The sequence below is a fragment of the Bos indicus x Bos taurus genome, chromosome 23, assembly GCF_003369695.1.
Source record: "Bos indicus x Bos taurus breed Angus x Brahman F1 hybrid chromosome 23, Bos_hybrid_MaternalHap_v2.0, whole genome shotgun sequence".
Lineage (NCBI taxonomy): Eukaryota > Metazoa > Chordata > Mammalia > Artiodactyla > Bovidae > Bos > Bos indicus x Bos taurus.
The window spans coordinates 188,509-260,597 of NC_040098.1; the positions used below are offsets into that span (position 1 = coordinate 188,509).

The 72,089-nt window shown below is 36.8% G+C and overlaps 4 pseudogenes; all 4 read left to right on the forward strand.

Moving 5' to 3' along the window:
• Positions 1-6,131: 6,131 nt before the first annotated feature.
• On the forward strand, positions 6,132-13,765 carry LOC113882241 (annotated as a pseudogene).
• A 6,174-nt stretch (positions 13,766-19,939) lies between these two features.
• Positions 19,940-20,867, forward strand: LOC113882242 (annotated as a pseudogene).
• A 5,590-nt stretch (positions 20,868-26,457) lies between these two features.
• LOC113882243 lies at positions 26,458-35,738 on the forward strand (annotated as a pseudogene).
• A 26,281-nt stretch (positions 35,739-62,019) lies between these two features.
• On the forward strand, positions 62,020-62,947 carry LOC113882244 (annotated as a pseudogene).
• Positions 62,948-72,089: the final 9,142 nt, after the last annotated feature.

Below are 72,089 nucleotides of genomic sequence, written 5' to 3' on the forward strand. Positions count from 1 at the left end.
TGGTTGAAGTCCATTTTTTTCTTACATGGATAATCTAGAATATATAATAGTGCTAATTAGCATTATTACTAAGAAAACGTAAAGTTTTTTTTATAGGTACATTATGGAGAAGGAAATGGCAACCTACTCCAGTATTCTTGCCTGGAAAATCCCATGGAAAGAGGAATCTGGTAGGCTACAGTTCATGAAGTTGCAAAGAGTTGAACACTGCTGAGGACAGACACACAAATAGGTACTTTGTATATACATGCTATGTATATATATATATATATAGAGAGAGAGAGAGAGAGAGAGAGAGCATGTAAATATATTTATATATAAAAGTTTATGCATACAATTTTATATAATACATAAATGTGCGTGTATATATATATCTATATATAATATAATATATATACCTATATCTAGAATATATAAACCATCTTTACAACAACTTAGTAATAGGAAACTCAGATATCATTCTTAAATTGTGGAGAGATGGAATGGGGAGGGAGGAGGGATGGGGTTCGGGATGGGGAACACGTATATACCTGTGGCGGATTTATGTTGATGTATGGCAAAACCAGTACAATATTGTAAAGTAATTAACCTCCAATATAGTTTAATAAATAGAATTAAAAAAATAAAAAAATTGTGCAAAACAACCTACAGCTCAACTCAAGAAAAATAAATGACCCAATCAAAAAATGGGCCAAGAAACTAAATAGACATTTCTCCAAGGAAGACATATAGATGGCTAACAAACACATGAAAAGATGCTCAACATCACTCATTATCAGAGAAATGCAAATCAAAACCACTATGAGGTACAATCTCACACCAGTCAGAATGGCTGTGATCCAAAAGTCTACAAATAATAAATGCTGGAGAGGGTGTGGAGAAAAGGGAACCCTCTTACACTGTTGGTGGGAATGCAAACTAGTACAGCCACTATGGAGAACAGTCTGGAGATTCCTTAAAAAACTGGAAATAGAACTGCCTTATGATCCAGCAATCCCACTGCTGGGCATACACACTGAGGAAACCAGAAGGGAAAGAGACACGTGTACCCCAATGTTCATCGCAGCACTGTTTATAATAGCCAGGACATGGAAGCAACCTAGATGTCCATCAGCAGATGAATGGATAAGAAACCTGTGGTACATATACACAATGGAGTATTACTCAGCCATTAAAAAGAATACATTTGAATCAGTTCTAATGAGGTGGATGAAACTGGAGCCTATTATACAGAGTGAAGTAAGCCAGAAGGAAAAACACCAATACAGTATACTAATGCATATATATGGAATTTAGAAAGATGGTAACAATAACCCTGTGTATGAGACAGCAAAAGAGACACTGATGTATAGAACAGTCTTATGGACACTGTGGGAGAGGGAGAGGGTGGGAAGATTTGGGAGAATGGCATTGAAACATGTAAAATACCATGTATGAAACGAGTTGCCAGTCCAGGTTCGATGCACGATACTGGATGCTTGGGGCTAGTGCACTGGGACGACCCAGAGGGATGGTGTGGGGAGGGGGGAGGGAGGAGGGTTCAGGATGGGGAACACATGTATACCTGTGGCGGACTCATTTTGATATTTTGCAAAACTAATACAATTATGTAAAGTTTAAAAATAAAATTAAAAAAATAAAAAAAAGAAACTTCTTGGTGGGGGAAACAGATACATGAATGGCCAATAGAATATATATTTTTTAATGTTCAACATCATTAGTCATCAGGGTAAACAAACTAAAACCTCAATAATCTATCATTGCACATGTCCTAAATGACTAAAAGGAAAAAAAAAAATCATGCAAAGTGATAAGAATGGTGAACAATTCTTGTGTTTGAATTTAGAACTCCCCTCTTGAGCTTCAGATATCTTTCCACATGTTTAATGTTGCCTAGGATTCCATAATGACCATCACATGGATTCCTGAGATGTTTTATCTGCAGCCTTTTATAGTTTTTTTTTTTTTTTAATTTTTCTTTTCTTTTTTTTTAATTTTTTTTAAATTAATTTTATTTTATTTTCAAACTTTACATAATTGTATTAGTTTTGCCAAATATCAAAATGAATCCACCACAGGTATACATGTGTTCCCCATCCTGAACCCTCCTCCCTCCTCCCTCCCCATACCATCCCTCTGGGTCGTCCCAGTGCAATAGCCCCAAGCATCCAGTATCGTGCATTGAACCTGGACTGGCATCTCGTTTCATACATGATATTTTACATGTTTCAATGCCATTCTCCCAAATCTTCCCACCCTCTCCCTCTCCCACAAAGTCCATAAGACTGTTCTATACGTCAGTGTCTCTTTTGCTGTCTCGTATACAGGGTTATCGTTACCATCTTTCTAAATTCCATATATATGCATTAGTATACTGTATTGGTGTTTTTCCTTCTGGCTTACTTCACTCTGTATAATAGGCTCCAGTTTCATCCACCTCATTAGAACTGATTCAAATGTATTCTTTTTAATGGCTGAGTAATACTCCATTGTGTATATGTACCACAGCTTTCTTATCCATTCATCTGCTGATGGACATCTAGGTTGCTTCCATGTCCTGGCTATTATAAACAGTGCTGCGATGAACATTGGGGTACACGTGTCTCTTTCCCTTCTGGTTTCCTCAGTGTGTATGCCCAGCAGTGGGATTGCTGGATCATAAGGCAGTTCTATTTCCAGTTTTTTAAGGAATCTCCAGACTGTTCTCCATAGTGGCTGTACTAGTTTGCATTCCCACCAACAGTGTAAGAGGGTTCCCTTTTCTCCACACCCTCTCCAGCATTTATTATTTGTAGACTTTTTGATTGCAGCCATTCTGACTGGTGTGAAATGGTACCTCATAGTGGTTTTGATTTGCATTTCTCTGATAATGAGTGATGTTGAGCATCTTTTCATGTGTTTGTCAGCCATCTGTATGTCTTCTTTGGAGAAATGTCTATTTAGTTCTTTGGCCCATTTTTTGATTGGGTCATTTATTTTTCTGGAGTTGAGCTGTAGGAGTTGCTTGTATATTTTTGAGATTAGTTGTTTGTCAGTTGCTTCATTTGCTATTATTTTCTCCCATTCTGAAGGCTGTCTTTTCACCTTGCTAATAGTTTCCTTTGATGTGCAGAAGCTTTTAAGTTTAATTAGGTCCCATTTGTTTATTTTTGCTTGTATTTCCAATATTCTGGGAGGTGGGTCATAGAGGATCCTGCTGTGATGTATAGTTTCTTTTTATTCTAAAAGTACTATGATAATTGCAAAAAACTGGTTTGACATCAAGTATTTTAAAACCACTGTCATTATTATGTCCTCATTGCTTTTGTCTCTCTTGGCAATGGATACCAGATTTCCAGTAATACCTTAGTATGGATTAGACGAAGTTTTCTTTCCAAAATGAGTGCACAGGTTAACTACATCATAGGCTGCCAGGCTGGAATTAAACCATCCTTGCTATTCACCAAAGATTACCTTCTTAGAAAGCTTGGTTCAGATAGAATAAGGGGACTCACATGTCTTGGTTACAAGTGCAGGGAATGCAATTCCCCACTCAGGAATGAGAGTTTGATAAATGCATGCCTCCATAATACCTGTTTTTAAGACAAAACTTTAACATCAAAGCAGATAATTAATTCACTGGAGAGAAAATAGCATCTACAAGACAAGAACGTTTATGGAAATCTCTTTAAATATCCATGCATCACCTATGAAAATGTCATTTCTGTTTTCATCTCCAGAGCAAGATTCATCAAGGGTGCAATGACACATTTGCATATGTTTTCACCACTCTTTCTGCCTGTTGTCTGAAGGACTAAAACTACTTGTTTTGGCCATTTCCCCATGATGTTCCAAGATAATGCATTCTAAATTCAAGCCCCGAATTTTCTTTGTAAACTTTGTGAGTCTTTAGGCTAGAAGAAAAGACTTAGACTTATAAAAAGGATAATATTTCTACTGTGAATAATCTGAACAGGGTCTTTCGAAATTTGTCATATCTTTCATACCAAAAGCTACTTATCCAAAGATGAGGCGGGATAATTTGAAAATGGAATTAGTTCTGAACACTTTGAAAATCATTACTATCATCTAAAACCAGAAAGTAAGTTCTTTGATAGGGTCGATCATAGAGCTTGTGATTTTATGTATACAGTAATCATTCTGTTTCAACAGTTTTCAAATATAGTGATAGAGCATTTTAACTTCACCCAATTCTTCAAAAGGTAGTTTGTAAATATAATTTACATAATTTTACAAATAAAAAATTATGGTGCATAGAATTTAAGAAAAATTTAAGATCTAGCTAAATATTAAATATAGTTCTTTGGCCATGAGATACTTCTTTTAATCATTAAGACTAATCATGTGAGTGAAAATAAAACTTAAATATAATTTACACACATATGTAAATAAATGTAAATATTAGATGATATAAATCATCACTTGTTTAGTTCAAACATGAATGTAAAGAACATTTCCTGGGATCAACTACTGTGCAAAATAAAGTTCTCTGTGACTTCATTAAAAATAAAATTGGAGATGACTCTTCCTCACTTTAATTGGTTAATTTATTTGTATTATCACACAAAATATCAATTCTTCCTACTGCTGCATAAATAGAGGAATAAATGAAATACCTTTATGTGTTCTCCACAGTGTGGTGGATATATTCATATATGTTTCCTGAATCACTTTTTATAACAACCTGTGAGTCAGACACTATTGTTCTCACTTGATTAGAGGAAACAAGGATGGAAGCTGCAATGAAGTGTACCCCAGATCAAGAAGTTGTAAGTAGGGGAAAACAAGATTCTCATCTGGTTTTTCTGACTCTCAAAAAAACATACTTAACCACTGGGATTGTGGTTTTCAACATTTTTCAGAAGAATCTGTGAGATTATATTTTATAGCAGAATTGGGGAGAGAACAAAAAGACTAAGGGAACACAAAAATAAAGTGGATCTACAAAGAAAGCAGCACCATATGTCATTGTTGTTGTTGTTGTTCAGTTGCTCAGTCATGTCCAACTCTTTGTGACCCCATGGACTGCAGCATGCCAGGCTTCCTTGTCCTCCACCATCTCCTGGAGCTTACTAAAACTCACTAATTAATTAATATTTGAGTATTCAAAAAAGCTATATTGTGTGTGTATGTGTGGATGTTCCTGTGTTTCTGTTGTATTTGCTTGATATACACTTGCCTCTAAAGTTATTAAAGTAATTCAAGTCATCATGGTCATATCAAAAGAATTTACTATGTAAATATTGTTTATTATGACATAATATAGAGCATGAATTAAAAATTTGAAGCAGAATCAGTATTCATTAAGTTTTAGTTAATGATTATTATTATGACTAAAAGTAGTCTTTACAATTTTTAATCCTGTGCAAAAAATGAAATAATACTATCCACATATGTTGCTATCATGCCATGATAATGCCAGTCATTGGAAGTATGCTTATTGGCATTATAAATTTACTAAAATTAGGCAACACATTGATCATTTGACTACAGTAACTGTGTCCTTTCATTTCCTTCTCATCAACAATGTTCTGTTACAATTTATGTCAACTATTGCAATCAGTCTGACCCTGGGGTTCCCATATCTATCCTCCTTTACTTTCCTGAACCTCAACCTGTTTCATAAAAGTCACACAAAGACCTCTATCAGAGTTATATCCAGCATTCCCTCTTTCTCAAATGCTTCTTCATCATTCCAATAGTATTCCAGTTACTTTCCCTGGTTTCTTATTTTCTAAGATTAAAAGGAAAACTCTTTAACTTTGAATTTATAGCCTTTGCATCCATTTTCTACTTCTTTTTTCAGGCTTAGTTGCCACTATACATGAAACTTACTGCTTCTACTAAGACCCTAAATCATCTCACATGGTTCAGTATACACAGATTCCCTCTTTCCTCTGTGTTCACTAAGTTCCTCATGACTCTAAGCATTATCTTCTCCCAGGAAAGAATTTGAGTAATTTTTCAAGATATCAGAAGCTCTTTTTTTTTATTTAATCTCAAATAAACTCATAAGGATACAGAACTCAATAGAATTTAGGTATTTATTACTGGGGACAATGAATTCAAGGTTGCATTATGAAAAAGTGAGATTTTTTTCATGTAATGTAATTAACCATAATATGAGATACATGGAGAAAAGGAATAATGTGACAGAGTTATTCTACTGGGACTCACACAGAATCCGAAGGTGCAGAAAGTCATATTTGCTGTGTTTCTCATCGTCTACATTGTCTCTATGGTAGGGAATGTGCTCACCTTGGTCACCATGACCACCAGCTCATTATTGGGGTCCCCCATGTACTTTTTCCTGGCTCATCTCTCTTTTATTGATGCCTGCAATTCCTGTGTCAATACCCCCAAACAATGGATGCATGGCTCAAATATTTGGGGAACATTTCTTTGGAGGTGCTGATGTCATCCTACTTACTGTGATGGTCTATGACTGCTATGCGACCATCTGTAAGCCCTTGCATTATATGACCATCATGAATGGGTGGCTGTGTGGACTGCTAGTGGGAGTGGCATGGGTGGGAGGCTTTCTTCATGGAATCGTTCAGATCCTCTTCATCTTCATGTTACCCTTCTGTAGCCCTAATTGCCGGGGTTCAGCCCCGGTGGATCCAGGGAATTTGAAGTGACAATGGCGTCAGTGAAGGTCAGGAAACAATTGCTTAATTAAACATTAATTAAGGATATAAAGAGTGGTTAAATAAGGACAGCTCAGTGAGGAAATTCAGTGGAAAAAAGAGGCTGAATAATTCAGCAAGAAGGTGAGAGAAAGAACGACATGGGGAGACCAAGTTTCGGTGAACAAGGCCCACACTTTATTTTCCAAAGTAGTTTTTATACCTTAAGTTATGTATACAGGATAATGGGGGAAGAGGTAGAGTCATGCAGTAAGCCAGGCTTTCTTCCTGCAAACTTATCATATGCAAAAGTTTAGCTGATTTGCATCATCTTCTGGCCCAGAGGCCTGTTAACATTTTAAGACCCTTTCTTCAGAAAACTTATTTTTCTCTAAGGGTGATTAGTCAGGTGCCACCCTCCAAAAGCATTAGATAAAGTTGCATTCCTATAGGGCAAAGGTATGGTGGGCTATAACAAGAAAAAGAATTAACTCAAGGGTCCAAGGTTACAAACGTTAAAGCTACTACTTACACCAGTTATATTAATCAATACACTGCCAGGGACACAGCAGGTAAGGGATATGGAAACTTAGCAGCAAACATTGGCCCAACAAGTGAAAAACCCTTCACTAATACAATTTCTAATCAATCTTTTAACTGCTGAAAGGAATCTGTATTTAGACAGTTTAGAACATCTCATGCCTCTCACAGTTGGGAGACTCTGAACAATCACATGTGGCCAGAAAATCCTATTCAGGCAGGCTAGAGGACTTCCAAAGGAGTTTGTAGGTTGAAACACTATCACACCCAGGAACTTTATTAACTGGAGCTGTAAGTTAACTCTTTTCAAGAGAGAGGACAACCCCCCATAAAGTCAGAGGTGTAGGTGAGAGCAGAAAGTAGGCAGACTCTGGTTTGGGGGGTAGATGCTCGAGAATTTCCAGGGGGACTCCTGAGGCTTTATCTCTCCTGTGCCTATGGCGAGCCTCCTTCCTCATGACCTTTGCCACAGGCAGAATTCCTCACGCTGGCTCCAGGCATCTCCCCCTTTTTTATTTCTTAAAACAGCCAGATGCAGCTCAGTCGCAAGCTTCTGAATGTTCTGCCGAAGAATCCTGACAATACAAGGAAGAATGCTTATGAGAAGCAAAATTAAAGCACCAGCAGCGACATAACCAAGGATATTAGACAGTATGTTTTTTCCTGAAATGAAGTTAGAGAAAGTGTGAAAAAAGTCATTAGCTGCTCCAGCAGCGGTAAAATCCAGTTGAGAGTGTTCCAGGGTCTGTATTTGATTATGAGGTTTCCCTAAGTCCAGGCCAATGTCAGAGCTGTTCCAAACACCTGAGATATGATTTTTGATTTTTTCCCATTCATAATCTGTCTCATTTCCCTTTAAAGATGTCGCGCATATCCACTGGTAATCAGCCTGGCAAGACAGAGCCATTTTCATTTTTAAAGCCTGTAACTGAGTCCCAATATGCATTATTGCCTCCTCCAAGGCATCTACCCTCAGCTCCAACTTTCTATCTATAGCTTCTTGTGTTGTTAGAGTTAGAGAAACATTTTATTTTATTTTTAAACTTTACATAATTGTATTAGTTTTGCCAAATATCAAAATGAATCCGCCACAGGTATACATGTGTTCCCCATCCTGAACCCTCCACCCTCCTCCCTCCCCACACCATCCCTCTTGGTCGTCCCAGTGCACTAGCCCTAAGTATCCAGTATTGTGCATCGAACCTGGTCTGGCATCTCGTTTCATACATGATATTTTTCATGTTTCAATGCCATTCTCCCAAATCTTCCCACCCTCTCCCTCTCCCACAGAGTCCATAAGACTGTTCTATACATCAGTGTCTCTTTTGCTGTCTCGTACACAGGGTTATTGTTACCATCTTTCTGAATTCCATATATATGCATTAGTATACTATATTGGCATTTTTCTTTCTGGCTTACTTCACTCTGTATAATAAGCTCCAGTTTCATCCACCTCATTAGAACTGATTCAAATGTATTCTTTTTAATGGCTGAGTAATACTCCATTGTGTATATGTACCACAGCTTTCTTATCCATTCATCTGCTGATGGACATCTAGGTTGCTTCCATATCCTGGCTATTATAAACAGTGCTGCGATGAACATTGGGGTACACGTGTCTCTTTCCCTTCTGGTTTCCTCAGTGTGTATGCCCAGCAGTGGGATTGCTGGATCATAAGGCAGTTCTATTTCCAGTTTTTTAAGGAATCTCCAGACTGTTCTCCATAGTGGCTGTACTAGTTTGCATTCCCACCAACAGTGTAAGAGGGTTCCCTTTTCTCCACACCCTCTCCAGCATTTATTGCTTGTAGACTTTTGGATCACAGCCATTCTGACTGGTGTGAAATGGTACCTCACAGTGGTTTTGATTTAAATTTCTCTGATAATGAGTGATGTTGAGCATCTTTTCATGTGTTTGTTAGCCATCTATATGTCTTCTTTGGAGAAATGTCTATTTAGTTCTTTGCCCCATTTTTTGATTGGGTCGTTTATTTTTCTGGAGTTGAGCTGTAGGAGTTGCTTGTATATTTTTGAGATTAGTTGTTTGTCAGTTGCTTCATTTGCTATTATTTTCTCCCATTCTGAAGGCTGTCTTTTCACCTTGCTAATAGTTTCCTTTGATGTTCAGAAGCTATTAAGGTTAATTAGGTCCCATTTGTTTATTTTTACTTTTATTTCCAATATTCTGGGAGGTGGGTCATAGAGGATCCTGCTGTGATGTATGTTGGAGAGTGTTTTGCCTATGTTCTCCTCTAGGAGTTTTATAGTTTCTGGTCTTACATTTAGATCTTTAATCCATTTTGAGTTTATTTTTGTGTATGGTGTTAGAAAGTGTTCTAGTTTCATTCTTTTACAAGTGGTTGACCAGATTTCCCAGCACCACTTGTTAAAGAGATTGTCTTTAATCCATTGTATATTCTTGCCTCCTTTTTCAAACATAAGGTGTCCATATGTGCGTGGATTGATCTCTGGGCTTTCTATTTTGTTCCATTGATCTATATTTCTGTCTTTGTGCCAGTACCATACTGTCTTGATAACTGTGGCTTTGTAGTAGAGCCTGAAGTCAGGTAGGTTGATTCCTCCAGTTCCATTCTTCTTTCTCAAGATTGCTTTGGCTATTCGAGGTTTTTTTGTATTTCCATACAAATTGTGAAATTATTTGTTCAAGCTCTGTTAAGAATACCGTTGGTAGCTTGATAGGGATTGCATTGAATCTATAAATTGCTTTTGGGTAGTATACTCATTTTCACTATATTGATTCTTCTAATCCATGAACATCGCATATTTCTCCATCTATTAGTGTCCTCTTTGATTTCTTTCACCAGTGTTTTATAGTTTTCTATTCATAGGTCTTTAGTTTCTTTAGGTAGATATATTCCTAAGTATTTTATTCTTTCCGTTGCAATGGTGAATGGAATTGTTTCCTTAATTTCTCTTTCAGTTTTCTCATTATTAGTGCATAGGAATGCAAGGAATTTCTGTGTGTTGATTTTATATCGTGCAACTTTACTATAGTCATTGATTAGTTCTAGTAATTTTCTGGTGGAGTCTTTAGGGTTTTCTATGTAGAGGATCATGTCATCTGCAAAAAGTGAGAGTTTTACTTCTTCTTTTCCAACTTGGATTCCTTTTATTTCTTTTTCTGCTCTGATTGCTGTGGCCAAAACTTCCAAACTATGCTGAATAGTAATGGTGAAAGTGGGCACCCTTGTGTTGTTCCTGACTTCACAGGAAATGCTTTCAATTTTTCACCACTGAGGATAATGTTTGCTGTGGGTTTGTCATATATAGCTTTTATTATGTTGAGGTATGTCCCTTCTATTCCTGCTTTCTGGACAGTTTTTATCATAAATGGATGTTGAATTTTGTCAAAGGCTTTCTCTGCATCTATTGAGATAATCATATGATTTTTAGTTTTCAATTTGTTAATGTGGTGTATTACATTGATTGATTTGCGGATATTGAAGACTCCTTGCATCCCTGGGATAAAGCCCACTTGGTCATGGTGTATGATCTTTTTAACGTCTTGTTGGATTCTGATTGCTAGAATTTTGTTAAGGATTTTTGCATCTATGTTCATCAGTGATATTGGCCTGTAGTTTTCTTTTTTTGTGGGATCTTTGTCAGGTTTTGGTATTAGGGTGATGGTGGCCTCATAGAATGAGTTTGGAAGTTTACCTTCCTCTGCAATTTTCTGGAAGAGTTTGAGCAGGATAGGTATTAGCTCTTCTCTAAATTTTTGGTAGAATTCAGCTGTGAAGCCGTCTGGACCTGGGCTTTTGTTTGCTGGAAGATTTTTGATTACAGTTTCAATTTCCGTGCTTGTGATGGGTCTGTTAAGATTTTCTATTTCTTCCTGGTCGAATTTTGGAAATTTGTACTTTTCTAAGAATTTGTCCATTTCTTCCACGTTGTCCATTTTATTGGCATATAATTGCTGATAGTAGTGTCTTATGATCCTTTGTATTTCTGTGTTGTTTGTTGTGATCTCTCCATTTTCTTTGTTTTTTTTTTTTAATTTTATTTTATTTTTAAACTTTACATAATTGTATTAGTTTTGCCAAATATTTTTGTTTCTAATTTTATTGATTTGATTTTTCTCCCTTTGTTTCTTGATGAGTCTGGCTAATGGTTTGTCAATTGTATTTATCCTTTCAAAGAACCAGCTTTTGGTTGTTGATTTTTGCTATGGTCTCTTTTTTTTCTTTTGCATTTATTTCTGCTCTAATTTTTAAGATTTCTTTCCTTCGACTAACCCTGGGGTTCTTCATTTCTTCCTTTTCTAGTTGCTTTAGGTATAGAGTTGGTTTTTTATTTGACTTTTTTCTTGTTTCTTGAGGTGTGCCTGTATTGCTCTGAACTTTCCCCTTACGACTGCTTTTACCATGTCCCACAGGTTTTGGGTTTTTGTGTTTTCATTTTCATTCATTTGTATGCAAATTTTGATTTCTTTTTTGATTTCTTCTGTGATTTGTTGGTTATTCAGCAGCGTGTTGTTCAGCCTCCATTTGTTGGAATTTTTAATAGGTTTTCTCCTGTAATTGAAGTCTAATCTTACTGCATTGTGGTCAGAAAAGATGCTTGGAATGATTTCTATTTTTTTGAATTTACCAAGGCTAGATTTATGGCCCAGGATTTGATCTATCCTGGAGAAGGTTCCATGTGCCCTTGAGAAAAAGGTGAAATTCATTGTTTTGGGATGAAATGTCCTATAGATATCAATTAGGTCTAACCGGTCTATTGTATCGTTTAAAGTTTGTGTTTCCTTGTTAATTTTCTGTTTAGTTGATCTATCCATAGGTGTGAGTGGGGTATTAAAGTCTCCCACTCTTATTGTGTTATTGTTAATTTCTCCTTTCATACTTGTTAGCATTTGTCTTACATACTGCGGTGCTCCTGTGTTGGGTGCATATATATTTATAATTGTTATATTTTCTTCTTGGATTGATCCTTTGATCATTATGTAGTGACCTTCTTTGTCTCTTTTCACAGCCTTTGTTTTAAAGTCTATTTTAACTGATATGAGTATTGCTACTCCTGCTTTCTTTTGATCCCTATTTGCATGGAAAATCTTTTTCCAGCTCTTCACTTTCAGTCTTTATGTGTCCCCTGTTTTGAGGTGTGTCTCTTGTAGACAACATATTTTTAGATATGGTATCAACATATTGGGCAGTATGCACCTGTTGAGTCAATGATATTGCTGCTGCAGAAGTAATTGCGGTTATTAACGCTGTTATTCCCAGGATAAACAAGCCCACAAACCATCACAATCACATTAAATCCTGAAGTTGTTGTAATACAGCAAGACTATAGTTATATCAATAAGTGGTTACATTATAAGATAAGGTGGATGTTATAACATTACAAAGGAGCAAACGTTACATTGAGGGTTTAAACAAGATGCCTTGTTCACAAGTCACTACATTAGATCCACCTGAATAATTCATATGTACATTGAGTTTCTTGGAGTCATTAGTAAAAAGAAAAACATAAGGCAAGCGTAGACAAGCTAAAACAGAATAAGTAGAATTATTTTCTGGTTGGAGTCTGCGCTGCAGCAGCCCCGTCAGTCTCACCGGGATCTCCATGTTTATCTTGCCTCCCCTTACGGTGGGCATCGCCCCCACTCCTTCGCTGATCCGGCCTCGGGCTCAGGGGCAGCCAAGCGAGTGCAAACGTAGGCTGGCGGGGCTATCTGTTGCAAGCACTGTGCGCTGGGCCCAGGCAGCCAGGCTGGTCGGGTCCGCAGCTCCCAACGTGCAGCTGTTCTGTGCAGCAGCTGCGGTGGCAGGGGCAGAGGAGTGCCCCTCCTCTTCTGTGATAGAAGCAATGGGGGAACCGGATGTCTGGGGGACTGCAACATGGTGCATCAGCCTGTCTGGGATAAATTGGAGAATCTGCGTCCTGTGGAAAAATACAAGCATATCCTCGACCGCTAGTTAATAATTGGTCAGGACCCTCCATTGTCTGGAGAGGAGGTCCTTCCATTTAACTAATGGTTTTGCATTTAATTGCTCTGAGCACCAATGATGAAGCATTGCAGTAGTTCCAGCTGAATCAGTATTTAAAATATTTATTACGAAAAGAGCATGTTGCAATATTTGATGGGGAGAACTATACTTAAATTCCCCTTCCGTTAATTTTTTGAATTTGGATTTTTAATGTTTGATGTGTTCTTTATGTGTGATCTGAACCCTTTGCTCGATCTTGCCTGCACTGATATCCACACTCTAGGACTCTTTGTTGCTGCCAACAGTGGATTCATCTGTCTATTAAACTTCATTCTCTTGATGGGCTCTTATGCGGTCATTCTGCACTCCCTAAGGACCTACAGCTTGGAAGGGAGGCAAAAAGCCCTCTCCACCTGCATCTCCCACATCATGGCAGCCATCTTATTCTTTGTGCCCTGCATATTTGTGTACATGAGACCCACAGCTACTTTACCTGTTGATAAAGCAGTGGCTGTATTCTACAGTATTATAACTCCCATATTAAATCCCTTAATCTATACCTTGAGAAATGACCAGATGAAAAATGCCATTAGGAAATTGTTTAGTCAGAAAGCTATTTCAGATGTAAATATAAATGTGCTTTGACACCAAAGTCAATTGAAGAGAGGCAATGTTCAAAGGATATTTTTGACCAAAGAAAGAAACTAGTATAAATCATAAATTCTACAAAGAGGGCAGAATAAACGGGTGTAGAAATGGGACAAAAAAAATAAGCTTTTGTAAATTTGGAAAACTACCAAATTTTTACCTATTTATCTAACTTCATTAATGTTTATGGATTCAAAACTATTTTTCTAATAAAACAGAAGTAACAAAATATGCTGATATTTATTAATAATTTCAATTACAATCCAAAGTGTAGACATAGTTATTATTGCCATATTACAAGTGAGCCAACAAACAGAAAGGAATATGTTTCAAAGCAAAAGTACTGAGGAACCAGTAACCTGAAGCTACCTGAACTGTCAGACTATGTTCTTAAATGCTGCAGTGTACGACCAGGCCATAATGATCAACAAGCAACATAGTTATATTTGTTAACATTTATAGAAATAGTTCTGCTGAAATGTATATTTATACATGTATTATACCTTAGTATATACACTATCATAATGTGTATATATATATATATATATATATATATATATATATATATGCACACACATATATTTAGTTGTCGTTATATATGAATAAATGCTAATGATTTTAATTAATAATACTGACCACTTTTTATGTGTCATAGTTGATGGTTTTATGTCAAGTAGTGTGCTATTGTGTTGTGTAACTATTCTAGGAATATAAAAGCAATGTACCATTTAATATCTAAATGATATACTATATTTCAAAATTTCCTGTTGCATTCAGAATCACTTTGAATCACTCATGTAACCATCTTATCCTGATAAGGAATCAAAAGGAAGAATGATTCAAATAAAGTAGCATTTCATGTCAAATGGGAATTTCACTGTATTAAGTATATAAATAGTCATACTCCATAAACTATTTGCCTACTTGCTAACATTTTTTTTTACAATTAGCCCAATGTCTGGTTCATAATAAATGCTGAATAAATAATATAAGTGTAAACAAAGATGAATAACATTAATAAAATAAAGATAAATAAGGTAGTGATAGAGATTAGGAAACTTTTTCTACTTTTATGTGTTTTAAAGTCTGGGATGAATTCTAGTTTTATCTCCTTGGAAACAACAATTTTTTATTTATTCCCACTTAAACTATGAAAAAGAAAGAAACTAAAGCTGTTTCTGTAATCAAATGAGCAAATTATTAACCTTTTAATCTTTGTGCTATTACTAAGATTTCATTATTGTGTTACTGTGGGCTTTTTCTGTTATTTGTTAATCAATTTAGTTTTGGGTAACATTATATTATGAAAAAAATTTTAAATAAGTAGCTTCAGTTACATATGAGGTAATTTCAGCATAAATGTATTCCATTTATCACTTTCATATTTCATTCATTAAACAACAAATAGTTTTGGGTCCAAGGAATGAATAAAGCACATTAATATTTGCTTGGGTTTCAGTGATAAAGTGGAGGAGGAACTAGGAACCCACTCCTGTACTCTTGCCTGGAAAATCCCATGGACGGAGGAGCCTGGTTGGCTGCAGTCCATGAGGTCGCAGTCGGACACGACTGAGCTACTTCACTTTCACTTTTCACTTTCATGCATTGGAGAAGGAAATGGCAACCCACTCCAGGCTTCTTGCCTGGATAATCCCAGGGACGGGAGAGCCTGGTGGGCTGCTGTCTATGGGGTCACACAGGGTCGGACACTACTGAAGCAAGTTAGCAGCAGCAGAAGCACCAATAAAGAGAAATTCAAGTGATGGCTTCACAAAGTTTAGGACCACTGAGATACCCCAAAAAGTACAGGTGATTATAATGCAGTTTTACAAAAAAATAAGACAGTGGAAGGACAGGATGCTCTGAGAGCATGCTTGATGGATACACAACAAAGACTTTGGAATCAGAAAATTTACAGAGTGAAAAAAATCTGAAAACTGAAACTAGAAGTATGAGAAAATGTTACCAGAATAAATAGACATCAATTGAAGTAAGAGTGTTCTTGGAGATGGAGTATATAACAAAGGCTAGAAGGTGAATATAAGAATGCAGGAATCCTAATAATTTTGATAGAGTTGTGGTTGTGAAATCAACTATTCATTTAAAATTATTTATTGTATTCCAACTATATGCCAGGAAACATGCTGGCCATTTAGCTTATAAAGGGAAAATAGCAAGAGATAGAAATAAGGAAGTTAAAGAAGGGTCTCATAATTGTGTCAAGGCTTCATGCTATGTACTATATGGAAAGGACTGGTCTTTTAAGCTATCTAGTGATGCAGTTAGACTTGAAATTTAGGTGATGACTCCAGATACAATACAGAAAATAAATTGAAGGGAGCAACACAAGCAGCAGTAGAGCAGTTAGAATGTTACTGTAATTATCTGGGTATGAAATGATAGAGGCTTGAGCTGCGGTGGTACTAATGATGACACGGAATGTGGTGGCCATGTTGCACCTGGTCAAATCTCCTTCACTGGGCCAATGTACCCAGGAATAGCTATCATATGGCTGAGCGGCTAAGAGCTCACAACCCCATTGTTTCTGTACAATTGCACCAGAGAAAATTGGAACTGCTTCACTGGGGATTATTCTCACTATCCCAGTGTCCACCACTGGCCAATAAATGACTGGGTTTGGGGTGAAAGGCTGGTCCTCTTGCCTTAAAGTGGAGCCAATATCATAGTACAATAAATACTGCAGAACTCTCAGGGCTCCTTGGTAAATCCAAACACTAATTGAGACTCTATTCCTTTCCCCCTGTGCTACAGACAGCTTCCCTCAACATTTCTCCTTAGAAATTACTTTTATAAATTTCCCTCTCTGCATTTGACCTAAGAAAACCAAAGTAAAATGGAAAAATAGAGAAGGGTTCCAGAAGTATTCCAGAGATATAGGCAAAATAATTTCATATATAAAATGAAGATTTAAGAAAGAAGAGTCATGTTGAAATCCAGATTCTATCATAGATCACTGGAGGTTTGAGTAACCCAGGGAGAGGGAAAAAAAGAAAACCAAGTCTTCTTTGCCAATAGAAGAGGTCTCCCCAGACCCAGAGGACATGACCTCTCATCCTCTCTCTGAAGGATTAGCCTAGCACTGGTTAAGGAAATTGCAGCCATTGTGAAAGACAGTATTACATTTCTAAATAAGTGAAAAATAATATTACCCAATGATCCAGCTTTTCCAGTTCTGGGCATATTCCCAAAAGAATTGACATGAGGAATTCAGATATTCATAGGGTAGTAGCACTACTCAGAGCAGCCAAAATGGTTAAGGAACCTAAGTACCCATCAACACATGAAAAGATGAACAAAATGTGGTATACAGTTAAAACAATATGATTCAGCACTTAAAAATAATGAGTCTCTGACACATGCTACAACAGAAAAAATGAGGATGAGTCAAAATATGCCACTCAGTTTTCATATTTAAATTTTTGTATTTAAAAGTTTGTATTTAAATTTGGAAAACTCAGAAGTGGCCACAGGACTGGAAAAGGTCAGTTTTCATTCCAATCCCAAAGAAAGGCAATGCCAAAGAATGCTCAAACTATCACCCAATTGCACTCATCTCACATGCTAGTAAAGTAATGCTCAAAATTATCCAAGCCAGGCTTCAGCAATATGTGAACCATGAACTTCCAGATGTTCAAGCTGGTTTTAGAAAAGACAGAGAAATCAGAGATCAAATTGCCAACATCTGCTGGATCATCAAAAAAGCAAGAGAGTTCCAGAAAGACATCTATTTCTGCTTTATTGAGTATGCCAAAGCCTTTGACTGTGTGGATCACAATAAACTGTAGAAAATTCTGAAAGAGATGGGAATACCAGACCACCTTACCTGCCTCTTGAGAAACCTATATGCAGGTCAGGAAGCAACAGTTAGAACTGGACATGGAACAACAGACTGGTTCCAAATAGGAAAAGGAGTACTTCAAGGCTGTATTTTGTGACGCTGCTTATTTACCTTATATGCAGAGTACATCATGAGAAATGCTGGACTGGAAGAAACACAAGCTGGAATCAAGATTGCCGGGAGAAATATCAGTAATCTCAGATATGCAGATGACACCACCCTTATGGCAGAAAGTGAAGAGGAACTAAAAAGCTTCTTTTTTTTTTTTTTTGATATTTTTTAAAATTTTATTTTATTTTTAAACTTTACATAATTGTATTAGTTTTGCCAAAAGTGAAAGAGGTGAGTGAAAAAGTTGGCTTAAAACTCAACATGCAGGAAACTAAGATCATGGCATCTGGTCCTATCACTTCATGGAAAATAGATGGGGAAACAGTGGCTGACTTTATTTTTCTGGGCTCCAAAATCACTGCAGATGGTGATTGCAGACATGAAATTAAAAGACACTTACTCCTTGGAAGGAAATTTATGACTAACCTAGACAGCATATTAAAAAGCAGAGACATTACTTTGCCAACAAAGGTCCATCTAGTCAAGGCTATAGTTTTTCCAGTGGTCATGTATGGATGTGAGAGTTGGACTGTGAAGAAAGCCGAGTGCTGAAGAATTGATGCTTTTGAAGTGTGGTGTTGGAGAAGACTCTTGAGAGTCCCTTGGACTGCAAGGAGATCCAATCAATCCATCCTAAAGGAGACCAGTCCTGGGTGTTCATTGGAAGGACTGATGCTGAAGCTGAAGCTGAAGCTCCAATACTTTGGCCACCTCATGCGAAGAGTTGACTCATTGGAAAAGACCCTAATGCTGGGAGGGATTGGAGGCAGGAAGAGAAGAGGCTGACAGAGGATGAGATGGCTGATTGGCATCACCGACTCGATGGATGTGAACTCTGGGAGTAGGTGATGGACAGGGAGGCCTGGTGTGCTGTGGTTCATGGGGTTGCAAAGAGTAGGACATGACGGGGCGACTGAACTGAAGAAAGGTTTAAGAAGTAAAAATTAAACTTAGTCAAGGGAACAGATTAAAATAAATTTAATGATAGACTGGATCACCTGGCTGTGTATTCATTTCTAAAATTGTATGCTTTTTTTTTTTTTGTCTCCACTCAGTCTACTATCATATGTGTCTATGTGTGTTATGCAGTGTGTATATGTGCATATATTTTTATGTGTGTTTTGTTGTAGTTCAGTCACTAAGTTATATCCGACTCTTTATGACTGCAGCACACGAGCCTTCCCTGTCCTTCTCTATCTTCCAGAGTTTACTCAAACTCATGTTCTTTGAGTCGGTAATGCCATCCAAGCATCTTATCCTCTTTTATCCTCTTCTCCTCCTGCTTTCAATCTTTTACAGCATCAGGGTCTTTTCAATGAGTCTGTTTTTCTCATCAGATGATGAAAGTATGGGACCTTCAACTTCAGCATCAGTCCTTCCAGTGAATATTCAAGACTGATTTCCGTTAGGATTGACTGGTTTGATCTCTTTGTTGTCCAAGAGATTCTCAAGAATCTTCAGGTTTTATTATGAAAGACATTCTGAAATGTTTGAATTCTGAATCATTACTCAAAGCAATATTGAGTAGAACAGTATTTTGTCACTGGACATTTTGTTAAAGATGTGACAGCATATTGAGTTAATTAGGTAAACTATTTCTCTACTTCTGCAATAGGGAACTTTAATATCAGTATGTCCTTGATAGAAATTGAAGACAACCAGCTGAAAAAGTTTTTCTCTCTTGTGAAATAACTCAATTATTATTCATGGCATCTGAAGAATTATTTACTTTTTTAATTATCTTCAATTTCTTATATTATTATTTTCAGATGCATTTATGAAACAGGTTGAATGAGTATTATGAATTCCATTTAATGCAGATAAAACATTGCACTGCAGATAAATGATTAAGCATTGAAAGGTGGCAGTCCCATGAACATGTGTACCTATTAGGGCTCTATCACGCTAGCGGTAAAGAACCCACCTGCCAAAGCAGGAGACAGACACTGGTTCAGTCCCTGGGTCAGGAAGATCCCCTGGAGAAGGAAATAACAATCCATTCCAGTATTCTTTCCTGGAGAATTCTTTGGACAGAGGTTCCTGGCAACTACAGTCCATGGGATCACAAAGAGTGGAACATGACTAAAGTGACTTATCACGCATGTGTCATTCATGCCATTTTCTTTCTTCTTTTATCCTTTTATCCTAACCCTAACCCTAACCCTGCAGATACTTTCTCAACAGAGCTTTGCCCTCACCACATGAAACAATGCAGCAAAATAAAAGTGTAATTCATACTGTTAGGGTTGACTCAAGATCCTAAGAGAAAGAAAAGGGTATATGTAATCTTCTTCATTTTCTATGTAGGAACATTGAATGATAATTTGCTTATTATTATGACCATAAATTTCAGCTGGACACTTGGAAGCCCCATGTACTTCTTCATATTTATTTGTCTTTGGTTGATACCTGCTTTTCAACTTCAATATCCCCAAGATTACTCATGGATGCCCTGTCTGCAAAGAAAAGCATATCTTACAATGAGTGCCTGACACAGGTCTTTGCACTGCATTTGTTTTGATGCATGGAGATCTTTGTCCTGGTCCTCATGGCCATGGATTGGTATGTGGCCATCTGTAAGCCCTTGAACTATGCAACCATCATGAGCTGGCAAGTCTGCATCATCCATATTGTTCTTGCATGGATAGACTCTTTTTCACATGCTCAGATTATTCTGGCCTTGAGATTGCCCTTCTGCGGATCCAATTTCATTGATCACTATTGCTGTGATATGCAGCCACTGCTGAAACTTGCCTGCATGGATATTTATGTGATGAACTTATGGTGGCAATTAATAGTGGGGCACTTTGTGCAAGCAGTTTTATAATTCTGATGATCTCTTACATTGTTATCTTGCAATTGCTGTGGAACCACAGGGCAGAAGGGAGGAAAAAGGCCCTCTCCACTTGCACTTCCCATGTCATCATAGTTGTCTTCTCGTTAGGTCTGTGTATATTTATACATACTCGGCCCCCAACCACATTCCCCATGAACAAGATGGTGGACGTATTTTACATGATTGGAACACCCTTCCTCAATCCACTCATCTACACACTGAGGAATGCAGAAGTGAAAAATGCCCTGAGAAAGTTATGGCATGTCAGAATTACCTCAAAAAACAAAAGATGAATTGTGGGCCTGGATTGATTGTTTATTGAGTCATGGTTTTAGTGAATCTGTACAAATTATCATATATTACAATATTTGACTCTTGTGGGAATAGCATAATTAAAATCAAAGTATTCTTTGCTTTATTATTATTTTTTTTTAATTCACAGACAAGATGAATGCCAAGGCTTCTCATTCTTACATGCACCAAACATGCCAATTCTAATAATGATCCCCTGTCAAGTTTATTTTTCAATCAGTTCAGTTCAGTTAAGTTGCTCAGTTGTGTCCGACTCTTTGCAACCCCATGGACTGCAGGACACCAGGCTTCCCTTGTACATCACCTAAAGAGTAAAAATAACATGAATTTTTGTTTGTTTGTTTTAATTCTCATGTATTTGTACTTTTTGTGACATTGCAAAGTTCGGTGTCTAAACTGGTGACTCAGAAGTTTCATGTGATGCATTAGGAGGCCCATATGTATAAAAAAGAACAGAAGTGTCATAATTTTGTTGCAAGCTCATCTAGTCTAAATATCCCTCATGCCAGTACACAAACAGGCACAGAGACATACACTTACTCTACAGGAGTTTGTGGTTATTTGTACTTCAGATGATTGAATGGATGAACAAGTGTAAGAGATATAAAAGAGAAGAAAATAAGCTCGCATGCAGATGAAAACATAAACTTTTGATAATAGAATAAGATGTTATACAGGGAAAGAAAACTTAGAAGTTTTTATGTAGTTCAGAAGTACTTACAGCCAAATTAAATAGGGGAAATGGTGTAATTTTAAATGATTTTTGGAAGATGCTATTAATATAAACAGAGTATATAATTGTTCATAGTCATCTGCCCTCAAAAGTGATTCACCTAAAGGAGAAACTCTCAATTCTAAGTATAATTTCATTTCTCTCACGAAGAAGTAGAATTCCTGATATGTTTCCAGTGCTTTTTTGCTATCTCAGTTATGGCTCAAATATATTATAAAGTTGAATATGTCTTTCAAAAACATACAAAAAACAAATTCAGAACAAATAGCAATTCTCTGAAGTTCCCAGAGTAAACTCATCCTCGAGATTGTTCTGCTAAGAAATATAAGAAGGAAGGTTTCAAAATCTTCCATATGTCTTCCTTATCTCTAATCTATAATAAATGACTCTTCCACTTTATTTAAACATCTGCAATGTAAACTAAAACACAAGAAACATTAGGAATTGATAAAGTGGTCATGAACTGGTTTTATTCTAGCTTTGAAATGGGGAATAAAATATAATGATTAAGAGCATTAGGTTTGGATTCAGTCTTGGTGAATCCAAATCCTTGTTCTATCACCTCATAGACCTGTAACTTCAGGAAAGATAGATGGACTTATAGGCCTCAGTGTTTGTCTATAAAATGGAAATTAAAATTATTTCTATGTTATTGGCTTGTCATAAGGGTTCAGGATTGCATACATAACAAAATCTAGTATGTGCTATTGTTATCATAAATGAATTTTAAATATAATTACTAAAATGTCTGTTTTTAATTAATGGCAACCACATACGTTTGCCAGCAATATTTTTTTTTACTTCCTTTCATTCTATGTATCTTTAATTCATTTTTTGTATTATTGAAATAGCTAAGACTTTATTGTATTCAGAGAATACAAGTTACAGTTATAATGGAAGGAAAATCAAACTGAAGATATCCATCAAGCATTGGTTTTGTGTGTGTGTTGTTTTGACATTTTAAAATATATTGGTACGTTGTCAATTTACAATTTTCTGTTGGTTTCAGGTATATAGAAAAGTGAATCTGTTATGCATATACATATATGCACTCTTTTTGTTTAGATTCTTTTCCCATATACACCATAAAACAGTATTGAGTAGTTCCCTGTGCTATACAACATGTCCTTTTTAGCTATCTAGTTAATATATGGTAGTGTGTACATGTCAATCCCATACTCCAAAATTATCCCTGCCCCTCTTTATTCCCTGGTAAACATAAATTTATTTTCTACATTCATGGCTCTACTTCTGGTTTATAAATAACTTCATTTATACCCTCTTTTTAAAAATCCCACATATAAGTGATATCATGATATTTGTCTTTGTTTGACTTACTTTACTCAGTATGACACTCTCTAGGTCCATCCATGTTGATTCAAATAGCATTATTTTGTTCTTTTTTATGACTGAGTGGGCTTCCCTGGTGGCTCAGTCAGTAAAGAAGCTGTCTGCAATGCGGGAGACCAGGATTTGATCCCTGGATTGGGAAGATCCCCTGGAGGAAGGCATGACAACCCATTCCAGTATTCTTACCTGGAGAATCCTTTGGACAGTGGATCCTGGTGGGCTACAGTCAATGGGGTTAAAAAGAGTCAGACAGGATTAGGCAACTAAGCACAGCACAGCATGGTTGAGTGACACTCCATTGTATATTTGTACCACAACTTCTTTATCCATTCCTCTATTGATGGGCATTTAGATTGCTTCCATGTCCTGACTATTATAAGTAGTGCTGTAATGGATATTGTGGTGCATGTATCTTTTCAAATTGTTTTTTCCTAGATATATGCACAAGTGTGGGATTGATGGGTCATAGGGTAGTTCTATTTTTAGCTTACATCACGAGAAACACTGGGCTGGAGGAAGCACAAGCTGGAATTAAGATTGCTGGGAGAAATATCAATAACCTCAGATATGCAGATGACACCACCTTTATGGCAGAAAGTGAAGAAGAACTAAAGAGCCTCTTGATGAAAGTGATAGAGGAGAGTGAAAAAGTTGGCTTAAAGCTCAACATCCAAAAAACTAAGATCATGGCATATGGTCCCATTACTTCATAGCAAATAGATGGGGACACAGTGGAAACAGTGGCTGACTTTATTTTGGGAGGCTCCAAAATCACTGCAGATGGTGACTGCAGCCATGAAATTAAAAGACACTTACTCCTTGGAAGGAAAGTTATGACCAACCTAGACAGCATATTAAAAAGCAGAGACATTACTTTGTCAACAAAGGTCCATCTAGTCAAGGCTATGGTTTTTCCAGTAGTCATGTATGCATGTGAGTAAAGAAAGCTGAGCACCAAAGAATTGATGCTTTCGAACTGTGGTGTTGGAAAAGACTCTTGAGAGTCCCTTGGACAACAAGGAAATCCAACCAGTCCATCCTAAAGGAAATCAGTCTTGAATATTCCTTGGACGGAATGATGCTGAAGCTGAAACTCCCATATTTTGGCCACCTGAAGTGAAGAGCTGACTCGTTTGAAAAGACCCTGATACTGGGAAAGATTGAGGGCAGGAGGAGAAGAGGACGACAGAGGATGAGATGGTTAGGTGGCATCACCAACTCAATGGACATGGGTTTGGGTGGACTCTGGGAGTTGGTGATGGACAGGGAGGCCTGGCGTGCTGTTGTTCATGGGGTCAGGAAGAGTCGGACATGACTGAGTGACTAAACTGAACTGAAGGAACCTCCATACTGTTCCCCATAGCTACTGCATAAATTTACCTTCCTGTCAACAGTGTTGGAGGGTTCCATTTTCTTCACATCCTCTTCAGCATTTAAATAAAGATCAACAAAAAAAGAATAGAAAGCACAGAGACAAACCCATGCACCTATGGTCCCCTAACTTATGAGAAAGTAAGCTAGAATATATAATGGAGAAAAAACAGTCTCTTCAATAAGTGGTCTGGGAAAACTGGACAGTTATATATAAAACAATGAAATTAGAACACTTCCTAACACCATACACAAAAATAAACTCAAAATGGATTAAAAACTTAAATGTAAGGCCAGACACTATAAAAGTCTTAGAGGAAAATAACCAGAAAACTCTTTTACATAAATCATAGCAATATCTATTTGGATCCACCTCCCAGAGTAATGAAAATAAAAACAAAAATAAACGAATGAAAGCTTATTAAATTTTAGTTTTTGCACCACAATGGAACCCATAAACAAAATGAAAAGACAACCCTTATAATGAGAGAAAATAATTTAAAGTATATATATATATTTGGGGGTATGGTGCAGATGGTGACTGCAGCCATGAAATTGAAAGACGCTTACTCCTTGGAAGGAAAGTTATGACCAACCTAGATAGCATATTCAAAAGAAGAGACATTACTTTGCTAACAAAGATCCGTCTAGTCAAGGCTATGGTTTTTCCTGTGGTCATGTATGGATGTGAGAGTTGGAATGTGAATAAGGCTGAGCACCAAATAATTGATGCTTTTGAAGTATGGTGTTGGAGAAGACTCTTGAGAGTCCCTTGGACTGCAAGGAGATCCAATCAGTCCATTCTGAAGGAGATCAGCCGTGGGATTTCTTTGGAAGGAATGATGCTAAAGCTGAAACTCCAGTACTTTGGCTACCTCATGCGAAGTGTTGACTCATTGGAAAAGATTCTGATGCTGGGAGGGATTGGGGGCAGGAGGAGAAGGGGACGACAGAGGATGAGATGGCTTGATGGCATCACTGACTTGATGGATGTGAGTCTGAGTGAACTCCGGGAGTTGGTGATGGACAGGGAGGCCTGGTGTGCTGAGATTCATGGGGTCACAAAGAGTCGGACACGACTGAGTGACTGAACTGAACTGGTATTATATTTTTCATATAATTGTTATAACTAATTAAATGTATGAATATTATTTATGTGTGTACACATGTAAATACATATATATATATGCAACATATATATGTGTGTATGTATATATATGGATAGGGAAATGGATAGGTAGTCTTTCAAGTCCCCAAATCAATAAATATTAATTAGTATAGTTATGCTGCTCTTCGATCATCATTGCCTTGGCCATCTCACACAGCACTTAAGTGCATGATCTGAGATGTCAGTTAGATTTCAGTTACATGTTCTTCAATATTTCTGTTTTAGAATGTACTCCTTTCGTTTGTTTACCCATCTGTAAAATGAAGATAATATAAGTGCTTGCCTTTTTGTATTGCTATAAAGATTAGTGCTGAATATCACTGTTGTTGTTTTGCTTATTTTTTGTGCATTTATTTTTAATTAATTAATTGTTGCTACATTGCCACTTTATTGTTGTGTGTGGGCTTTCTCTAGTTGTGGCAAGCTGGGACTACTCTTTGTGGTAGTGTGTGGGCTTCTCACTATGATAGCTTCTCTTGTTGAGGAGCACAGGCTCTAGGCACTTAGGCTTAAGTAGTTGTGGTATGTGGGCTCCATAGTGTGGCAAACAGCCTTAGTTGCTCTGCATAATGTGGAATCTTCCTGGACTGGGGTCAAATAGTGTCCCCTGCATTAGCAGTCACATTCTTAACCACTGGACTACCAGGAAAGCTTCATCACTATATTTTTTAATTTCTTCAATGCATTTTACTAGGATGAAATCTTATGAATACATATACAATAATCAAGCTTGTGAAACTAGGCTTCAATTTGGTTTTAATAAAACATCAAATATTTAAGAGTAGTCCTGGACTGTTTTTGATCTATAACAGCAGGGCCACAGAAGGGTACTCTGATGATGAAGAGGAGTTCTACAGCTGAATGAAGAAAGCCTCCCACCCATGCCACTCCCACTAACAGTCCACACAGCCACTGATTCATAATGGTCGTATAGTGCAAGGGCTTGCAGATGCCGCACAGGGTGATAGGCCATCAGAGTAAGTAGGATGACATCAGCACCTGCAAAGACATGTTCCCCAAGATCTGCATCATGCTTTCATTGAAAAGGCTGATTTTGTTTTCATAGAGTGAATATATGATCAGTTTGGAAATAGTGACACAGGAGTAGCAGGCATCAACAAAAGAGATATGGGCCAGGAACTATCACACAGGTTAACCTAATAAAGAGCTGGTGGTGATGGTGACCATAGTGAGCACATTTCCTATCATAGAGACAAGGTAGATGACCAAAAACACAACAAATATGATTTTCTGGTTCTTTGGATTTTGTGAGACCCCAGTAGAACAGATTCTGTCATGTTGTTTCTATTATACCTGTATCTCAGGTCATGATTAATTACACCAATATATGGCCTGGGCTTCTACTTGGATGAACAGGAAGAAGTACTTTAAGATTCTTTTGTGCTCAAGGCCATGTGTGCACTAACCTAGCTGTGACCCCAGCAATTTTTCCATTATATGAGACTGAGGGACAAAGAGGTCAGTATTTCACTGGTATTTAACAGCTATTTTATGCCTTCAGAGGATGGAAAGATGCAATTGCCTATATGGAAACTTTTTTCAGAATTCACATATAAGGCCTAGAATGACAGTAATCAAGCCACAAACTTACTGAATTCTAGAATCTCTGTGAGAAAGAAATGGCAACCAACTGCAGTACTTTTGCTGGGGAAATCCCATGGACAGAGGGGTCTGGTGGGCTACAGTCCATAGGGTCACAAAAACTCTGACTTGACTGAGTGAGAAAACCAACAGCAACATGATAACAAAACTAAGTTACAGAAATCATATGGCCATATCCAGGGGGAACTTGTAAAATAATTCAAACTCATGCTGCATTTTTATACAGATGAATTGTATTTTATACAGATGAATCCTACAATACAAAGCATTTACTAACCTACAGAGAAAATCAGATTTCTTAGTTAAGTGATCCATTTCCTAGTCTTGTTGATCTTTTAGAGACTTGGTTTGGTCTGAAAGCTCATGGTAGAAAATCACTCTCAAGAAAGGATTTATTCTACTTAAATTCAAGGCATAGTATAAAATTACTACAAAACAAGTTATGTGCTATTTAAACATATTAGAATGTTCATGAAAATCTAAATGTATGAATTTCCCAACAAAGATATCAAAGAAATTCAGGGTGGAAATAATAGATCTTTCAACAAATGCTGGATCAATATGATATCCACTTGCAAAAAAATGAACCTCAACAATACTTTACACTATACACTAATATTAACGCAAAATAAGTCTGTGAACTAGATGTAAAATCTAAAACCATAAAAATTCTAAAAGAAGTATTTTTATCATGAGGATATTGTTCAGTTGATAAGTCTTGGTGGACTCTTTGTGAATCCATGGACTGCAGTATACTAGGCTCCCATGTCCTTAGTGGGACAAACTCCAGAGGTTTGTTCAGATTCATCTCTATTGAGTCAGTGATGCTACCTAGCTATCTCATTCTCTGCTGTCCCCTTCTCTTTTTGCCTTCAATCTTTCCCAGGGTCAGGGTTTTTTCCAATGAGTTGTATTCTCGTATCAGGTGGCCAAAGTATTAGAGCTTCCCTGTCAGTCCTTCCAATGAATATTCAGGGTTGATTTCCTTTAGGATTGACTGGTTTGATCTTCTTAGTGTTCAAGGGACTTTAAAAAGTCCTCTCCAGCACCACAATTTGAAGGCAATAATTCTTTGGCCTTCAGCCTACTTCATGATCCAACTCTCACATCTGAACATGACTACTTTAAAACCAAAGCTTTGACTGGACTTTTGTTGGTAAAGTGTGCCTCTGCTTTTTAATACATTGACTAGATTTGTTATAGCTTTCTTTCCAAGGAGAAAGTGTCTTTTATTTTCATGGCTATAGTCACCATCCACAATGACTTTGGAACCCAAGAAAATAAAATCTGTCACTGTTTTCATTGTTTACCCATCTATTTGCCATGAAGTGATGGGACCAGATGCCATAATTGTAGGTTTTTTTTTTTTAATTTAATTTTATTTTTAAACTTTACATAATTGTATTAGTTTTGCCAAATATCAAAATGAATCCGCCACAGGTATACATGTGTTCCCCATCCTGAAACCTCCTCCCTCCTCCCTCCCCATACCATCCCTCTGGATCGTCCCAGTGCATTAGCCCCAAGCATCCAGTATCGTGCATTGAACCTGGACTGGCAACTCGTTTCTTACATGATATTTTACATGTTTCAATGTCATTCTCCCAAATCTTCCCACCCTCTCCCTCTCCCACAGAGTCCATAAGACTGTTCTATACATCAATGTCTCTTTTGCTGTCTCGTATACAGGGTTATTGTTACCATCTTTCTAAATTCCATATATATGCATTAGTATACTGTATTTATGTTTTTCCTTCTGGCTTACTTCACTCTGTATAATAGGCTCCAGTTTCATCCACCTCATTAGAACTGATTCAAATGTATTCTTTTTAATGGCTGAGTAATACTCCATTGTGTATATGTGCCACAGCTTTCTTATCCATTCATCTGCTGATGGACATCTAGGTTGCTTCCATGTCCTGGCTATTATAAACAGTGCTGCGATGAACATTGGGGTACACGTGTCTCTTTCCCTTCTGGTTTCCTCAGTGTGTATGCCCAGCAGTGGGATTGCTGGATCATAAGGCAGTTCTGTTTCCAGTTTTTTAAGGAATCTCCAGACTGTTCTCCATAGTGGCTGTACTAGTTTGCATTCCCACCAACAGTGTAAGAGGGTTCCCTTTTCTCCACACCCTCTCCAGCATTTATTGCTTGTAGACTTTTGGATCGCAGCCATTCTGACTGGTGTGAAATGGTACCTCACAGTGGTTTTGATTTGCATTTCTCTGATAATGAGTGATGTTGAGCATCTTTTCATGTGTTTGTTAGCCATCTGTATGTCTTCTTTGGAGAAATGTCTATTTAGTTCTTTGGCCCATTTTTTGATTGGGTCATTTATTTTTCTGGAGTTGAGCTGTAGGAGTTGCTTGTATATTTTTGAGATTAGTTGTTTGTCAGTTGCTTCATTTGCTATTATTTTCTCCCATTCTGAAGGCTGTCTTTTCACCCTGCTAATAGTTTCCTTTGATGTGCAGAAGCTTTTAAGGTTAATTAGGTCCCATTTGTTTATTTTTGATTTTATTTCCAATATTCTGGGAGGTGGGTCATAGAGGATCCTGCTGTGATGTATGTCAGAGAGTGTTTTGCCTATGTTCTCCTCTAGGAGTTTTATAGTTTCTGGTCTTACGTTTAGATCTTTAATCCATTTTGAGTTTATTTTTGTGTATGGTGTTACAAAGTGGTCTAGTTTCATTCTTTTACAAGTGGTTGACCAGATTTCCCAGCACCACTTGTTAAAGAGATTGCCTTTAATCCATTGTATATTCTTGCCTCCTTTGTCAAAGATAAGGTGTCCATATGTGTGTGGATTTATCTCTGGGCTTTCTATTTTATTCCATTGATCTATATTTCTCACCATTGCAACGGAAAGAATAAAATACTTAGGAATATATCTACCTAAAGAAACTAAAGACCTATATATAGAAAACTATAAAACACTGGTGAAAGAAATCAAAGAGGACACTAATAGATGGAGAAATATACCATGCTCATGGATTGGAAGAATCAATATAGTGAAAATGAGTATACTACCCAAAGCAATTTATAGATTCAACTCAATCCCTATCAAGCTACTAACAGTATTCTTCACAGAGCTAGAACAAATAATTTCACAATTTGTATGGAAATACAAAAAACCTCGAATAGCCAAAGCGATCTTGAGAAAGAAGAATGGAACTGGAGGAATCAACCTACCTGACTTCAGGCTCTACTACAAAGCCACAATTGTAGTTTTTTGAATGGTGAGTTTTAAACCAGCTTTTTCACTCTCCTCTTTCACTTTCAAGAGTCTCTGTAGCTCCTCTTCACTTTCTGCCATTAGAGTTGTATCATCTGCATATCTGAACTTGTTGATTTTTTTCTCCCAGGAATCTTGATTTCAGTTTGTGATTTGTCCAGCCCAGATTTCTCATGATCTACCTGCATATAAGTTGTACCAGCAGCTGGCAATATACAGACTTGACATACTCCTTTGTCAATTTTAAACCAGGGTGTTCTTCCATGTCCAATTCTGTGGCTCCTTGACCTGCATACAGATTTCTCAGAAGACAGGTAAGATAGTCTGGAGGAGGGATTGTCTACTTACTCCAGTATTCTTGCTGTGAGAACCCCATGAACAGTAGGAAAAGGCAAAGAGATCTAAAGTTTGATCAATATTTATTAGATATGATATGAGAAGCACAAACCATAAAACTACCAAAAAAATTAAAGACTTTAAAAAATTAAAGAAAATTCACAAACTAAGGGAAAACTGTGTTTGTGTATAATGGATCAATCTTGCATAACATTTTATATACAAATACCTCATACTTTGTATAATAAACATGACAAAACACATATGTTTGGAATACATAAAAATCATGAATAACTAAGTTAAAGATACTGACTCATTGAACATGAATCTGAACTATGGGAGACAGTGAAGGACAGGGAAACTGGTGTGCTGCAGTTCAGGAGTCGCAAAGAGTCAAACATGACTTGGTGACTGAACATAAAGATACTCAGAACTCATATTTTTAAATTGTGCAAATAATCTGAAAATAAATTTCCCAGTGAAAACATATACCCATAAAAATAGTTTCTAAAAATGCTCAAAATCATTAGTCATCAGGAAATGCAAACAAAAATTTCAGTAACTTATCACTTCATAACTCTTAGCATAAATAAATAGAAAATAATACATAGTGATCAGAATGTGGAAAGAAATTGTTTGATGTAGGCTTCCCTTCTTGTGCTTTAGATATCTCTCCAGAAGTTCAATATGTTCCATGCTGACCATCATACATGTTCCAGATATTAATCATCTGGATCCTATTAGAGTTTCTGTTTACTTCCATTACTCTCTGGTGAATGGGGAATAAAAGGTTTTTATTTCAGGCACTTTGAAAAGGTTTCCACTAATTTTATGCCCTCACTGCTCTAATGTACAAGCAATCAGTCCTAGATTTCCAGAAAGGATTAATATTGGTAAGAAAATAGAAGTTTTCTATTTAAGATGAGTCCACAGTTTAACTATACATCACAGGTACCCATGCTAGAAACATGACACCCTTTCTATCACATGCCATTAAATTTTCTTTGAAACCCAGATTCATATACAGATTGTGGACTCACATGATTTGGTTGCAAGTGCAGGGAATACAATTTCCCACTCTAGAATGGATGTTTCTCAAGTATGTCTCTCCAGAATACCTGCTTCTAAGCCAAAGCCATTCCATCAAAAGAAGTAATTAATTCCCAGAAGAGAAAAAGAAGCTACAAGACAAGGTCCTTGAATGTTTGTGGAAAACTGTTTAAATATCCATGCATTTTATGGACATTTTCATATATTTTTTTATTGTTGTTGTTATTTACCTCTCTAGAGCAAAGTTCATCAAGGGTAAATGAAACATTTGAAAGTGTATTCACCACACATTCATCATTCTGCCTATGGAACCAGAACCATGTATAGAAGATCATTTCTACATCAGGTTACGAGTGAATGCATTCTAAATTCAAGTCCAGGGTTTTCTGTAGAAAGTTTTAGAGGTTTATGCTAGGAGGAAACAGTTATACCCATAAAAAGACTTACAGAGAACTGTTGATTTGATACAAATTATCTGAACATTCACTTTTAAGTGTGCCATATTTTTCATATCGAAAGTTACCTATCCCAGTTCAGTTCAGTTCAGTTCAGTCACTCAGTCGTGTACGACTCTTTGTGACCTCATGAATCACAGCACGCCAGGCCTCCCTGTCCATCACCAACTCCCGGAGTTCACTCAGACTCACGTCCATCGAGTCAGTAATGCCATCCAGCCATCTCATCCTCTGCCGTCCCCTTCTCCTCCTGCCCCCAATCCCTCCCAGCATCAGAGTCTTTTCCAATGAGTCAACATTTTGCATGAGGTGGCCAAAGTACTGGAGTTTCAGCTTTAGCATCATTCTTTCCAAAGAAATCCCAAGAAGGGGTCAATTGGAAGACAGGATTATTTCTAAAAACCCTGAAATATCACTAAGATGACCTAAGACCAAAAGGTAAGCCCTTCAATAGTGCCAATGCTTACCAAAGATGGTTATACTACTATTCTAATTGTTGTTACTTTACATATAAAGCAAACTTGATGTTCCAATATTTTAAAATAAAGTATTGGAATCGGAGCATTTCATCTTCAGGTTTTGTTCACAATATGGTTGGTAAATATCATTAACCTAACTTGACAGATGGAAAATTATGAAGCTCATAGAGATAAAAAATTTAGAAGATACAGCTCTCTAATACCAGATACAGTCCTTTTGCCATGAGATACTTGATTGATCATTTGAATGAAAAGAAAATTTAAATACTCTTCACACAGGAAATAAAAATAATGTGAATATTAAATGATGTAAATCATCATCTGTTTAGACCAACAGGAATATGAAGAACTCTTGGGATCAACCACAGTGTATAATATGGGTCTCTGTGGCTTCTTTAAAAGTAAAATTGGAGATGACCATTCTTCAGTTTACTGCATGGCTAAATGTCTCTTTGTATTGTTGCTCAAAATGTCTATTTTTCTTACAACGAGGTGTACAGACAGTCAAAAATAAGTGAAGGTCCTTTGTGTGTCCTCCATGATATGGTGAATATGTTCATATGTGTTTCTTCTATCAATTTTCATAACTGCTTCTAAGGTGGACTTCAATCTTCTCACTTGATTGTAGAGGAAACAAGATGTAAGGTGCCAGAAATATACTCAAGATCAAGAAGTTGCAAGTGGAGAAGGACCTGATAGTATGGCCTTTCTGATTCTCAAAACAACATGATTCACTGCTGTGTCACCATTTTCAATGTCGTGTGGGAGAATCTGCAGGACTATTCATTGCAGGGGAATTCAAGAGGGAGAAATTAAAGTGAGGAAAATAAGATGAAATGAAACATCAGTGAAAGCAGTGTCACATAGTTATTGATATTAAAGAGTTCAATATATTATCCTGTGTGAGTATGGTGTGTGTGATTACATGTGTATTTGTGTGTTGATGAATTTTCCTCATAGGTATGTTTCTGAAGTTATATTGAAGTAACTATAGTAATTATGATCTTATCAAAAGGAATTTACTAGTTAAACATTGTTTATTGTAGTATAAAAATCTAGACAATGGGTTAAGCATACAGAGAAAAAAATCTAATATTATTTGGATATTAAATATCTGCCTAACCTTGCACAAGAGCTTTAACTTTTCTAGGTTTCTATTCCTTAATGTGTAAAATAAGTACAAAATGACAGTAGTGATCAGATCACAAATTTGCAATGAGAATTGCAACCAATTTCTTCAAAGAAAAATTAGAGCACTGAGAACACTGAGGAAGTGTTCAGGAAGTTTTAGCAAATATTAGTATTACTATTATTTACATCTAATGTGATTTCCTGAGATTGTTTTTCATCTGCAAGAGGAATGAAATAATAATACACACATGTTGCTACCATGCCATGCATATAACAATCAATCATTAAAAGTATATTCATTAGTTATTATAAAGTCATTGGATTTAGGTGATATGCTTTATCAAATATATTGTGGTAGCTTCGGTATTCTGCCATTACTTACCATTCAATATCTATTAAACTTTAGGTCAACAATTACAAATATCTGGTATCAGGGTTTCTTTTCTCTGGCTTCTATCTCCATACAGAACCTCAACCAGCTTCATCGAGATCACACAAAGATCTTTACTAGAGTTAAAGCCAATATTCTCACTTTTTCAAACCTCTCTTTATCTTTACATTCATACTCTAAGTTACATTTACAGGTTGGCCATTTCCTAAAAATAAAAGAGAAGTTGCCCAGCTTTGAATGCATAGCCTCTGCATGCATTTTCTACCTCTCTCTTCAGGCTTAGCTGCCACTGTATGTGAAATTCACTGCTTCACCTTAGGCTGTGAGTCATCTCACATACACAGATAATCTCTGGCTTCTATCTGCATATTTTTCATGTCTGTACTTTAAAAAATCACCTTCCCCAGGAGACAATTTGAATAATTACTGTCTTTTCTTGAATGATTACTGTCTTTTTTTCTATCTCAGATAAATCATAAGAATCAAAACCCATAGAATTTAGGCATTCATTATTACATTGACAATATTAATTAATTCAAGGTTGAATTAATAAATTTTGACACTTTTTCAGGTAACATAATTAATCACAACCAGAGATACGTAGATAACCAAAACAATGTGACAGAGTTCATCCTACTGGGACTCTCACAGGATCCAAAGATGCAGAATATCATATTTGTTGTGTTTCTGGTCATCTACATTGTCTCAATGATAGGAAACATGCTCACTACGGTTATCATCAAAGCCAGTCCACTGTTAAGGTCCCCAATGTACTATTTCCTGTCCCATCTCTCTTTTGTTGATGCCCACTATTCCTGTGTCATTACCCCTAAACTGATCATAGATTCTCTCTATGAAAAGAAAACCAGCCCTTTCAATGAATGCATGATGCAGATCTCTAGGGAACATGTCTTTGCAAGTGCTGATGTCATCCTGCTCACTGTAATGGCCTATGACTGCTACGTGGCCATCTGTAAGCCCTTGCACTACACGACCCTTATGAATTGGCGACTGTGTGGGCTGCAAGTGAGAGTGGCATGGGTGGGAGGCTTTATTCATTCAACCATATAGCTTGTCTTCATCATTAGATAACCTTTCTGTGGCCCTAACATCATAGATCACTGTATGTGTGACTTAATATTTTTGCTAGATCTGACCTGTACTGACACTCACATTCTAGGACTTTTTGTTCCTACCAACAATGGTTTCCTCTGTCTGTTAAATTTGCTCCTCTTGATTGGCTCCTATGTGGTCATTCTGCGTACCCTAAGGACCCATAGCTTGGAGGCCAGACACAAGGCCCTCTCTAACTGTGTCTCTCTCATCACAGCAGTTATCCTGTTCCTTGGGCCCTGCTTATTTGTGTACCTGAGACCAGCAGTTACTTTGCCTGTTGATAAATCAGTCGGTGTATTCTACAGTATAATAATTCCCATGTTAAATTCCTTAATCTATACCTTGAGAAATGACCAGATGAAAAATGCCATTAGGAAATTGTGTAGCAGAAAAGTGATTTCAGGTGATCAATAAAATGTCTGTGAAGCCCAAAGTTCAGTCAACTGATGCAAAAATATCATTGTTGGTGACCTCCAGCAACAATACCTATGAGATATAGGGGGAAAAAAATCCTTATAATCATAGATTCTGAAAGGGGAAAATAAGAAATGGATGCACACATGTATACCTGTGGCGGATTCATTCTGATATTTGGCAAAACTAATACAATTATGTAAAGTTTAAAAATAAAATAAAATTAGAAAAAAATAAAAAATAAAAATAAACATTATTTAATTGTAAAAAAAAAAAAAGAAAGAAATGGATGCAACAGAAGAGACAAAAACCTAGCCTAGGACTATTCTTTGAATATTTTAAAAGTTCTACCAAATTGGAGCTGAGTTTTACTAGCTTCATTCATTGTATATGTATTCACAAGCTTTAATCCCAATAAAATTAATCAAAGAAATTTAAAAATACAGTGAGGAGCATCCCTGGTGGTCCCGTGGTTAAGACTCCAATTGCCAATACAGGGAACATGGGTCCAGAAAGATCCCCCAGGCCAATGGGCAAATAAGTCCATATGCCACCTCTATTGAGCCTGTGCTCTGGAGCCCACAAGCCACAACTACTAAAGCCCAAGCACCTGGAGCTCTTGACCTGAAACAAGAAAGGCCAGTGAAAAGCCCAACCACCACATTGAAGAGTAGCCCCTACTCATTCTAATCAAAGAAAGCTGACACGAGGCAATGAAGGCCCAGTGCAGTCAAATTAATTACTTAATTAACCTAAAAAATAAAATATAAAACATAGTGATAGCAGAAATCGCTATAATAGTACAGAGGTAAGCACTGCTATTATCCCCATTTTTCAGGTGAGAAAACAAACAGATAGAAGTACGTTTTAAAATAGAAATATTGAAAAACAAGTAACCAGAATCTAACTGAAATCTCAGACCATGTTCTTGACTGCTGTGATAATATGGCCAGGCAATGATGACAGAAAAGTACATAATTATATCAGTTACCATTTATCAATACAGAGACGGTGCTGGAAAATCAATCTTTCTGTTCATATACATACATATATACATACATACATGTGTGCAGTGCTGTACTCAGTCGTGTCCAAATCTCTGTGCATGGACTGTATAGACCATCAGGCTCCTCTGTCCATGGGGTTCTCCAGGCAAGAATACTGGAATGGGTTGCCCTTACCTCCTCCAGGATATATATATATATATACACACACACACACATATATATTAATAATATTTATATAGTTATTATACTTATATGTATTAGTATATATACTATTTTATATGCATATATCAGTTATATATCATCATATGCAAAGAATTATAATATTTTTTATTAATGACTCCGCTCATTTTAATACACTGCGATTCACGGGGTTGCAAAGAGTCAGACATGACTGGGTGACTGAACTGAACTGAACTGATGGTGATTGAGATATGTTGCCTGTAACCCTAGGATATTTAGCCATTTTAGGAAATAAAGCCAATGTGCCATTAAACCTATAAGGGGTAAGATATCATACCAATTCAAATTTACTTTTAGCATCAGAATCATTGTGTATTGTTTGTGTCACCATCTTAGGTTCATAAATCATCAGAAAGAGGGATGATTCAAATAAAAGAATATTTTAATGTCAGAAAGTTCAATTTATTCAATAAATGGTCATACTCCATATAGTAATTACATACTTTATAACAATAATTCTGTAGTAGTACAATGATGGTTCATGATAAATGTATGTGTAAATGAAAAAAAATCCATTAAAACACAAAAAAAGTAGCAAAGTAGACTTGGAAATTGTTCCTACTTTGCCTTTTTCAGAATCAGAGAATACTGTTTCTGTTCTTGGAAACCACAATTTGTTTTATTCTTACTTAAATTAGGACATAATTGAAGTAATGTAGCATGTAAGCTAGGAATAATAAAAAAAAATAAATTGAAAATTAAGGTACCATTATAAGAACAAAACCTCTACCTTGATATTCCATCTGCTCTTGGAAAAATGACATCATCTTAAAGATATTAGTGGTTTTTGTTACATTTTTCTGTTAATAAGTTTGCTTTGTGGTAACATTTTCTTATGAAGAGTGTTTTTAAAATTAGCTCTGTCAAAAAGAAAGAAAGAAAGAAAATCAGTCTAAATATATTCAAATTATCTTATTTATTCTTCATTCATTAAAAACAAATATTTTTCTATTCAGGAAATGTATCCAGCACATTAATAGTTACTGGGATTCAGTTGTGAATAACAAGAAGAGAAATGAAGCTTTCACAGTACTTTAATCCATTGATAAATACCAAAAGGGGGAAGAAAATTATACTGTAGTTGCATGGGGCACGTCAACCTACCCCTTTGAAGCTGAAAATATTGTCTTCATTTGTCTGCTCATGGGCAGGAATCCCTTAGAAGAAATGGAGTAGCTATCATAGTCAACAAAAGGGTCTGAAATGCAGTACTTGGAATGCAATCTCAAAAACAACAGAATGATCTCTATTCATTTCCAAGGCAAATCATTCAATATCACAGTAATCCAAGTCTATGCCCCAACCAGTAATGCTGAAGAAGCGGAAGTTAAAAGGTTCTATGAAGACCTGCAAGACCTTCTAGAACTAACACCCAAAAAAGGTGTCCTTTTCATCATAGGGGACTGGAATGCAAAAGTAGGAAGTCTAGAAAAACCTGGAGTAACAGGCAAATTTGGCTTCAGAGTACAGAATGAAGCAGGGTAAAGGCTAATAGCGTTTTGCCAAGAAAATGCACTGGTCATAGCAAACGTCCTCTTCCACAAACACAAGAGAAGACTCTACAAATGGACATCACCAGATGGCCAACACTAAAATCAGATTGATTATATTCTTTGCAGCCAAAGATGGAGAAGCTCTATACAGTCAGCAAAAACAAGACTGGGAGCTGACTGTGGCTCAGATCAAGAATTCATTATTGCCAAATTCAGATTTAAATTCAAGAAAGTGGGGGAAACCACTAGACCATTCAGGTATGAACAAAATCAAATCCCTTATGATTATAGAGTGTAAGTGAGAAATATATCTAAGGGACTAGATCTGATAGAATGCGTGATGAACTATGGACAGAGGTTCATGATACTGTACAAGAGAGAGGGAGCAAGATGATCCCCAAGAAAAAGAAATGCAAAACAGCAAAATGACTGTCTGAAGAGGCCTTACAAATAGTTGTGAAAAGAAGAGAAGTGAAAAGTGAAGGAAAAAAAGGAAAGAAATACCCATTAGAATGCAGAGTTCCAAAGAATAGCAAGGAGAAATAAAAGAGCATTCTTCAGTGATCAGTGTAAAGAAATAGAGGAAAATAATAGAATGGGAAAGACTAGAAATCTCTTCAAGAAAATTAGAGATACCAAGAGAACATTTCATGCAAAGATGGGTTCAATAAAGGGCAGAAGTGGTATGGACCTAACAGAAGCAGAAGATATTAAGAAGAGGTGGAAATAATACACAGAACTGTACAAAAGTTATCACGACCCAGATAATCACGGGGGTGTGATCACTCACCTAGAGCCAGACATCCTGGAATGTGAAGTCAAGTTGGCCTTAGGAAGCATCACTATGAACAAAGCTAGTGCAGGTGGTGAAATACCAGTTAAGCTATTTCAAATCCTAAAAGATAATGCTGTGAAAGTGCTGCACTCAATAGGCCAGCAAATTTGGAAAACTCAGCAGTGGCCACAGGACTGGAAGAAGTCAGTTTTCATTACAGTCCCAAAAAAAGGCAATGCCAAAGAATGCTCAAACTACCACACAATTGCACTCATCTCACACACTAGCAAAGTAATGCTCAAAATTCTCCAAGCTAAGCTTCAGCAACAGTTGGACCATGAACTTCCAGATGTTCAAACTGGTTTTAGAAAAGGCAGAGGAAGCAGAGATCAAATTGCCAGCATCCACTGGATCATCACAAAAGCAAGAGAGTTACAGAAAAACATATTTCTGCTTTATTGACTATGCCAAAGCCTTTGACTGTGTGGATCACAATAAACTGTGGAAAATTCTGAAAGAGATGGGAATACCAGACCACCTGACCTGCCTCCTGAGAAACCTATATGCAGGTGAGGAGGCATCAATTAGAACTGGACATGGAAAAACATAGTGATTCCAAATAGGAAAAGGACTATGTCAAGGCTATATATCATCACCCTGCTTATTTAACTTATATGCAGAGTACATCATGAGAAACGTTGGGCTGGAAGAAGCACAAACTGGACTCAAGATTGCCAGGAGAAATATCAATAACCTCAGATATGCAGATGCCACCACCCTTATGGCAGAAAGTGAAGAAGAACTAAAGAGCCTCTTGATGAAATTGAAAGTGGAGAGTGAAAAAGTTGGCTTAAAACTCAACATTCAGAAAACTAAGATCATGGCATCTGGTCACATCACTTAATGGGAACTAGATGGGGAAACAGTGGAAACAGTGTCTGACTTTATTTTTCTGGGCTCCAAAATCACTGCAGAAGGTGATTGCAGCCATGAAATTAAAAGATGCTTGCTCCTTGGAAGAAATTTATGACCGACCTAGACAGCATATTAAAAAGCAAAGACATTATTTCCCAACAAAAGTCCATCTAGTCAGAGATATCGTTTTTCCAGTAATCATGTATGGATGTGAGAGTTGCACTGTAAAGAATTCTTAGTGCTGAAGAATAGGTGCTTTTGAACTGTAGTGTTGGAGAAGACTCTTGAGAGCCCCTTGGACTGCAGGCAGATCCAACCACTCCATCCTAAAGGAGACCAGTCCTGGGTGTTCATTGGAAGGACTGATGTTGAAGCTGAAATTTCAATACTTTGGCCTCCTGATGAGAAAAGCTGACCCATTTGAAAAGACCATGATGCCGGGAAAGATTGAAGGCAGTAGGAGAACGGGACAACAGCAGATGAGATGGTTAGATGGCATCACCGACTTGATGGACATGAGTTGAGCAAACTGGGAGTTGGTGATGTGCAGGGAAGCCTGGCTTGCATGGGTTCTGTAGGGTCTATGGGGCCCATGGAGAAGGCAATGGCACCCCACTCCAGTACTTTTGCCTAGAAAATCCCATGGACGGAGCAGCCTGGTAGGCTGCAGTCCATGGGGTCGCTAGAGTCGGACACGACTGAGCAACTTCACTTTCACTTTTCACTTTCATGCATTGGAGAAGGAAATGGCAACCCACTCCAGTGTTCTAGCCTGGAGAATCCCAGGGAAGGGAAGCCTGGTGGGCTGCCTTCTATGGGGTCGCACAGAGTTGGACACGACTGAAGCGACTTAGCAGCAGCAGCAGCATGGGGTCCATAGGGTCGCAAAGAGTCAGACACCAGGGCAACTGAACTGAACTTATGATGTGGGTAGGTTACACCAGGGATACAATATTATTTAAAATTAGAAACACAGGCAATTATATTCACTAACTTAACAGAATAAAAGAGAAAATTACCCTTTTAATAAATGCATACAAATGAATGTATTACTATTTAGATTTATGAATAAAAATGTTATCAAAAAAGGAATGAAAAATAACTTACTCAACCTGATAAAAGAGTGTCTGTATAAACATATAGCCATATTTAATGGTGCTTTTCCTCTAAGATTGGAAACAAGACAAGACTTTCCCATGAAAATTCTGCTCTGGATTGTACTTTAGACTCCAGCCACTGCAACAAAGCAATAAATAGAAGAGTTACAGATGAGAAAATAAAGAGACAAAATTTTACATGTACATTTATGCCAGATAATATCACTATATAGGTATAAATTGTTAAGGACTCTTCAAAAAAGTAAAATATGCTTAAGCTGTTAATTTAACATGTTTATAGGATACAATGTCAACACAAATATCAAATTAATTTCTATGAAAACAATTAACACTGAAATTAGAGACAATGCACTATGTAAAATATTATTATTTTTTTATTCTTCCAATTTTATTTTATTTTTAAACTTTACATAATTGTATTAGTTTTGCCAAATATCAAAATGAATCCACCACAGGTATACATGTGTTCCCCATCCCGAACCCTCCTCCCTCCTCCCTCCCCATACCATCCCTCTGGGCCGTCCCAGTGCACCAGCCCCAAGCATCCAGCATCGTGCATCGAACCTGGACTGGCAACTCGTTTCCTACATGATATTTTACATGTTTCATTGCCATTCTCCCAAATCTTCCCACCCTCTCCCTCTCCCACAGAGTCCATAAGACTGTTCTATACATCAGTGTCTCTTTTGCTGTCTCGTACACCGGGTTATTGTTACCATCTTTCTAAATTCCATATATATGCGTTAGTATACTGTATTTATGTTTTTCCTTCTGGCTTACTTCACTCTGTATAATAGGCTCCAGTTTCATCCACCTCATTAGAACTGATTCAAATGTATTCTTTTTAATGGCTGAGTAATACTCCATTGTGTATATGTACCACAGCTCTCTTATCCATTCATCTGCTGATGGACATCTAGGTTGCTTCCATGTCTTGGCTATTATAAACAGTGCTGCGATGAACATTGGGGTACACGTGTCTCTTTCCCTTCTGGTTTCCTCAGTGTGTATGCCCAGCAGTGGGGTTGCTGGATCATAAGGCAGTTCTATTTCCAGTTTTTTAAGGAATCTCCACACTGTTCTCCATAGTGGCTGTACTAGTTTGCATTCCCACCAACAGTGTAAGAGGGTTCCCTTTTCTCCACACCCTCTCCAGCATTTATTGCTTGTAGACTTTTGGATCGCAGCCATTCTGACTGGTGTGAAATGGTACCTCATAGTGGTTTTGATTTGCATTTCTCTGATAATGAGTGATGTTGAGCATCTTTTCATGTGTTTGTTAGCCATCTGTATGTCTTTTTTGGAGAAATGTCTATTTAGTTCTTTGGCCCATTTTTTGATTGGGTCGTTTATTTTTCTGGAGTTGAGCTGTAGGAGTTGCTTGTATATTTTTGAGATTAGTTGTTTGTCAGTTGCTTCATTTGCTATTATTTTCTCCCATTCTGAAGGCTGTCTTTTCACCTTGCTAGTAGTTACCAACAGTATTCTTCACAGAGCTAGAACAAATAATTTCACAATTTGTATGGAAATACAAAAAACCTCGAATAGCCAAAGCGACCTTGAGAAAGAAGAATGGAACTGGAGGAATCAACCTACCTGACTTCAGGCTCTACTACAAAGCCACAGTTATCAAGACAGTATGGTACTGGCACAAAGACAGAAATATTGATCAATGGAATAAAATAGAAAGCCCAGAGATAAATCCACGCACATATGGACACCTTATCTTCGACAAAGGAGGCAAGAATATACAATGGATTAAAGACAATCTCTTTAACAAGTGGTGCTGGGAAATCTGGTCAACCACTTGTAAAAGAATGAAACTGGACCACTTTCTAACACCATACACAAAAATAAACTCAAAATGGATTAAAGATCTAAACGTAAGACCAGAAACTATAAAACTCCTAGAGGAGAACATAGGCAAAACACTCTCCGACATACATCACAGCAGGATCCTCTATGACCCACCTCCCAGAATATTGGAAATAAAAGCAAAAATAAACAAATGGGACCTAATTAACCTTAAAAGCTTCTGCACATCAAAGTAAAATATTATTAAACACAAAATTTGATGGATATATTTAAAAACTTTTTAAGATTTGTATATGAAAAACAGAAAATAATGTTGAAAAAATAATAAGTAAAGGTAGAAATATACTCTGCTGATAGATTAAGAGACTGAATATATTCACCTTATCAATTATTCTATTTCAATGTAATTCCAGTAAATATATCACAGGATATTTAAGAAACTGACAATCATATTTTAAAATGCACTAATATATAGAAATATACAATTTTACATGAACCTGCTATATAAAATCACTCAGGAAAAAGGCAAAACAAAACACAGATAACTTATTCTACTCTAACTCAAGACTTACTATAAGACTCCCATAAACCATGCTGTGTAGTATTGAAACATAATACAATTTTCATAAATAAAAGTAAGTGTAGGGTTTTTCTAATGATATCAAGGCCATTCAATGCAGGAAGAACAGATTTTTTTAAAAAATTCTGGTTCTCTTTGATATACATATATAACAAAAACAACAAAAAATTGAACCTCAACCACTGCCTCACACTGTACAATGAAACTAATACAAAATGAGTCATAGGTCTAGATATTAAATTCAAGCCTGGACAAATTCTAAAATAAATACATTTGAGCTTGAACTAGATCAAAAATTTAGACATGAAATCATAGCCCAAGCCATAAGAAAAACTGAAAAGTTGAAATTTGTCAATAATGCAAATCTTTGCTAGTCATATATTGTCTCTTTTAAATGGAAAGCATATCCACAGGTTATGAGAAAAAGAATGTATGCACACATACATATACATAAGTGAAAGTGAAAGTCATTCAGTCATGTCCATTCCATGACCCATGAACTATAGAGTTCATGGAATTCTCCAAGCCAGAATATTGGAGTGGGAGGCTGTTCCCTTCTCCAGGGGATCTTCTCAACCCAGTTATCAAATCCAGGTCTCCCACATTGCAGGCAGATTATTTACAGCTGAGCCACAAGGGAAACCCACATATATATAATATATACACAATTACACACTGAATAGAACAGAGATTTCACAAATAAACCTACACAATTATGGTCAGTTAATCTTAAGTTACACATTAACATTAGGAGGCAATAACATACATTAGAGAATAGACAGTCTCTTTAGCAACCAGTATTGGGAAATTTGGAAAGCCATGTGTAAATCAATGAAATGCTGGGGCCCTGGGTTCAATCCCTGGTCAGGGAACTAGATCCCACATGACACAACTAAGACTTAATGCAGCCAAAAATATCAATGAAATTAGAACATAATTTCACACTATATACAAAAATAAACTCAAAATGGCTAAAGACTGAAATATAAGACATGTCACCATAAAACTCCTAGAAGAGAACATAAGCATAACTTTCTATGATATAAAGTGTGGCAATGTTTTCTTAGGTCAGATTCCCAATGTAAAAATAAATAAATAAATAAAATAAAAGCAAAAAATAAACAAGTGGGATCTAATCAAACTTACAAACTTTCATAAGCAAAAGAAACCATAAACAAAACAAAATCAAACCCAACAAAGAACCCAGAAATAAACTCACACACATGGTCAATTAATCTTTGATAAATGAGGCAAGAATATACAATGGAGAAAAGATATCATACCTGAAACTAACATAACATTGTTAAATAAGTATGCTCCAATATACAATAAAACTTTTTTTTTTTTTAAGGTCACTTAATTGGGGAAAACTGGACATCTACATGGAAAAGAATAAAATTAGCACATTCTCTAACATCATATACAAAAGTAATGCCAAAATGAATTAAAGACCTAAATGTAAGATTAGATACTATAAAAATTCTAGATGAAAACATAGAATGTTCTTTGGCATCAATTGTAGCAACATTTTTTTTTTTTCATCTGTCTCCTATAGCAAAAATCTCAGTATATCTTAGAATAGTTATATAAGCTTAGGTTTTACAAGTGGAGTGAAACTTCAGTTCAGTTCAGTTGCTCAGTCGTGTCCAAATCTTTGCGACCCCATGAATCGCAGCACACCAGGCCTCCCTGTCCATCACCAACTCCCGGAGTTCACTCAGACTCACGTCCATCAAGTCAGGGATGCCATCCAGCCATCTCATCCTCTGTCATCCCCTTCTCCTCCTGTCCCCAAACCCTCCCAGCATCAGAGTCTTTTCCAATGAGTCAACTCTTCGCATGAGATGGCCAAAGTACTGCAGTTTCAGCTTTAGCATCATTCCTTCCAAAGAAATCCCAGGGCTGATCTCCTTCAGAATGGACTCGTTGGATCTCCTTGCAGTCCAAGGGACTCTCAAGAGTCTTCTCCAACACCACAGTTCAAAAGCATCAATTCTTTGACTCTCAGCTTTATTCACAGTCCAACTCTCACATCCATACATGACCACTGGAAAAAAACATAGCCTTGACTAGACGGACCTTTTTTGGCAAAGTAATGTCTCTGCTTTTCAATATGCTATCTAGGTTGGTCATAACTTTTCTTCTAAGGAGTATGCGTCTTTTAATTTCATGGCTGCAGTCACCATCTGCAGTGATTTTGGAGCCCAAAAAAATAAAGTCTGACACTGTGAAACTTAAATATCCATTAATCACCAGAGATGCAAAATGGATGATCAGATTGCAGTAATAAAGCATTTTTAAATTCTTATGAAAGCAAATATATTGCCTTTTGGAAAAGCTAGGATTGCTGCTGCTGCTAAGTCGCTTCAGTCGTGCCCAACTCTGTGCGACCCCATAGACGGCAGCCCACCAGGCTCCCCCGTCCCTGGGATTCTCCAGGCGAGAACACTGGAGTGGGTTGCCATTTCCTTCTCCAATGCATGCAAGTAAAAAGTGAAAGTGAAGTCGCTCAGTCGTGTCCGACTCTTAAACGACCCCATGGACTGCAGTCCACCAGGCTCCCCTGTCCATGGGATTTTCCAGGCAAGAGTACTGGAGTGGGGTGCCATTGCCTTCTCCATTCCTCTGGATATACTTCAGACAATCTCTTATATTGATCTATGCTTGTCTATATATACTTGTCTATGCTTATATAAAATCATATACTTGTCTATGCTTTTATAAAAAAAAATCGCAACTAGACCACTGTAGATTTATAATAACCATTTAAATTAGGTAGTGTAAGTTCTTCAAATGTTTTTTAATAAGGTATTGTGGGCTAGACTATATCCCCTATATTTCAATATAATAATTAAAGTTTTCTTTTGAATTCCTCTCATATACATGTATATAAGTTCTGTTCTGATTTCTTGAAGGGGGTTTCTTTCAGAGTAATTGAAGAAAGAGAGACACATTTTTTAACTGAGATCTAGTTTTTTGATACATAAACATGGAGCTATCTATTATTTAGATCTTCTATACAGTTTTTAAAACATTTCTCTGAATTAATGTACATTTACTACATGTTTTGGGGGAAATTTATTCCTAAGTAATTAATATAGTTGATTCCACTACATATGGCATTTAAAATAATGTATTGTTGATTATTTATTACTGGTATAAATGTATTTTTATATTGATTTTATAAATTGAAATCTTACCAAATTTAATTTTTGCATTTCAATACTGTTAGACTCAATGAACATGAAATTGAGCAAACTCTGGGATATAGTGAAGCACAGGAAAGCCTGTCGTGTACAGTCCATGGGGTCTTTGAGTCACAAAGAGTCAGCACAACTTAGTGACTGAATAGCAACAAGAAACAGACTTAAGAAAAAAAAAACACCCAGACTAGAAAATAAAACAAAGTGATCCTTATTCACAGATGATATGACTGTCTCTGTTGAAAATTTAAAGAATATGAAGATTTTGTAGAAAAACTACAAAAGTGGATAAGTATAAGAGAAATACTGAACTCAAGGAATGAATTCAGATGTAATCTTTTATGTTCTATTTTTGTCTAGCTTTGTTTAGAACAGATGCTATTTCTTTTTTAATTTCTTTTAGAATTTTATTGAAATTATATATACAATAAATTTGTTTATGAAAACTTGAAATTGGAAATTCAATTTCTTTAAAACACATAGAGATACTGATTTTGTCTATTATTTGCTTTGATGAGTTTCATTATTTTATATAATTATTGGAACTTCTCATTTTATAAAAGTTGTATTTATTGGCCTTAGTGTGTTGATAATATGCCCTTTTTGTCCTTATAAAATGATATAAAGTATTGCAATTGAACCTCTATCATTAAGAAATAAAATATTTTGATAATAAATGATCTAAGTCACCTAGTTATCAAAACCTGAAAATTTGAAAAAAATAAATCTAAAAATATTGATATATGATACTATTAATCTAGAGAATGATTTCTATACAAATTGTGAAATTATTTGTTCTAGCTCTGTGAAAAATACCATTGGTAGCTTGATAGGGATTGCACTGAATCTATAAAGTGCTTTGGGTAGTATACTCATTTTCACTGTATTGATTCATCCAATATATGAACATGGTATATTTCTCCATCTATTAGTGTCCTCTTTGATTTCTTTCACCAATGTTTTACAGTAGTAATTTCACAATTTGTATGGGAATACAAAAAACCTCAAATAGCCAAAGCAATCTTGAGAAAGAAGAATGGAAGTGGAAGAATCAACGTGCCTGACTTCAGGCTCTACTACCAAGCCACAGTCATCAAGACAGTATGGTACTGGCACAAAGACAGAAATATAGATCAATGGAACAAAATAGAAAGCCCAGAGATAAATCCACACACCCATGGACACCTTATCTTTGACAAAGGAGGCAAGAGTATACAATGGATTAAAGACAATCTCTTTAACAAGTGGTGCTGGGAAAACTGGTCAACCACTTGTAAAAGAATGAAACTAGAAAACTTTCTAACACCATACACAAAAATAAACTCAAAATGGATTAAAGATCTAAATCTAAGACCAGAAAATATAGAACTCCTAGAGGAGAACATAGGCAAAACACTCTCCGACATACATCACAGCAGGATCCTCTATGATCCACCTCCAAGAATATTGGAAATAAAAGCAAAAATAAGCAAATGGGACCTAATTAAACTTAAAAGCTTCTGCACCACAAAGGAAACTATAAGCAAGGTGAGAGGACAGCCTTCAGAATGGGAGAACATAATAGCAAACGAAGCAACTGACAACTAATCTCAAAACTATACAAGCAACTCCTACAGCTCAATTCCAGAAAAATAAATGGCCCAATCAAAAAATGGGCCAAAGAACTAAACAGACATTTCTCCAAAGAAGACATACAGATGGCTAACAAACACATGAAAAGATGCTCAACATCACTCATTATCAGAGAAATGCAAATTAAACCCACAATGAGGTACCATTTCATGCCAGTCAGAATGGCTGCGATCCAAAAGTCTACAAGCAATAAATGCTGGAGAGGGTGTGGAGAAAAGGGAACCCTCTTACACTGTTGGTGGGGATGCAAACTAGTACAGCCACTATGGAGAACAGTGTGGAGATTCCTTAAAAAACTGGAAATAGAACTGCCATATGACCCAGCAATCCCACTGCTGGGCATACACACTGAGGAAACCAGAATTGAGAGAGACACATGTACCCCAATGTTCATCACAGCACTATTTATAATAGACAGGACATGGGACCAAACTAGATGTCCATCAGCAGATGAATGGAAAGAAAAACACCAATACAGTATACTAATGCATATATATGGAATTTAGAAAGATGGTAATGATAACCCCGTATGTGAGACAGCAAAATGTATAGATGTATGGAACAGTCTTTTGGACTCTGTTGGAGAGGGAGGGTGGGATGATTTTGGGGAATGGCATTGAAACTTGTGTAATATCATATATGAAATGAATCGCCAGTCCAGGTTCGATGCATGATACTGGATGCTTGGGGCTGGTGCACTGAGATGACCCAGAAGGATGGTATGGGGAGGAAAGAGGGAGGGAGTTCAGGATGGGGAACACATGTATACCCCTGACAGATTCATGTTGATGTATGGCAAAACCAATACAATATTGTAAAGTAATTAACTCCAATTAAAATAAATAAATTTATATATTTAAAAAAAAATAAAAAATAAAACTTTCAATAATTAAAAAAAAAGAAAAAAAATCTAGAGAATGAAATCAAAGACATAGGTAAGAACCTCTAAGTAGGAAACAAGACAAAAGTCAAAAGTCTTTTAGTTGAAAGGATTAATAAAAGTCAGAAACCCATTTCCACCCATGACTGATTCTGTCAATGTATGGCAAAAACCACTACAATATTGTAAAGTAATTAAACTTCATTTAAAATAAATTAATTAATTTAAAGAAATCAATCAAGAGAAGAGAGATCAAACAATAAAGCTACCAGTATGAGGAACAAAATATTTTATATAGCTGTCAGTAGTACAGATTTATAAATACATTTTGAAATGTTTTTTGACAATACCCACTAAAGTGGCCATGGTTTATGATCTGACAATTTACTTCGAGGCAGTGATTTATGATACCATAAATTTGAATGACTTTTCCCAATATATTTTCAATTAAAGGAGTAGATACAGAATGTATATAGTCTTAGAAGAAAGAATAATAAAATAAGCATATGTCTTTCAGAACTAGAGCAACTGATATTGTTCACAATAAATGTCAAAGAAGAGGTGAAGAAATTAAGTTCAGTTATGGAGAAATAAATTGCATTTGGCCTTAATGAGATTATATACCCATTTTAGAGTGAGCAACCAAGCACTCTAAGGAAAAATGGGAAATCTAAAGAGCCAGAATTTCATCTGCAATAGACATTTTGTTTTAGGGAAGACAATTTTTGCTGAGACTGAGATATTATTTCTCAACATTTCATGTGACATAGTTTCACTATAGAAGTTATAATACTTTCAAAACCAAATAGCACACTGATAATGTCTCATAAGTCAGAAAAAAAATACCCTCCAAAAAATTATAGCTTAATTATTATTAGTGAACAAAGAATATCTCATGCCACTTAAATAAACAAAGGATGTTGCCAAGTCACCCATCACTGCAGTGACCCAAATGTGTACCCTAAGGGAATTCAAGATAGAGAAAAATAGGATACTGGTTGTGGATAATAAAGACACATATCAAAGCTTGATTTCAATAAACCCAGACTCTTGCTCCTTTTTATATTTGGAAAATACTAAAGTTATTAACTTGTAACTACTGGTGATATTTTTATTTAGACTATATTTTGTTGCTGTTGTTGGGTGAGAATTACCAGACTCATCAAGGGGAAAAAAAAAGGAAGAAGACTGAAAACAATAAAATTAGAAATGAAATGGAAAAGTTACAACAACTACTGCAGAGATACAAAGGATCATGAGACTACTACCAATAATTATATGCCAATAAAGGGAACAACCTAGAAGAAATGTACACATTCTTCGGAAAGTACAACCTTTTAAGACTGAACAAGGAAGAAATAGAAAACACAAATAGACCTATTATAAGCACTGAAATTAAAATGATAATTAAAAATCTTCCAACAAAAGCAGCCCAGGGATAAATGGCTTCACAGTCATATTCTATGAATTGTCTAGAGAAGAGTTAACCCTTATCCTTCTCAAACTCTTCCAAACAATTATGGAGGAAGGCACACTCATAAACTCATTCTATGAGGTCACCATTATTCTTATGCCAACAAAGTATCAGGAAAAAGAAGATTACAGTCCAATATCCCTGTTAAATGTAGATGCAAAAATTTTCAACAAAATACTATTACTAGCAAACAGAATCCAACAATACATTAAAAGGAGCATACATCATGATCAAATGAGTTTTCTTGAACCACTTGAACCAAGTTCTCTTGAACCAAGTTCCCTTGTACTGGACCAGTCTAGACAGGAAATTGATGACCTCAAACTCACCTTAAAATAATGTTCTAACAGAAAAGAAACATACATATCAGGATTAAAAATAGAGCATATCAGAGGTAGATAGCTACCCCAAAATTCTAGATCTGGTCTATATGATTATATTAAATATTTTCTTGACTTCTTGGACCTTTGTTTATGAATCTAAGGTTTCTGAATCTTGTTCATAACCATGTGTAAATTTTAGAAACCAATCGAATTGTTGGCTTTGGGGTCAATTACCTACTTCCAGTACTTCTGGTTTGCTTTGATGGGATTTTTTTTTTTTTTTCTTTTCCAAGGCTCTGATTAGATGGTCTTTCAAAAATTTATTTTAGAAGAAAAAGTTATATTTTTGTCTAGGCCACTACTGCGATTAGTAGATGGTCAACCAGAGCACTTATTCTGACCCCGGCCATAAATAGGAGCTTTTCTTTAGTGTTATTCAAGCTCAATAAGACTCATGAGTTAAATTTCAGGCAAAATTATAACTTCCCAATGATTACAAGTGTCTCTCTCTCAGTTATTGGATTTATTTATATAGCTAAGAGGTGGCTATGGTCATTTACGTTTAGCCCCTCCACTCATGCTGGGAATATATATCTATATCTATGTGTGTGTATATATATATATATATATATATATATATATATATATATATAATCAGTGTAATAATACTCTTGAGAGTCACTTGGACTGCAAGGAGATTAAACCAGTCAGTCCTAAAGGAAATCAACCCTGAATACTCATTGGAAAGACTGATGCTGAAGATGAAACTCCAATACTTTGGCCACCTGATGGGAAGAGCTGACTCATTGGAAAAGACCCTGATGCTGGGAAAGATTGAAAGCAGGAAGAGAAGGGGACAACAGAGAATGAGATGGTTGGATGGCATCACAGACTCAACAGACATGAGTTTGAGCTAATTCTGGGAGGACAGTGGATAACAAAAAGTAGAACACCACTTAGTGAACTGGGTAATTAAGCTACATGCCTTGTGAAAAATTCAAATATATAATGTTTCTGAAGGACAGTGATTGGTATGGGACAGACTGAGTCACACTGAAAGTAAAAGTCGCTCAGTCATATCTGACTCTTTTCGACCCCATGGACTAGTCCATGGAATTCTCCAGACCAAAATACTTGAGTGGGTAGCCTTTCCCTTCTCCAGGGGATCTTCCCAACCCAGGGATCAAACCCAGGTCTTCCCCACTTCAGGCAGATTCTTTATCAGCTGAGCCACAAAGGAACCCCATGAGTCACGCTTCTAGAAATGTGATACTGAGTTGCACCTAATGGAACTCAATGGTTTAATGCACTGATATATGGCCCTGGCTTCTGCCAGGAAAGATAGGAAGATATACTTCAGGATTCCCTTGTGGTCATAGCATCTTATGTGCTAATTTAATTACTACTTTAAGAAATTTGCCATCAGTATGAGACCAATGAACAAAGACACCTGTATTTCACTGGTATAATGACTTAACAGCTATTTTTGTGCCTTCAATGGGATTGGAAGATGCAATTGTACACACAGAAATCTTGACAGAATTCACCCAGAAGGCCTTAAATGACAGTAACCAGGCTATAAAAGTATTAATTCTGGAGTCAAAATGATGAGGAAAACTATATTACAAAATCATGTGGCCCTCAATAACCATATAGCATTTCAAGGGGGTACCTGTGCTGTAATTCAAATTGAATGCTGTTTTTGCTTTTAATACCAGATGAATCCTACAATATTTAGCATTTACTGACCCATACACAAAATCAGACTTCTTGCTCAAGTGATCCACTTTCTGGTCTTGCTGGTCTTTTAGAGACTTGTTTTGGTTCTGAGGTTTCCCTGGTGGCTTAAAGAGTTCTGAAAGTACATGGTGTAAATCTCTACTTACTACTTTATTATTGTTACTAGCTGTATTACTTATATCCTGTCTGTTTTGTAAAATTATTATCTCTTGCCTTATTCAGTGTGTAATCAGCCCTCTGGCAAAATTAATAATGGCTAAATATCTTGAGGTGGCCAATTATATATACATATATATATATATATATATATATAAAATGGTAATAGTGCAACTCTAGATATGAGAAGAATCAGGAAAGGAAAGTATTTCTTAGATAATAATAGACTAGTAAAATAGGCAATTCAGAGAGTTTTAGATTATCAACAGTGCCTAATCTGAAAATGAGTACATTGAATGGCTTCTCAGCACAATCCTCTCCTGATACAAGGATATGGCTTCCTAGTACCAGATAGAAAATTGATTATAAAATGCTTACCAAATGTTGATTTGAATTTATGACCAAGAAAAGATACTGTGGACAAAGAATGTTGCCTGCCATTTTGATAGACAAAGGATCTTGGGGCTATGTCAGCCATCAGATGCTGCAGTCATTCCCCACATGATGGACCATGAGGGAAATTCAGAGTGGAGAGAAATAGAATACCCATCCTAGATCGATAAATACATATATTGTATCACATAGATAGTCAGGTAGAGAGGTGGATAGATAGGCAGATGATATATTATGTATCAGTACCACAATATTAATGCAAATATGTTAGAAAATAATATGTAATATCAATTGCTAAATATTATTTCTTATAGAGGTAGAGAAAATTAAGCAGGAAGTAGGAAGAACATAGGAGATAAGGATAAGAAAAAGTCACTGAAGTAGAAAATGAAAAATAATGACAAAATCAATAAAATATAAATCTGATTATTTGAAAACATCAATAAAACTGATAAGCCCTTAACCAGATTAAAAAATAGAAGTGGGAGTAGAAGGAGAAAAGATAAAAGACAAGAGAGAATGAAAAGACATATTTGCCACTTCAAGAATTAAAACACAGAATTACAGATTCAGAGTCTACAGATATTAATAGAATAGTAAGAAATATCATTAACAAATCTGAACCAGAATATTTGATAACTTAAAATTCAGTTTACTGTAAAATGTTATTAAATAGGTAATTAAAAATCCAAACAATCTTATATTAGTTAAAGAAATTGAATTTGTACTTAAAAGCATAGTCAAAAATAATTCCATGTACAAAAAATTATACACAATGGAGTATTACTCAGCCATTAAAAAGAATTCATTTGAATCAGTTCTAATGAGGTGGATGAAACTGGAGCCTATTATACAGAGTGAAGTAAGCCAGAAGGAAAAACACCAATACAGTATACTAACGCATATATATGGAATTTAGAAAGATGATAACAATAACCCTGTGTACAAGACAGCAAATAGACACTGATATATGGAACAGTCTTATGGACTCTGTGGGAGAGGGAGAGGGTGGGAAGATTTGGGAGAATGGCATTGAAACATGTAAAATATCATGTATGAAACGAGATGCCAGTCCAGGTTCAATGCACGATACTGGATGCTTGCGGCTAGTGCACTGGGACGACCCAGAGGGATGGTATGGGAAGGGAGGAGGGAGGAGGGTTCAGGATGGGGAGCACATGTATACCTGTGATGGATTCATTTTGATATTTGGCAAAACTAATACAATTATGTAAAGTTTAAAAATAAAATAAAATTTAAAAAAATTCAACTTCTAAATTCCATAAAATATTTTAAAAAATAAATAATGCTATTTCTACACAAAGTTTTTCAAAACAATAGAGAACAGTAAACACATCATTTCATGCAGGAAGCATTTAAGTGACAAATTTCATTACAAGAAAGAAAATGACAAATGTCTCCTATCAAAATATGCAAAAAAATATTAAGCAACATACCAATATGTGAAATATATATGCATGTTAGTTTGTATCAGAAATAAAAGTCTTTGGCATTCAAAAATATTCATTAAAATAAAAGACTAAAGGTGAAGATTTATAATGCCATTTCAATAGATACATATGAATTCATTCAGTTCACTTCAGTTGCTCAGTCATGTCTGATTCTTTGCAGCCCCATGGACTGCAGCACGCCAGGCTTTCGGGCCCACTGCTAACTCCTGGAGCTTGCTCAAACTCATGGACATTGAGTCCATGATGCCATCCAACCATCTCATCCTCTGTCGTCCCCTTCTCCTCCCGCCTTCAATCTTTCCCAGCATCAGGGTCTTTTCCAATGAGTTAGTTCTTCGCATCAGGTGGCCAAAGTACTCGAGCTTCAATCCTTCCAATGAATATTCAGGGCTTATTTCCTTGAGGATTGACTGGTTGGCTCTCCGTACAGTCCAAGGGACTCTCAAGAGTCTTCTCAAACACCACAGTTCAAAAGCATAAATTTTTTGGCACTCTGCTTTCTTTATAGTCCAACTCTCACATCCATACATGACTACTGGAAAAAACCATAGTTTTGACTAGATAGAACTTTGTTGGCAAAGTAATGTCTCTACTTTTTAACATGCTGTCAAGGTTGGTCATAGCTTTACTTCCAAGGAGCAAGTGTCTTCTAATTTCATGACTGCAGCCACCATCTGCAGTGATTTTGGAACTCAATAATAATAGTAATAATAAAGTATGTCACTGTTTCCATTGATTCCCCATCTATTTGCCATGAAGTGATGACACTGCATGCCATGATCTTAATTTTTTGAGTGTTGAATTTTAAGCCAACTTTTTCACTCTCCTCTTTCACTTTCATCAAGAGGCTCTTTAGTTCTTCTCTTTCTGCCATAAGGGTGGTGTCATCTGCATATCTGAGGTTATTGATATTTCTGCCAGCAATCTTGATTCCAGCTTGTGCTTCATCCAGCCTGGCATTCCACAGGATATCCTCTGTATATAAGTTAAATAAGCAGTGTTTCAATATACAACCTTGATGTACTCCTTTCCCTCCTTGGAATTAATACAAATTAATAAATTTCATTTCAGATTTATGAAAAAAATGTTTTAGAAAATGAAGAATAGAAAGGACTTTTCCCCAGCCTGATAAAGAGTATCTGTATATATTCTACACATGTAAGAGTTGGACTGTGAAGAAGGCTGAGCACCGAAGAATTGATGCTTTTGAACTGTGGTGTTGGAGAAGACTCCTGAGAGTCCCTTGGACTGCAAGGAGATCCAACCAGTCCATTCTGAAGGAGGTAAGCCCTGGGATTTCTTTGGAAGGAATGATGCTAAAGCTGAAACTCCAGTACTTTGTCCACCTCATGCGAAGAGTTGACTCATTGGAAAAGACTCTGATGCGGGGACGGATTGGGGGCAGGAGGAAAAGGGGACAAGAGAGGATGAGATGGCTGGATGGCATCACTGACTAGATGGACGTGAGTCTGGGTGAACTCCCGGAGTTGGTGATGGACAGGGAGGCCTGGCATGCTGCGATTCATGAGGTCGCAAAGAGTCGGACATGACTGAGCGACTGAACTGAACTGAACCATCATACTTAATGGTGAATTTTCTCTAAGATTGTACATGAACAAGTTAGGCCAGTCCGAATTTCTCTTCTGCAATGTAACCTAAATTTTAGCTATTGCAGAGGTAAGAAAATGAAATAGAACAGAAAGGTGAGAAGAGGAAACAATTAAAAAATATACCAATGGTTAGATGGAATCATTATAACAGTATGTATATTCAGGACATTAAAAACAATCAAATATACCTACTCAGTTAATTTAACAATGTCACAACATACAATGTCAACACAAAATATCAAAATTATTTCTGCAAAAATAGCAATTAGAAATTGAAAACAAAATGCTATGTAAAATGCTAGTAAAAACAGGAAAGTTGAGGTATACATTTAAAAAATATATACAGAGTAGGCCAAAAAGTTGATTCTATTCTTTTCAGAAATTGTTGGAGAAATCTGACTGAACCCTGTGTCCAACCCAATATAATTGTATCATTTTCCTTTACACTTGAAAGTAACAGAAAATTATAAGCCAACTATACTTCAGTAAAAATATAAGTAAAGGGGGAGATATGTCCACAGAATATTTTAAGAAACAGACAATTCTATTTTTAAATTTATATAGAAAGATATAATTTTAAAATCTGAAATAGAAAATCATTCTCCAAAAAAGAAATTATTCTACCTAAATTAAAGACATACTATAAAATTCCCACAAACCAAGCTGGGTGCTATTGAAACAGAATGTTCATTAACAGATCTAAATGTATAAATTTTCTAACAAAGCTATCAAACTAATTCAATGCATATATATATATATACAAACAATATTGGATTAATTGGATATTCATATACAAAGAAAAATAAAGAACCTCAATCACTACGTCACACTATACACAAAAACTCATGGAAAATGAATCAGAGAACTGGACATGAAATCTAAACATAAAAATTCTAGAAGAAATGTTTTGGACCTTGAGGTAAAATAGTATTTATGAGGTACACTACAGTAAACATGAACTATAAAAAAAATAAAAAAAGAAGAAGCCTGTTGGTTTCCTGTTCATCAGATGTCATCCCTTTGGAGAATGGCATTAAAACATGTATAATATCTTATAAGAAATGAATCACCAGTCCAGGTTTGATGCAGGATATAGGAAGCTTGGGGCTGGTGCACTGGGATGACCCAGAGGGATGGTATGGGGAGGGAGATGGGAGGGGATTTCAGGATGGGGAACACATGTACACCCATGGCAGATAAATGTTGATGTATGGCAAAACCAATACAATATTGTAAAGTAAAAAATAATAATAATAATTTAAAAAATAAAAAATAAAAGGAAAGCCACAGACCAGGAGAAAAAAAAAAGTTTGTATATATATTTAACTATATATATATATATATTTGCATAACATTTTATATACAAATATAGGTATAAACAAATGACAAAATACATATACCCAGATGATATAAATCACTTATAACAAGAAATAAGAGCCCATAATTCAATTTTTAAATTGCATGAAGAACTTGAAAAGAAATCCCTCCTTCAAAAAGAAGATACGCTCTTAGCAACCTTTTTAAAAATGCTCAACATCATTGGCCACTACAATAACTAAAAAAAAGTAATACAAAGTGACCATAATGTGGAAAAAATACTTGTAGTTTGATTTATGGCTCCCTTCTTATGCTTTAGATATCTTTTCATATTTTTGTTTACTATTGCCTAGTGTTCAATGCTGACCACCATATGGATCCCAGAGATCAATTATCTGGATTCTATTAGACTTTTTGTTTACTTCCATTGCCCTCAGAAGAATGTGGGGGAAATTTAAAAGGTTTTTATTTTACGCAGTTTGAAATGGCTTCCAATAATATTATGCCTTCACTGATCTAACTCTCAAGAAATCAGTACTAGGTTTTAAGAAAAGATTTAATATTTATAATAAAATAAAACTTCTTTTTCCAACATGAGTGCATATGTTATGTCACAGGTCCCCATGCTGGAATTAAGCCACCTTTTCTAGCCACGTGTCATTAAGTTTTCTTAGAAACCTAGGTTCAGACAGAGAAAGGGGACCCACACATTTTGGTTGCAAGTCCAGGGAATACTGACTCTTTTCAACTGACTTATTTGAAAAGACTCTGATGCTGGGAAAGATTGGAGGTGGGAGGAGAAGGGGATGACAGAGGATGAGATGATTGGATGGCGTCACAGACTCAACGGACATGAGTTTGTGTAAACTCCAGAAGTTGGTGATGAACAGGGAGACCTGGAGTGCTGCAGTCCATGGGGTCACAGAAAGTCCGACACGACTGAGCGACTAAACTGAACTGAACTGCAGGGAATACAATTCCCCACTCAAGAATGAGTGTTTCTCAGGTCTGTCTCTCCAGAATACCCGCTTCCAAGGCAAAGCCTTTCTATCAAAAGAGATAATTAATTCCTGGGAGAGAAGACAGAATCTACAATAAAAGTCCTTGGACTTTTGTGGAAACTGCTTTAAATGTCCTTGCACCACAGGTGAAAATGTCTTTTTTGTTATCTACATTCTCCAGAGCAAGGTTCATTGAGGTTGGAGTGACCTTTTTGATTGTGTTTCCACCACACATTCTGCCTTCTGCCTATGGGACCAGCGCCATCTACAGATGATCATTTCTCCATAGTGTTCTCAGTGAATCCATTCTAAATTCAACTTGCAGGTTTTCTGTGAAATGTTTTTGAGGCTGTAGGCTAGAAGGAAAGATTTAGACTCATTAAAAGACTTATCCACTGTGAGACTGAATATTCCGTTTTGGATGTATCATATTTTTCATGTTGAAAGTTACTTAGCCCAAGAGGAGGTCAATTTGAAGACAGGGTTATTTCTGAACATCCTCAAATACCATTAAATAATTTAAAACCAGAAGGTAAGCTTTTCAATAGAGCTGATGCTTATTAAAGATTGTTACTTACCATATACAGTAATCATCATATTTCAACTCTGTTTAAATAGAGTAATACAGCATTTCATCTTCACCCTTTTCTTCAAGAGGTAATTAATTGGTAAGTATCATTAATCTAATTTGCAGATGAAAAAATTTGAGGCTCACAGAGATAAAGAAATTTATAATATCCAGCTCACTAATACCAGACACTCTTCATTTGCTGTGAGATACTTATTTAATAATTAAGACTGATCATGACAAAGACTGATATGATCAAGGCAAACAAAATTTAAAATCATTGTACCACAAAAAGATATAATGTGAATATTAAATCATAACCTGTTTATTTCAAACACAAACATGAAGAACTCTTCCTGAAATAAACCACTGTGCCTAATATGGGTCTCTGTGGCTTCTTTAAAAGTAAAGTTGAAAATGATTCTTCCTAAGTTTAAAGCATGGTTAAATGTTTCTATGTATTATTGCTCAAAATGTTGATTTTTTTTTTCCTATTTCTGGGTGCACAGGCAACAAAATAAAAAGTCAGGGTCCTTTGTGTGTGTCCTGAACTGTGTGATGGATATGTTCAGAATTGTTTCCTCAATCACTTCTCATAACAGCCTGTGAGGTGGTCATTAATGTTCTCACTTGATTTTAGAGGGAACAAAATGTAAGGTGCCAAGAAATATACCCCAGATCATGAAGTTGCAAGTGGGGAAAAACAAGATTCTTATCTTGTCTTTCTGATTTTCAAACCAATTTGTTTTACCACTGGGATTGTCACTGTTCATACTTTTCAAGAGAGTCTGTGGGATTATGTTTTTGATTGGAATTGGAGAGAGAAGATAATTGGAATTGAAGAGAAGAGGATAAAGTAGACCTTCAATGAAAGAAGTGCCACATGGCTATCAGTATTAGAGGCTTACTTCATAGCTCAATCAGTAAAGAAGCTGCCTTCAATGCAGTAGACCCAGGTTGCATTCCTGGGTCGGGAAGATCCCCTGGAGAAGGAAATGGCAACCCACTCCAGTAATCTTGTTTGGAGAATCTCCTGGGCAGAGAAGCCTGGCAGGTTACAGTCTATGGGGTCACAAGAGTTGGACACCACCTAGTGAATAAACCACCACCATCAATAAGTTATATATTGTGTGTGTATCTAGTGTTTGTGTGTGTATGTGTATCTGTGTGTGTATGTGTATCAGTTTCTGATGATCAATTTCCTTCATATATACTTGCCTCTGATGTTGAATTGAAATAATTATAGTTATTATGATCATATTGAAAGTAGTTTAGTAAGCACTGTTTATTATGACAATGTAGAGCACGGGTTAAGGATGTGGAGGAAAAAATCCAATCGTGCTTCTGTTATTTATTATCTGGTTGATCTTAGACAGGATTCTTAAGTTCTCTATGCTTCATATTTCTTAATGTGTGAAATAAGCATAAAATGAGGGTAGCAATCATCTCATAAGTTTGTGATAAGAATTAAAAAACAAATGCCTACAAAATAACTGAGAATAAATTAAGTGTTCAAGAAGTTTATGGTAATAAGATTTTTATTATTACTGTCATTATTATTATTAACATGATTTTCTGAGATTGTTTCTCATCTGCAAAACTAATGAAATAATAACATCCACACAGGTTGCTACCATGCCATGCATATAGAAATCAACCATTAAAAGTATGTAATTAGCTATTAAAAAAACTGTTGGATTTAAGTGATGCATGCTTGCTCAGTTGTGAATAAGTTCAGACTCTTTGTGACCCTATAGACAGTGGTCCACCAAGCTCCTCTGTCCAAGGGATTCTCCAGGCAAGAATACTAGAGTGAGTTGTCATGCCCTGCTCCAGGTGATCTCCCTGACTCCAGGACTGAACCTGAGTCTAGTTGCATCTCCTGCATTGCACGCAGAATCTTTACAACTGAACCACAGGAGAAGCCCAGATTTGGGCTATATGTTTTATTAAATGTATTGCAGTAGCTTCTATATCCTTTCATTATGTCAACAATTACAACTAATCTGTTGCCAAGGGTTCTTTTCTCTGGCTTCTATCTCCAAACTGAACCTCAAGCCATTTCATTTAAGACATACCAACACCTTTACTAGAGTTATGCCCAAGAATCCCTCTTTTTGAATCCCTCTCTATCTTACACTCATATTCTCAATTACCTGTGCTGGCTTCCCATTTCCTAACAGTAAAAGTGAAATTCCTTAGCTTTGAATTCACAGGCTTTGCATGTGTTTTCTATCCCTCTTTTCAATCTTTGTTGACACTGTACATGAAATCTACTAAATCACATTAGGTTGTGAGCTATCTCACATGGCCTAGAGATCATCTCCTGCTTCTGTCTGCATATGGTTTTGCATGTCTATATATTAAAAATCACCTTCACCCAGGAGAGAATTTGAATAATCTTCAAAATATCAGAACTTTTTTTTTCCTATCTTAAAAAAACATTATTCAAATTCAGAACTCAGTAGAATCTGGGCATTTATTATTTCTTATGTTGACACTCTTAATTCAAGGTTGAGCTAATAAATTATGACTTTTTTTCAGGTAACACAATAATAACATAAGATACATGGCTAATGCAAACAACGTGATGGAATTTATTCTACTGGGACTCTCACAGAATCCAAAGATGCAGAAAATTATATTTGTTGTCTTTTTGGTTGTCTACATCATCTCTATGGTAGGAAACGTGCTCACAGTGGTCACCATTATCACCAGCCCATTACTGGGGTACCCCATGTACTATTTCCTGGCTCATCTCTCATTCATTGATGCCTGCTATTCCTGTGTCAATACCCCTAAAGTGATTATAGATTCCTTCTATGAAAAGAAAACCAGCCCTTTCAACGAATGCATGACCCAAGTCTTTGGGGAACATATATTTGCAGGTGCTGATGTCATCCTGCTCATTGTGATGGCCTATGACCACTATGTGGCCATCTGTAAGCCCTTGCACTATATGACCATCATGAATCAGCAGCTGTGTGGACTGCTAGTGGGAGTGGCATGGGTGGGGGGCTTTATTCATTCAACCATACAGATCCTCTTCATCATCAGTTTACCCTTCTGTGGCCCTAACTTCATACACCACTTTATGTGTGATCTGAACCCTTTGCTCAATCTTGCCTGCACTGACACTCACATCCTAGGAGTCTTTGTTCCTGCCAACACTGGTTTAATCTGCCTTTCAAACTTTCTCCTCTTGATCGGCTCCTATGTGATCATTCTGCGCTCCCTAAGGGCCCATAGCTTAGAGGCTAGACATAAGGCCCTCTCCACCTGTCTCCCACATCTCAGCAGTTATCCTGTTCCTTGCACCCTGCTTATTTGTGTACCTGAGACCAACAGTTACCTTACCTGTTGATAAAGCAGTTTCTGTATTCTACACTATGTTAACGCCCATGTTAAATCCTTTAATCTATACTTTGAGAAATGACCAGATGAAAAATGCCATTAGTAAACTGTGTAGTAGGAAAGTGGTTTCAGGTGATGCATAAAATGTGCCTGGAACCCAGCATTCATTCAACTTATGTAAAATCCAAAGGACATTATTGATGACCTCAGCCAAGAATACCTGAGATAAAAATAAAACTGCAAATGATCAATTCTACAAGGAGAGGAAAAGAAATGGAGGCATCAAAAGAGAGGAAGAACATAGACTTGGGCTACTCTTTGCATATTTGAAAAGCTCTGCCAAATTATAGTCTAGTTTTACTGGCTCCATCATTGTATAAGGATTCATAAGCTTTCATCATAATAAAACAAAATAAAATAAATGTTAAGATACAGTGATACTCAGCAGTAAGCTTTTTAACAATACAGAAAGGTAGGCACTACTATCATCCCCATTTTGCATGTCAGAAAACAAGCAGTAAAGTGTTTGTTCCCAAACAGTAACATTGAAGAACCAGTAACTAGAAAGTAATTGACCTCTCTAACCATGTTATTAATGGCTATGGTATATATAGCCAGGAGATGATGATAGAAGTGTAGCAAAATTATACGTTACTATTTATTAATACAGGGATTGTTCTGAACTATTTATGTATCTTTCTGTACATATACATACAAATGTACATACATATATGTATATATATTATACATATGCAATATATTAGCAATATTATATGCTATATTAGTTATATATTAGTATTAATATATACACTACTTATGTGCATATGTTTAATTATATATAAGTAAATTCTAGTGATTTTCATTAAGGCTTCCCTGATAGCTCAGTTGGTAAAGAATCCGCCTGCCATGCAGGAGACACCCATTCAATTCCTGGGTTAGGAAGATCCCCAGGAGAAGGGAAACACTACCCACTCTAGTATGAAATCAGTTATTATAGTATTAATACATATGCTACTTATGTGCATATATGTTTAATTATATATAATTAAGTTCTAGTGATTTGAATTAATAACCTGCTAATTTTTATACATCATGTTTGCATGTATGCTCAATCACTTCAGTTGTGTCTAACTCTGCACCCTATGGACTGTAACCTACTAGCCTCTTCTGTCCATGGGATTCTCCAGGCAAGAATATACTGGAGTGGGTTGCTGTGCCCTCCTCCAGAGGACCTTCCAGACACAGGGATCGAACCCAAGTCTCATGTTTCCTGCATTGGCATGCAGGTTCTTTACATTAGTGCCACCTGGAAAGCCTTTTATGCATCATAGTCACTGAGAATATGTTGACTGTAATACTGTGTATGTAATTACTATAGGAATATAAAAATAATCAACTATTTAACCACTAATGGGTAAATAACAAATGTAACACCATTTACAAACTTCCTTTAGCATTAAAAATCATTCTGTAAAGGTCATACCACCAACTTAGGCTCATAAACCAATAGAAAGAGTGATGTTTCAAATAAAAGAATGTTTTAATATCAGGTAGGATGTTCAATGTATTAAGTACATGGTCATACTCCATTAAGCGCTTGCCTACAGGATAATAAATTCTGCAAATAGCACAAGGTCTGGTTCATGATAAATATAAGCATAAATGAAAATGTTCACTAAAATACAGAAAAACTATGAGTGGAGACTTGGAAATTTTTTGTAACTTATCTTTTACAGAATCAAAGATGAATGTTTTTTTTTTTCCCCCTTTTTGAAACCACAAATTGTTTTACTCCTACTTATCCCAGGAATAAAAAAAAAAAAAAAAACTTATTATGTCATCATATGAGCAAATCTTTTACCTTGATAGTTTCCCTGCTTTTAGGAAGACTTTGTCATCCTATGAACACTTTTTTTTTGTTTGTGTGTTTAGGAAGTTTACTTTTGAAAGGTTGCAGCTGAGCCATGAAAGATTCCAGGATTCTTGGCCTCCGGAGGAGAGAGATTCAATCCAGGGCCAGTGATAAGGCTTGATTGCTCAGAGCTTTTGTGAAAAAGATTTATTAAGATATAACAGAGATAAAGCTTCTGAATTAGACATCAGAGGGGGGTGGGGAGTGTGCCTCCCACAAACCATTCAGTTAGTTCAGTACAGTCTCTCAATCGTGTCCGACTCTTTGAGACCTGATGAACCACACAGCATGCCAGGACTCCTTGTCCATCACCAACTGCCGGAGTCTACCCAAACCCATGTGCATCGAGTTGGTGATGCCATCCAGCCATTTCATCCTCTGTCGTCCCCTTCTCCTCCTGCCCTCAATCTTTCCCAGCATCAGGGTCTTTTCAAATGAGTCAGCTTTTTGCATCAGGTAGCCAAAGTATTAGAGTTTCAGCTTTAGCATCAGACCTTCCAGTGAACACCCAGGACTGATCTCCCTTAGGATGGACTGGTTGGGTCTCCTAGTAGTCCAAGGGACTCTCAATAGTATTCTCCAACACCACAGTTCAAAAGCATCAATTATTCAGCACTCAGCTTTCTTTATAGTCCAACTCTCACTTCCATACATGACCACTGGACAAACCATAGCCTTGACTAGACAGACCTTTGGTGGCAAAGTAATGTCTCTGCTTTTTAATATGCTGTCTAGTTTGGTCATAACTCTCCTTCCAAGGAGTAAGTGTCTTTTTAATTTCATGACTGCAATCACCATCTGCAGTGATTTTGGAGCCCAGAAAATTAAAATCAGCCACTGTTTCCACGGTTTCCCCATCTATTTGCATGAAGTGATGAGACCAGATGCAATGATCTTAGTTTTCTGAATATTGAGCTTTAAGCCAACTTTTTCACTCTCCTCTTTCACTTTCATCAAGAGGCTCTTTAGTTCTTCTTCACTTTCTGCCATAAGGGTGGTGTCATCTGCATATCTAAGGTTAGTGATATTTCTCCTGGCAATCTTGATTCCAGCTTGTGCTTCTTCCAGCCCAGTGTTTGTTATGATGTACTCTGCATATAAGTTAAATAAGCAGGGTGACAATATACAGCCTTGACATGCTCTTTTTCCTATTTGGAACCAATCTGTTGTTCCTTGTCCAGTTCTAACTGTTGCTTCCGGACCTGGATATAGGTTTCTCAAGAGGCAGGTCAGGTGGTCTGGTATTCCAATCTCTTTCAAAATTTTCCACAGTTTATTGTCATCCACACAGTCAAAGGCTTTGGCATAGTCAATAAAGCAGAAATAGATGTTTTTCTGGAACTCTCTTGCTTTTTCCATGATCCAGCAAATGTTGGCAATTTGATCTCTGCTTCCTCTGCCTTTTCTAAAACCAGCTTGAATATCTGGAAGTTCACAGTTCACATATTGCTGAAGCCTCGCTTGGAGAATTTTAAGCATTACTTTACTAGTGTGTGAAATGAGTGCAATTGTGCAGTAGTTTGAGCATTGTTTGGTATTACCTTTCTTTAAGATTGGAATAAAAACTGACCTTTTCCAGTCCTGTTGGCAGTATGTTATATACCTATCAGGAAGTTGTTAATTAGAGAAAGGAGATGTCTCAAAACTCAGAGTGGCATGAGGCCCCTCACCCACAGTATGAACTTTGAGATAGCATTGCACCAGGTGAGTCATCCCAGGCCATAAAATGATGGACGTAAATCTTGAATAAAGTCAGGCTTCCAAATAAATATATAGTTTCATTAACACAGATTAGGAGAACAATGCAACAGTAAAATGTACAGATTTATTGAACCCTTATCTGTTCTGAGTCTTTAAGCTGAACCAACTTGAAGAAGACAGAGACTAGGGTAAACACACCGTTCATTAACATAACTAATGGAAAATATTTCCATAAGAAAAAGGCATTGGTTAGCTCAAGGTTTGAGAAAAGTTAAGTTCAGGTGGAGTCAAGTGCCATTATGGCAGCACAGAATTTTAAGAGAAACCTCCTTTTAATTTTGTATAGACAAGGGAAAAAAAAAAAAACACCTGACACTTGTAGTTTGTTTCATCCTGCCACTTAAGAGAGATAAAAAACCTTTGACACTTGCAGCCTATTTCCTCAATTTGAAGACCCCTTAGCCTTCCTGCCTGTTTTCCTCTCATTTTCATGTAACATATAGCTCTTATGAAAAGCAGTTTGAAAAGTATGTAGGTCTGTCTCACAAAAGGCAATATTAGTTTAAATATAATCCTTTCATCTTGTTTGTTCTTCATTCATTAAATAACAAGCATTTTTGAACCAAAGGAATGTAACAGATACATTGATAGTTCCTGAGACTTTAGTGATGAATAAAGAGAAATCCAAAAGACGTGTTCTGATCCACTGAGACCTGATAGACAGAGTGCTTGAAAAACTATGGACAGAGGTTCATGACATTGTACAGGAGGCAGGGATCAAAACCTTCTCCAAGAAAAAGAAATGCAAAAAGGCCAAATGGTTGCCTGAGGAGGCCTTACAAATAGCTATGAAAAGAAGAGAAGCAAAAAAGCAAAGGAGAAAAGGAAAGCTATATCCATTTGAATACAGAGTTCCAAAAAAGATCAAGGAGAGATAAGAAAGCCTTCCTCAGTGATCAATGCAAAGAAATAGAGGAAAGCAATAGAATGGGAAAGACTAGAAAGCCTAGAAACCTCTTCCAGAAAATTAGATATACCAAGGGAACATCTCATGGAAAGATGAGCTCAGTAAAGGACAGAAATGGTATAGACCTAACGGAAGCAGAAGATATGGCAAGAATATATAGAAGAACTGTACAAAAAAGATCTTCATGACCCAGATAATCACAATGGTGTGATCACTAACCTAGAGCCAGACATCCTGGAATGCAAAGTCAAGTGGGCCTTAAGAATCAAGACTATGAACAAAGCAAGTGGAGGTGATGAAATTCCAGTTGAGCTATTTTAAATCCTAAAAGATGATGCTGGGAAAGTGCTGCATTCAATATGCCAGCAAATATGGAGAACTCAGCAGTGGCCACAGGACTGGAAAAGGTCAGTCTTCATTCCAATCCCAAAGAAAGGCAATGCCAAAGAATGCTCAAACTACTGTGCAATTGCACTCATCTCACATGCTAGTAAACTAATGCTCAAAATTCTCCAAGCCAGGCTTCAACAGTACGTGAATCATGAACTTCCAGATGTTCAAACTGTATTTAGGAAAGGCAGAGGAACATCTGCTGGATCACTGAAAAAGCAAAAGAGTTCCAGAAAAAAGCATCTATTTCTGCTTTATTGACTATGACAAAGCCTTTGACTGTGTGGATCACCACAAAATGTGGAAAATCCTTAAAGAGATGGGAATACCTGACTAACTGAACTGCCTCTTGAGAAATCTCTATGCAGGTCAGGAAATACAGTTAGAATTGGGCATGGGAACAACAGATTGGTTCCAAATAAGAAAATGAGTACATCAAATCTGTATATTGTCATCCTGCTTATTTAACTTATATGCAGAGTACATCATGAGAAATGCTGCACTGGATGAAACACAAGCTGGAATCAAGATTGTCAGGAGAAATATCAATAACCTCAGATATGCAGATGACACAACCCTTATTGCAGAAAGAGAAGAACTAAAGAGCCTCTTGATGAAAGTGAAAGAGGAGAGTGAAAAAGTTGGCTTAAAGTTCAACATTCAGAAACTAAGATCATGACATGTGGTCCCATAACTTCTTGGTAAATACATGGAGAAACAGAGAGTTATGGGACCACATGTCATGATCTTAGTTTCTGAATGTTGAACTTTAAGCCAACTTTTTCACTCTCCTCTTTCACTTTCATCAAGAGGCTCTTTAGTTCTTCTCTTTCTGCAATAAGGGTTGTGTCATCTGCATATCTGAGGTTATTGATATTTCTCCTGACAATCTTGATTCCAGCTTGTGTTTCATCCAGTGCAGCATTTCTCATGATGTACTCTGCATATAAATTAAATAAGCAGGATGACAATATACAGATTTGATGTACTCATTTTCTTATTTGGAACCAATCTGTTGTTCCCATGCCCAAAAATCACTGCAGATGGTGACTGCAGGCATGGAAGTAAAAGACACTCTTTGGAAGAAAAGTTATACCAATCTAGACAGTACATTAAAAAGCCAAGACATTACCTTGCCAACAAGTTTCCATCTAGACAGGTTTTTCCAATGGTCATGTATGGATGTGAGTGTTGGACTATAAAGAAAGCTGAGCATAGAAGAATTAATACTTTTGAACTGTGGTGTTGGAGAAGACTCTTGAGTGTCACTTGGACTGCAACGAGATCCACACAGTCCATCCTAAAGTATATCAGACCTAAATATTCATTGGAAGGACTGATGCTGAAGCTGAAACTCTAATACTTTGGCCACCTGATGTGAAGAACTGATACACTGAAAAAGATTCTTACGCTGGGAAAGATTGAAGGTGGGAGGAGAGGGGGATGACAGAGGATGAGATGGTTGGATGGCATCACTGACTCAATGAACATGAGTTTGAGTATACTCTTGGAATTGGTGATGGACAGGGAGACTTGGTGTGCCACAGTTGGACATGACTGAGTAACTGAACTGGACTGAATTTATCCACTGAGAGACACTCAGAGTTGAAAATTACAACACAGTGTATAGGGCAGGTAAAACTATCCCTTTTAAGACGAAAATGACATCTTATATCTGTCCCCTGTTATAACCAAAGAAGTCACACAATGTCCAATGGGCCTCATTGGGATTTGGAGACTGTATATTTTTCATTTCAGTAATTTTCTTTGATGCATTCATCAGCTGACTCACAAAGCTGTTAGCTTTGAGTGGGAACCATGAAAAGAAAAGGCTTTACAACAGGGTCATGCCATCTGTAAGCTTATCTGCCATTCTGGACAAATAATCCAGTAGATCCATGGTGCTTGATGTGCCAATGGCAGATAGGGATGCTGGAGTCTTTGGCAGGCCTCCACATGTGAACTGCAGTGCAGGCACTTAAGATTTTGCAGCAAAGTGTTGCCGTTTTTTTTTTTTTTAGATAACTACTCTCCTTTTGAGAGAGAACTCTTGGCCTGCTAGTGGACCTTAATAGAAATCGAACATTTAACCAAAACCCACTAAGTACTAGGCAAGCTGAGCTGTCCATCATTAACTTGATGGAATCTGACCCATCAAAGTCATAATGCTGGGTGTGCACAGCAGTACTCCTTCCTCACATAGGAGTTCTACACATGTGATCTTGTCCAAATAGCATCTGAAGGAAATTTCCATGCAAAAGTTTAAAAAAAAAAATGTTCATAGTCCCCACTCTCATTACTCTAGCTTCTCTCTCCGTGCCTGAACTTATGGATTCATTAACTATGATTAATTTATAAAGAAGCCTTGGGACCTGAATATGGAGAATCCTGCAGTGCTAAGTAGGCATAACCTAAAAGTGGGGAGCTATAGGACTACAGCCTCATTATGAAAAGTCACTCAAGGTCAGGAAGGATGGTAATCCTCCAATGGGTACAAATTCAGGCAGTTCACCTAGTTGCTCACTTTGCTTGAAAGTAGATACATCCAGATGTGTAATGCATACTGAACCATGGGTTTTTACCAACTATTTGGCTGGATGTATAGGGACCTGAATGTTAAGCTTTAAGTCCACTTTTTCACTCTCCACTTCATGGGAAATAGATGGGGAAACAGTGGAAACAGTGTCAGCCTTTATTTTGGAGGGGGGGCTCCAAAATCACTGCAGATGGTGACTGCAGCCATGAAATTAAAAGACGCTTACTCCTTGGAAGGAAAGTTATGTCCAACGTAGATAGAATATTCAAAAGCAGAGACATTACTTTGCCAACAAATGTCTGTCTAGTCAAGGCTATGGTTTTTCCAGTAGTCATGTATAGATGTGAGAGTTGGACTGTGAAGAAGGATGAGTGCTGAAGAATTGATGCTTTTGAACTGTGGTGTTGGAGAAGACTCCTGAGAGTCCCTTGGACTGCAAGGAGATCCAACCAGTCCATTCTGAAGGAGATCAGCCCTGGGATTTCTTTGGAAGCAATGATGCTAAAGCTGAAACTCCAGTACTTTGGCCACCTCATGCGAAGAGTTGACTCATTGGAAAAGACTCTGATGCTGGGAGGGATTGGGGGCAGGAGGAGAAGGGGACGGCAGAGGATGAGATGGCTGGATGGCATCACTGACTCGATGGACGTGAGTCTGGGTGAACTCCCGGAGTTGGTGATGGACAGGGAGGCCTGGCGTGCTGCGATTCATGGGGTCACAAAGAGTTGGACACGACTGAGCGACTGAACTGAACTGAACTGAACTGAAAGGGACCTGGAAGAAATATGGTTGAGAGGTTAGTGAAAACAAATTTGGTCAAAACCCAGAAACTCTTGGACAATATCCAGTCATTTATAACCACTTAGATGGGACATGGGTACCACTCTGATGAGAAATAATCTCAGGAAAATGAACATATCAGGAATTAGGAGAGTGCAATGTACCAGAGACAATACTTTGCCAACAAATTTCTGTATAGTCAAAGGTATGGTTTTTCAACTAGTCACATAAGAATGTGAGAATTGCACCATAAAGAAGGCTGAGTGTCAAAGTACTGATGCTTTCAAATTGTGGTGCTGGAGAAGAATCTCGTGAGTCCTATGGACTGCAAGGTGATCAAACCAGTCAATCCTAAAGGAAATCAACCCTGAATATTCACTGAAAGTTCTGATGCTGAAGTTGGCCAAATACTTTGGCCACCTGATCTGAAGAGCTAACCTATTGGAAAAAAACCCTAATGATGGGAAAGATTGAGAGCGGGAAAAGCAGGGGCTGATAGAGAAAGAGATGGTTAGATAGTATCACTGACTCAATGGACATGAGATTGAGCAAACTCCAGGAGGTAATGAAGGACAGGGAAGCCTTTCATGTTGTAGTCCATGGGGTCACAAAGATTCAGACACAATTTAGTGACAGAACAACAACCAAAGAAAAAACAAACAAACAAAGAATATGCCAGAAGACTATTTGCAATGGGGCCAAGGATTTTGTAGTGAAAGCTTTCAAGATGGATTCTGAGTTTAATTAAATTATAAGTAGGTTGCTGCTGCTAAGTTGCTTCAGTCGTGTCCAACTCTGCATGACCCCATAGACGGCAGCCCATCAGGCTTCCCCCATCCCTGGGATTCTCCAGGCAAGAATACTGGAGTGGGTTGCCATTTCCTTCTCCAATGCATAAAAGTGAAAAGTGAAAGTGAAGTTGCTCAGTCATGTCCAACCCTCAGCAACCCCATGGACTTCAGCCTACCAGGCTCCGTCCATGGGATTTTCCAGGCAAGA